The sequence below is a fragment of the Anabrus simplex genome, chromosome 2, assembly GCF_040414725.1.
Source record: "Anabrus simplex isolate iqAnaSimp1 chromosome 2, ASM4041472v1, whole genome shotgun sequence".
In the NCBI taxonomy this organism is placed as follows: Eukaryota; Metazoa; Arthropoda; class Insecta; order Orthoptera; family Tettigoniidae; genus Anabrus; species Anabrus simplex.
This window is the reverse complement of record NC_090266.1, coordinates 673,810,961-673,883,049: the sequence shown is the minus strand read 5'-3', so window position 1 is coordinate 673,883,049 and position 72,089 is coordinate 673,810,961. Positions and strand designations below refer to the sequence as shown.

At 40.0% G+C, this 72,089-nt stretch overlaps 1 protein-coding gene across 1 annotated transcript; it reads left to right on the top strand.

The window, feature by feature from the left end:
* Window positions 1–17,743: 17,743 nt before the first annotated feature.
* LOC136863630 (cuticle protein) lies at window positions 17,744–69,368 on the top strand. Its single transcript, XM_068226023.1, has 7 exons — window positions 17,744–17,786; window positions 21,815–22,189; window positions 55,674–55,730; window positions 58,253–58,613; window positions 63,581–63,597; window positions 65,748–65,834; window positions 68,893–69,368. Exons 1-7 carry the CDS (start codon window positions 17,775–17,777, stop codon window positions 69,268–69,270), a joined length of 1,287 nt encoding a protein of 428 aa, XP_068082124.1. The 5' UTR covers window positions 17,744–17,774; the 3' UTR covers window positions 69,271–69,368.
* Window positions 69,369–72,089: the final 2,721 nt, after the last annotated feature.

Below are 72,089 nucleotides of genomic sequence, written 5' to 3'. Positions count from 1 at the left end.
CGGCTTTCTAAGGGCACTTCTGCCCGCATATTCTCTTTCGCGTAGCACATTTCGGATGATTTCAGATGACACTTGCACTCCTACATCTTGTTGTAACGCAGCTGCTATCTTCGGTGCACTTAGCTGATTTTGAGCCACTTTACGCACAATTTTCTGTTTGTCTTGTACTGATAATTTTGAGGGACGGCCACTTCGTTGTCTATTTTCTATTGTCTTTGTTCATTTTTGCCTGTACACAACATGTTTAACAGTTGTAACAGCTCTTCCAATAATTTCACTTATGCCCTTGAATGATTTACCTTCCTGAAATAGTCGCACTACAATCCACCTTTCTTCCACAGTTGTTTCTTTCATTTTCCTTCCCATTGCTAGCTGAACACGGAAACAGTGCTGAATATTACTTTCCGTCGTGTCAGCACAGACACAATGAGCCAGATGCAGCAGACAGCACGATATCACGATGATATTGTGTACTAGACCAATACTTGTTTGGCGCATAATGACGCACGCCGTTGTATTACTGGTCCTTTTACAAACAGCGTGAATTTTCTTGGTTCCATATTCAACCTACTGATGTATTTGACTGTCTTACATATCTGCATATGTATAATTCCATTATATGCACCATTATTTGTACCACACAGTTCCATTCATACCACGGCTATGGGCAGACCAATACTTTCTTGAGCCACTGTATGTGCAACGAATCAAGCACTGTTGGAAGATAACACAACACGACATGTACGCTGCGTGAACTCCACATCTATAAATATGTCAGAACATAAAGCTTACTCGTTTATTCATGAAGTGAAATCAAACATGTGATATCTACTGTGTCAATTGTTCAAGAGCTATGATCTCGTAAAACAAACTGAAATCAAATTGAAACAAATTAAAATAAATTGAAAATCTACACTCACGATATATTTCTGAGATGAGTGTGTTGATGAGCTGGTCGTCTCTTGAGAAATCAGACAGAACAGTCGCATCTGAACAACAACCACATCAAATCTACAGTAAGATGTATGACTTACAAGTCAGGAACATTTCAGTACTTCAGGTCGCTTATAGTCGACCTGTGTTGACATATTGATAAACAGAGCTGGCATTTTCTATGTAATAAAAATTGCTAAATATATGCATACTTAAGGGCTAAAAATGTCAAAATATGGAATATATTTTTGTAAGGTAGGTGAAACATAATGTAAAAATGAATATTGTACCAAATTTTAACAAGTTACATATAAATAGAATACGGTAAAAGATTTATTGCTTAAAAAAGAAAGCCACAAAATAAGAATTAAAATCACATAACAATATCGGTCACAGTGGGTATAGTGACAATGCAAAAGGCAGCAAGAAAAAAGAAATATACAGTGAGAAGAATTTCATTTTCCTTTCCACATTTTAAAGAAATGCTGTACCAGAATCCACCTTTGAATAATTATTGATGCTAGTAAAATAACTTTTAAATTATATTCTGGGAAGAATAACTTTGAAACCATACAATGTGGAAGATAAAATAAAACGTTAAATTATGTAAATAAATGCGAGTTTTCATCAAATATGTAAAACCACGTGCTAAACATGGAAATAAGGACAAACATGGAAAATAAAAAATAAAACAGGTTTTAAATCACTTCAAATATCCTATTTCGTAAAGATATGACAAAACGTGAACTATAACTAATGAAAAAACAAACATGTATTTACACATAAATCCCAGCCCTGTTGATAAACAAGCAGTGTGCTGTAGTTTATTGTTGAAATTGAAATGTGATGAGGCATAAGTGTAATAACGGCACCAGAGCTACTTTTAGTAGATAATTATTATTGCTAATCTACACTCGCCGTGCGGTTAGGGGCGCGCAGCTGTGAGCTTGCATCCGGGAGATAGTTGGCTCGAACCCCACTGTCAGCATCGTTTCATGGTTCCATGGTTTCCCATTTTCACACCTTAATTAAGACCACCGCCACTTCCTTCCCACTTCTTGGCCTTTCTTATCCCGTTGTCGCCATATGACCTATCTGTGTCGGTGCGACGTAAAACAAATTGAAAAACTCTACACTCACAATATATTCGAGTGATTAGACAGAACTCGTTACAGTCGCATCTGTACAACAACCACTCAAATCTACAGTAAAATGTGTGACTTACAAGTCAGGAACATTTCAGTAGTTCAGGTAAGGCACAGACGTTTAATGCAGCATGTCGGTAGATAAAAATGTAGTTTCCTGAAAACTGCGGTTGTATACAGGCTGTAACTATAAGGCGGGCCAAACGTTCAGGACATATACCTCCCACGTAGAGAAAGCAAAATAATGTTGTTACAAATAAATTATCATTTGTTTTTATCTATTTTTTGTCTATTTACAAGTCTCTTGCATCCGGGAGATAGTGAGTTCGAACCCCACTGCCGGCAGCTCTGAAGACGGTTTTCCGTAGTTTCCCATTTTTACACCAGTCAAACGCTGGGGTTGTACCTTAATTAAGGCCATGGTCGCTTCCTTTCTTTCCTAGGCCTTTCCTATCCCATTGTCGCCGTAAGACCCACCTGAGTCGGTGCGTCGTAAGGCAGATTGAAAAACAAAATACATTCCTCTCTTCTTTTTACAAAGCAGACAGCCCGGTCCGTTGCTATTACCTGGGCTCGGTTATAATCCTTCACAAGGTCCCCGTACTATCACTTGTCAAAGTCCAGTCGCCCACACAGCATCTCATGCAGACCGCTCGTTTTTATATACAGTACCTGGTTTTCATAATGTTAGAGTTTACCCTACCGAGGAAAGTAAACGAAATCTCACGTCAGTGTGAACCTATGTATAATGACCACTCTGATGATTTACCGGTATATCAAGTGAAGTAACTCGTGTAAATATATATATACTAGCAAGATACCCGTGCTTCGCTACGGTATTATACTGAAACTTATAATTGCAAGCTTATTGTTTTATATATAATCCGCCGAAATTCGCGATCTGACTCGTTTTCTGAGAGAATCCGCCAAAATTCGCGATCTGACTCGTTTTCTAATAGATTACGGCAAGATTCCTCCCATTTTCCAATCTTTCTTTCCAGCAATCGATTTCGTACTTCCCGGGCTAGGTTCAGGTATTCCACCCGGTCAGTTGGGTCCCTAAATCTTTGCCATCATTTCCTATAAGCTTTTTTATCGATCAAATCCTTGAGGAGATCCGGCGTGGTGTCGTCTTGGGTGTCTTGGAGGTACTGAACCCGCGGCCCGACTGCATTCTTAGTCATTACACATTCATGACCCGTTTCCAGCACGGTCTGCCCATTTGACGACGGTCCAGAACATTATTATTATTATTATTATTATTATTATTATTATTATTATTATTATTATTATTATTGCCCCAGCAGCAAAATGCAAGACAGCTACTTGGGGTAATTTACACTATATCTGCTGCCATTGTCATTGTTGACAATGTGACCAGCACTATTGTCGCGCGCAGGCAAGTGTGCGGGATTTCTGGCGATACGAATGACATACTTCCGTGCATTACTGACCTTATTATAGAGGTGAACAATTTGACGGTCAATCTCATTCCTATCGTTTATTTAAAATGTTGCACCCTTCGGATCAGGGGTGACCATAGTTATTTTCCCAACTAGTCAGATAAACGTCTCAGGGTATCCATGTTTCCAGAAAAAGGGTTAATTTTTCTATAATTCCGTTTAACGTGCGTCCAAAGAGAAATAGTGACAACCTACGCAGTTCAAAATTCCGTAATACAACGCTCAATTGTGAACTCCACGTACGTATACTTCAATCAACATTTCCTAAGACATATCCGCTTATCGGGTACCTTATTCACTAAATACAACTATAGTCTATCACTACAAATGAGAACTCATTCAATTATATAAAACATAATCAAGAAACATATTTATTAAATTACTGAGAATCGCGAAAGAAATGGTTAAATGTCAAAAATAGTTCGTGAACTTCCAATCATTAACCTAATAAACAAGTATTTTAACTCCTGAATCAATTAAGTCAGCGCTGGCTTATTTCTAATCTAAGTTTGCATATCACAACATTCTGGGCTGAGTATTCCTCAAATGAATTCACATTTTGTTTCATTTTCCTATCAAAACTTAAGTCTGGTCGTTTATGTACATAAATATATCATAATCTTCTGACCACAGTCAAAGTTCAGTATTTCAATAAATAATTCTGTCACTTGCGGTGCTAACTATTCACCATCATCAAAAATGCTAACATTACAGTATTCATATTATTGTAGGAATGATCTGAATTTCAATAAAGTGTCCTGAATTCTAATATCAGTGATCTGAATTGAATTAAAAATTATCTGAGTTCGTTGGTGCTGAATAAAGTGAAAAAAAAAAAGAGAAATCGAATGACGTACTAAGTTTCTTGGTCCGATTGCCATTTAAAATACGGCTCCTAGCTTAATATTCGCTCTTATAGTATTTCAAATTTAAAACATCGATGATATCCTACGTAAATCTCATTATTTCCCTATTCTAGCTAGATAATTTCTTATGTAACGTATTCCAGCTCAATATGCACACAGCCAATAAGCATTTATCATATATAGATGTGCAAGTGCCTGCATTACGATATCTCAATATTATATTATCATACTGGTTACATACTAGTTTCATCTTCCATGCAATCAACATTCATTCAGAATACGACATAATCATGCATAAATCTAACCATCACCAGTTGTTACTACTGTCAAACCACTCTCAAACTTCATCTAAATATATATAATTTTACTATCCATACCTTGCTATAGTTCTTCCCTGGGGCATATTTCCTTTCCGTAGTTGCTTTACTTGTGCCCTTATATCGCACATTATTTATATCATATACGTCTCATTTCTTATTATTCTGCGCAATATTTCACTTAAAACATCACATACACTTCCATTATTTCATCTATAACCTTCATTTCAACCTATATTTAACTTATTCAACATCTACAATTAACGCGTTTAACCTCCAATATTCATTAAATATAACGAGACGTGACATTCTTTTAGCGCAGAAGTCATTTCTTACAACACGAGTTATCGTACAATTCAACACAAAACCCCAAATACGGTATCTACTCTTCCAATATAATCATTCAGCAAAGAGTATGGTAACTTAAATTAAACAATTCAAAACACGCGTCCCTCTATGTCGTAATCTGGGTTCGGATGATACTATATCATTTATGGATCTTTTTAGCTAACCGGGATTCTTTGCAAATATCTGTTACACTATGTCACTTTTAAAATCGTATTCTCACTCCTCTGGTTAAGATAATATAGTAAATACGTAACCATTATATCACGAGATATCGTCTTAAGTTCACACTGACTTATTATATGTTAATACCATCTTAAATATTTCACACTGCACTTCCTTATATTAATTGCACACTTAACTATTTCACGCTTAGGCTATTCAGTTCTATTGCATATACTGGTAATACTTTACATAAGAAATTATACTACTTATTACTATTACATAGCTCGCCATTCAATATCTTGGGCCTTAGTTGCTCTTCTTCAACTGGTCCACGGTCTGGTCACAGGCCTTGGATCGAGAATTGGACGGGTCCTTCATCTCTGGTAGCTCGGGTTAAGTGACCTCCTCCTCTCGGGTCGGGTGGTTTTAACTGCCAGGACGACATCTCTCTCCAGGTTGGTCTATGCCGATTTAGCAAGCCATCATTTCCTCAGGATTACTGTAGATAATATACATCAATTCTAAAACATGTATTCATCATGGTTCTGTGATGTCTTAGTATTTATCGTTGATAACTGTATATATATTTGCTAGCCTTCCTCTGCAGAAATATTTTCTTATTCCTTGAGGCCAGTAGAAGATTATTTGCTTCATCTAACCGTATATTCAAAGTTAGCTTATTTTCCTTTGTGAAGTATAATTTTTCAATGATCGCCTCTTTATTTACGATATCGTTGCTATTATTTTCTCCTGTTGTAGTTCAATCTCCAGCTCTCGCGTCTCGGTCAACCTTTTGCTTCAAGACGATTAGCGTATAAGTATCCGGACGAACTTTTCCGAATTTCCGGGGTTTATATCCTCCTTACTGTATTTCAGGGTTTAGCACTTCGTTTCCTTCAATATTACCGTCGTCTCAAATTAAAATTCTCGTTAGAAACTATCAATCTTGCTTAATTCTTGAGAGCTATGTTCAGCACGTCTTGTCGTTACGAAGTCAATTTTTTAAGTAAGTTTTTATAATAATCCGTTCGATCCTTCTTATTTTTTCTAAAACAATCCAATCGACTCTACTCTGTTGTACATTGCCTTCATAGTGGTAGGTGTAAATCAGTCATGGCCTTCTAACATACATAAATATCGATACTCTGCTACACATTCCTTTGCCTCGGCTGGTCTCTACCTTCCGTAGGCGCCATTTTGGAATACGTCCAGTAAATGCATCGGGTACAATGTGTTTAAATTTTTATTTATATGCCAGGAGAATCTACTGTAATCTAAGAACGTCCTCCGAAGGAAAAATGGCTGTTGAAAACGAACCCAGGAAAGATTAAAAATGATCGGTTTATGATCGGAATAAGTACATCGAAAATATACAGCCTGTTTCCAGTCATTCGACAGGGTCAGGAATGGAATGAATAAAGTCCCATCTAGCGGCGACAATAGGAATTGTGCCGGCTGCCGAAGCAATCCTCTGGGGCAATGATCGATGAATGACAAATTAATTGAAATATTGGACAGTGTTGCTGGAATGAATGATGACAGGGAAAACCGAAGTATCTGGAGAAAAACCTGCCCCGCCTCCGTTTAGTCCAGCATGAATGTCACATGGAGTGACCGGGATTTGAACCACGGAACCCAGCTGTGAGACGCCGGCGCGCTGCCACCTGAGCAACGGAGGCTCCTTATAAGTACATTATTAACAGTAAAATCAATTGGTCTCACCTACTTTTACAACCCACCGCCGTTAAGTTTATTTATCCCAACCCGCCACCCCCCAAAAATATATTAAAAGAAAGCGTGTTTCTTTATGTTTAAAGAAGATTCCAAACACCATTGTTCACGTCTATTACCTTCAGTTTTGAGATATAAGTACCCCTATAAAAATATTTTTTTCACTTCCTTTCACACTCCCCCCACCCCCCAAGTGAATTTTCCGGCAAAAAAATACTTGTTTCTGTAATAATAAAGGATTTTTAAATAGCAATTATCACAACTCTAACTTCTTCAGTTTTTCATTTATGTGTCCTAATGAAAGGAATTCAACTCCTTTTCACTCCCGCCCCCCAAGATGGTTTCACCCACAAAACGCGTTTTTCTTTGTTTTTAAAGGAGATCCAAATACCAATTCTCACGTCCGTAACAACTTTAGTTTTTATCAGATGTATATATTCTCATAAAATTAAGTCAATTATTTTTTCAATTCCTTCACCCCTCCCCCCTTTTCATTGGATTTTCTGAGAATACGCGTTTCTTTACTTTTAAAGCAGATTCCAAATATCAAATTTGACGTCTGTAACATCTTCATTTTTGAGATATCAGTAGCCTAATTAAAAGAATTCAATACCATTTTCAGTAACTTTTAACCCCCCCCCCCTTCCACCCAAGTGGTATTTCCTGAAACTAAAAATACACGTTTCTTTATTTTTAATAGAGATAAAAAATACCATTTTTCACTTCTTTAACATGTTAAGTTTCTTGAGATATACTGTAGAAATTCTCATTTAAAAATTTCACCCCTTTTCAGTTCCCCTTAAGTGGAGTTTTCAAAAAAAATCACGTATCTTTCTTTACATTTACAGGAGATTCCAAATACCCACTTTTTACGTCTGTAACATTTTACGTTTCTCAGATATTCTGTAGAAAGTTTCTTTCAAAAAATTCACCCCAAATTGTCACTCCTGTTTAACCGCCATTAATTAGATTTTCCAAAAACAAAAAATACGTTTTTCTTTATTTTTAAAGGAGATCCCATATACAAATGTTCAGTTCTGTCATATCTACAGTTTCTGGGATATATGTATCCTCATTAAAGGCATTCAACCTATTATTCACCCTTTTACACCCCTCCTATTGGTATTTACAGGTAACAAAAAAGCGCGTTCCTTGATTTTTAAAGGAGATTCTAAATACCAATTTTTACATCTGTAAACCTTTAAAGTTTTAAGATGTAGACACACTCATTTTAAATATTAACCCCCCTTTTCACCACCCCCCCCATTATTTGCATTTTCCAAAAACGAAAAAATACCTGTTTCTTTATTTTTAATGTAGATCCCAAATACCAATTTTTAAGTCTGTAATATCTTCAGTTTCTGAGATATAAGTATCCTCATTAAAGGCATTCAACCCGTTTTTCACCCCTTTTCACCTCTCCGATTGGGATTTTCCGAAAACAAAAAAATACGTGTTTCTTTATTTTGAATGAAGATTTTAAATACCAATTTTTACATCTGTAAAATTTAAAAGTTTTGAGATATAGATGCACTCATTTTAAAAATTCACGCCCCTTTCTACCCTCCCATGAAGTGGATTTTCCAAAAACAAAAAATACGTGTTTCTTTATTTTTGAAAGAGATCAAAAGTACCAATTTTCAGGTCTGTAATATGTTCAGTTTCTCGGATATAAGTTCCGGTATCCTGATTAAAGGCATTCAACCCCTTTTTCACCCTTTTTCACCCCTCCTATTGGGATTTTCTGAAAACAAAAAATACGTGTTTTCTTATTTTTAAAGAAGATTCTAAATACCAATTCTTACATCTGTAAACTTTAAAAGTTTTGAGATATAGATTCACTCATTTAAAAATTTCACCCCACTTTTCACCCCCTTAGCGCAGGAATATCTAAAAATCCTGCCTTAGCGAGCACCTACATCTTAATATGAATATATCTCCAAAATTTCATTTCTTTATGTCCAGTAGTTTTGGCTCGGCGATGATGAATCAGTCAGTCAGTCAGTCAGTCAGTCAGTCAGGACAAGTTATTTTATATATATAGATATTGTAATCAAGGTTCAGGTTATGTTCGTAAACAAAGAATTTTTTCGTGGGGTCAGAAGAAACATCACTGCTTTAGAGTCTTCTCAACGTTGTAGTTATTTGCTGGGAGTTAATTCTTCATGAGGCAGATCACACAGAACCCTTGAACATACCGTCCCATTGTTGGTCGTCTACCGCAGCTGCTTCGGTAGAGCAATATCTTACTCTCGGATCTTTGGGTCGTTACGAGTTTTTACGGTCACCTCATCGACTAAACGATAGGGTTCAGAGGAGAGCATAGCTACTTCAAATGAGGAGCAAGAAATACGCTTACTAAAATATTTATTGGCTGTAAATCACGATAATATGTTTATTAATAGGCAAGAAAAGTCACTTAAATGTTTCACAACATGTTATAACGCAATCACAATGCATAACGTGAGTGGTAAAGTTATATTGAAATTGTTTATTTTTATCTTCCAAAGACTGAAACGCAATGTATGATTCGTGGACAGCAAAAAATGCAGAAAAAGAATACAACAACTGAAAATCGGGCAACATTGATCCAAACGATAACTGAGAGTTAATCCACACGATCCGTGGAAAATCAGACCTTCAACAAGTAGAATTCCAGAGTTACATTTCATTAAGTCGACCGTCCTGTCGGATATTGGAACATCCCCCGAATGGATCGTTAAGAGAACCAAATCGACTATCAGCTGCTTTGGATAGGATGGGAAATATTACTTGAAAGCATGGTGTTCATTAGAAGTTAACAGCAATTGTCACAATCAAAATAAAATTCCACCATGTATTGTCACCTCGTGACACCCTTAAGTTACAGAAGAATCCGATGCTGAAACACGCATCACCCCAAACAGATGTTCAGAAGGAACCAACAACACTTGATAGGAGGGGATCTTACGTTACATCGTTCTGGGGGAACTAAACTGCGAAATGCAGGAAAACAAAGTTTCATTACGCGTTTAGAAGAAATGCCAAACACTGAGGTTAAAGAAATGTGATAAGTCACTTGAAAATGTTCTTACTAAACCAACTTTTAGGTTATGAAACAGAAACGTTAAATTCGTTAAAATACAAGTCCACAATATAAAACAAACAAAAGGAAGTCTTTTCAATTTTCTATAACTACAATTACAAATCTGTCTACCTACACTTATCCCATTAAACTAAACTACAAGTGATCGGTAGATAAATAATATGAATAACGAATCATGGTAATAAAATATATTAACAGCTGACGAATCGAAACCGCATTCCTAATGTAAATCCTGCATAAATCATCTCATTGTCAACACGCGGCACTATCATACTATATCGGACACACGATGAATAAATCTTAAAGTAAAGAAAAGAAAACAATAGAAACGAAAGTTCATCGAACTTGAACAGGCATGTTTCTCTCTGTCGTCTACCTCCCTATTACAATTGAAGACCTGAAAAAGTAAGTAGATAAAGATCAACTCCGTACTTTTGGAAAATCGGGAAATACAATTTTCATCAGTTATATTCACCGCATAATAATTGTTTTAAAAGCCACGAAAGAGTTGCAAATATCTTTTACATTTCTTTCCATTAAGTGTATATTAATGCAATTTCCACTGAAGTATTAACATACATACATGTATCATCATTATAGATCGCGTTCTTTACAACGCCTTTCAGCGTTCAGTCTGCAAGCCTCTGTGAATTTACTAAACGTCGCCACAATCCTCTATTTGCAACTAGTGATGTGGCCTCATTTAGTTCTAGATCCCTTATCTTTAAATGGTTATAAACTGAGTCCAACCATCATCGTCTTGGTCTCCCTTTACTTATCTTACCCTCCATAAGGGAGTCTTTATTATCCTAGGCAACGTATCCTCCTCCATTCGCCTCACATGACCCCACCAACGAAACCGTTTTATGCGTACAGCTTCATCCATAAGGTTCATTCCTAACTTAGACTTCATCTCGTCATTCCGAATACCCTCCTGCCATTTCTACCACCCCCTACCCTGCTACCATAACACATCAACACAATACACGACATATACGCTCAGATACTTACCTCACCTCTCTTCATAAATTGTCGTGGATGGACCGGAACGAACTAAAACAGTTCGGAGCTGGACCCATGCGTAGATAAAAGGGGAGCGAAAGGACAGGAAGGCAAGAACCCGTAACCCACATGAATAAAAGAATGGATCAAAAGAAAACGGGGTTTATTATAAACACACACACAATATTAAAATGAAAGCAAAAATGGGAAGCTGCATTAAAAATTACTTACATAACTGCAGAAAAATAGAACATCAAGTAGTATCCCGTTCAATGACATAGTAAGTTTTGTGTTACATGGCGACAGTACACACGATCGCACTACTCACTTCCGTATGGCCACATAAAAATACAAATTCATTTCAGAAAAATAATGTGACGTGGAACACGTTATCGAAGGAATTAGAAACTGGAACCACGAAAAGGATAATGCAGTCGTACTAATGCGGACCGCGCACATATCAACAGTTAGCATCCGTTCCCCAAGCGAGCGTCCACTCGATGCTAGCGCGTCACAACGACAATGCCAAAGCACAGCCTCCCAAAGGAGCAGAAGCAAAAGAACAAGAAGATGTTGCCACAGTTACAAAAACAAAAACTAATCGCCGACAATGGAGCAGATAATGGTCTAGAAATATAAAATAGCACACCACACATGGTCCAAAACAGCCAACTGAAACGAAAAATAAAAGAAAAAGAAAGAACATTTAAAATTAAAATTACTAGATACGGAGAGTACTATAGACCGCACACAGACAGACAGCACAGGCACGCACACACATACGTATGAACAAGACGAGAGACCCAATATAAAATCGACCCAGACCAGACCGCTATGTCAAAGCGCGACGTATACTTTCGCGCACGAGAGCGACGTATATCATGGACTCACGAGCATGGTTCAAACATTACAGATACAATGCTGGACCACCGAAAAAATAGGGAAGGCTGATCCAAATATAATCGTAGCAATCACAACATTCGTCCACCCGCTACACGGGACATCCAAATTGCCTCACGTGGCCAAACATGGATTAAACCCCGTAGCGTCAAATCACAGAATATACCAATGCTCAGCCATGATTCCAAACGATGAGGAAACAGAAGCGCATGGTCTCAAAACCCACAAACACACAGGCCCAAACAAACAGATAGGTAAATACCACTCTCCGTTCTCGCGCGTGTGCACATAAACAAAGAAAGAAAAATTTAAAACAACACAAAATTAATTAACTAAGAGCCTGCAAAGACAAGTGATAAAAGACTACCGAAATACAATCACATAGAACCGTTCTTGTAACTATGCTACGTAAAATGAAATAAAATGAATGAATACTTGGGAGCAGCAATCAGGAATCTCGAAATATTTACGTCAATCAAAATAATGACTCCCAGCAGAGAGCCGAGCCTTGAAACAAGTGAATCTACGATAATAGCAATTCGTAGATCAAGAAGCACATTTTAAATCCCAGTTTGTTCATCATTTTCGATCCCTCCATTGCTGGTCACGAGCAGATCAACTTAACACTCGGAGAGGGAGAGACAGACTGTGTATCAATACAGATGGCTGGAGTGCCATCTTCAATGAGAAACTATAAGTTTCACGTCACATTCGGGTAATGTTATCGCTAATGGAGACAGCGACAGTCAAGGAGAAGTAGGAATCCGTTGAGAGACCAGACGAACGAATGGTTCATCGAAAGGGGGGTAGCAGCCTTTTGGAAGTTGCAAGGGTGGCAGTCTAGATGATTGACTGATATGGCCTTGTAATAACACTCAACATGGCTTAGCTGTGTTGATACTGCTACACGGCTGAAAGCAACGGGAATCTACAGCCGTAACTAACTCCCGACGACATGCAGCTCTGTCTGTATGAATGCTATACTGATGATAATTTCCTCCCGGGTAAAATATTCCGCAGGTAAAATAGTCCCCCATTCAGATCTCCGGGTGGGTACAACACTAGAGGGGGCGATCATCAAGAAGATGGATACTGACTTTCTGCGAGTCGGAGCATGGAATGTCAAAAGTTTGAATCGTTTTGGTAGGTTAGAGAACCTGGAAAGGGAGATGGATAGGCTAAATTTAGATGTAGTTAGTATAAGTGAATACGTTGGCAGGAAGAACAGGATATTTGGTCAGGCGACTACAGAATTATCAACACAAAATCAAACAGGTGAAATGCAGGAGTTGGTCTAATAATGAATAAGAAAATAGGGCAGCGAGTAAGCTACTACGACCAGCATAGTGAGAGAATTATTGTCGTCAAGATAGACATCAAACCACTGCCCACGACAATAGTGCAGGGCTATATGCCTATTAGTTCAGCGGATGATGAGTAAATCGAAAGAATATATGAAGTGATATCAGATTTAACGCAATACTTGACGAGAATCTAATTGTGATGAGAGACAGGAATGCAGTGGTAGGCCAAGGAAGAGAAGGCAACACAGTAGGAGAATTCGGATTTGAACAAAAGGAACGAAAGAGGAAGTCGGATCGTTGAATTCTACACTGATCATAATTTAGTCCTTGCTAATATTTGGTTCAAACACCACATACGACGGCTGTATACGTGGGCGAAACCTATAGTCACTAGAAGGTATCAAATAGACTTCATTATGATTAGGCAGAGATTCAGAAACCAGATGTTGGATTGCAAAACATTCCCAGGAGCAGACGTGGACTCTGACCACAATTTGCTGGTTATAAAATGCCATCTGAAGTCGAAGAAATTGAAGAAAGGAAGGAATGCAAGGAGATGGGATATAGACAAGTTGAAAGAATAGAGTGTGAGGGATTGTTTCAAGGAACATGTTGCACGAGGAGTAAATGAAAGGGCTGAAAACTCAATAGAGCAGAGTGGGTAGTCATCAGAAATGAAGTCAGAAGGGCTGCTGAATAAATGTTAGGAAGGAAGAAAAGAGCAAGTAAGAATCAGTGGATAACTCAGGAGATAGTAGACGTGATTGATGTACGACGAAAATACAAGATCGCTAGAAATTAAGAGGACAGAAAAGAATACAGGCGATTAAAGAATGAAGTGGATAAGAAGTGCAAGTCAGCTAAGGAAGAATGGCTCAACGAGAAATGCAAGGTTGTATGGTCCAGGAAAGGCAGGTGATGCATATAGGAAATTCAAGGAAACCCTTGAAGAAAGGAAATCTAGGTGTATGAATATTAAAAGCTCAGATGGAAAGCCACTTCTAGGGAAAGAAGACAAAGCAGAGAGATGGCAGGAACATATCCAATAGTTGTATCAAGGTAAAGACGTAGATGATTTATTTCTGGAACAAAAAGGGGCTGTTAATGCTGATGAAATGGGAGACCCAATTTTGAGGCCAGAGTTTGACAGAGCTGTGAGAGACCTAACTAGGAACAAGGCACCTGGAATTTATGTCATTCCCTTTGAATTACTGACTGCCTTAGGAGAAACAAGCATGGCAAGTTTATACCATCTAGTGTGTAAGATGTATGAGACAGGAGAAGTGCCATCCGATTTTCGGCAGAATGTTGTTATACCTATTCCCAAGAAAGCCGGTGCTGACAAGCGTGAAAACTACCACACCATTAGTTTAGTATCTCATGCCTGCAAAATTTTAACACGTATTATTCACAGAAAAATGGAAAGACACGTTTGAGCTGAATTGGGAGGAGATCAATTTGGCTTCAGAAGAAATGTAGGAACACGTGAAGCAATCCTGACTTAACGTCTGATTTTAGCGGATCGAATTAAGAAGGACAAGCCCACATACGTAGCGTTCGCAGATCTAGAAAAGGTATTCGATAATGTTGACTGCACGAATCTATTTACGTTTCCGAAGGTGATTGGGATCAGATACCGAGAACGAATAATTATCTACAATCTGTATAAAAATCAGGCTGCAGTGATAGGAACCGAGGGCTTTGAAAAAGAAGCAGCAATACAGAAAGGAGTGGGACAAGGCTGAAATCTGCCCACCCCCCACCCCACTCCTTTTCAATGTTTACATAGAACAAACAGTGAAATCAAAGAGGAATTTGGCAAGGGAATCACAATCCAAGGAGAGGAAATCAAAACTTTGAGATTTGCCGATGATATTGTTGTTTTATCTGAGACTGCAGAGATCTCGAGAAGCTGCTGAATGGTATGGACAGAGTCTTAGGGACGGAGTACCAGATGAAGGTAAATAATTCCAATGGAGTGCAGTCGAACGAAGGCAGGTGATGCAGGTAATATTAAATTAGGAATAAAATCTTAAAAGAAGTAGATGAATATTGTTACTTGGGTAGAAAATAACTAATTATGGCAGAAGTAAGGAGGACATGAAATGCAGACTAGCACAAGCAAGGAAGAGCTCTCTTAAGAAAAGAAATTTGCTCACTTCAAACTTTGATATAGTTATTGGAAAGATGTTTCTGAAGACCTTAATCTATAGCGTGGTATTGTATGGAAGTGAAAGATGGATGATAACTACCTCAGAAAGAAAGAAAATAGAAGCTTTTGAAATGTGGTGTTACAAAAGAATACTGAAGGTGAGATGGATACATCGATTCACGAATAAAGAGATACTAAATCGAATTGGCGAGAGGAGATCGATTTGGCTAAATTTGACGAGAAGGAGAGATAGAATGATAGGATAAATCTCAAGACACCCAGGACTTGTTCAGTTGGTTTTTGAAAGAAGTGTAGGTGGTAAGAACGGTGGGGGTAGACCAAGGTATGAATATGACAAGCAGATTAGAGCAGAAGTAGGATGTAATAGTTACGTAGAAATGAAAAGGTTAGCACAGGACGGGGCGGCATGGACAGCTGCATCAAACCAGTCTATGGACTGATGACTCAAACAACAACAACAACACACACGAATATCACTTACAATTCGCACATTCATATGCATCCTCTTTACTGACTCAGCCAGTTCTACTTTATTTCTTCCATAAGCCCCATTAATTATTGATAGCTCCCCATCGAATTCCATTTCGCTCGCGAAGTTGTTTCCAAGGAGTCCCTCGACTGTCAAATGGGAGAGGGACTCCGTTACTCCCATAGGTCCGAGGCTTGCTTAAAATAGTCTGAGCTCGGTAAATTCGTTGAGCAGGATGCTACCGTACGTTCACATTGTCCAAATGAGGATCTATCCTCGAACGGGTTACGGACCACCGGTGTATTGTATAGTCCTAGCCGCCTGAGCACAAGGAGGGACATGATTCAGAATATGTCCGAGATGCCCACTCCCATTCCGTACCAACTGATCCCGATTCTCAGAACCACTTACTAGGCACCTCAGCCGTTGCCCATGGTTCACGAACTAGGACGTGACTACAGTAACCCACACCACGAACCGTGAAGTATTAACAGAAAATTATAAATGCTACTACTAATAATAATTATAAAACCACCGTGCTCGATAGCTGCAGTCACTTAAGTGCGGCCAGTATCCAGTAATCAGGAGATAGTGGGTTCGAGCCCCCGCTGTCGGCAGCCCTGAAGATGGTTTTCCGTAGTTTCCCATTTCCACACCAGGCAAATGCCAGGGCTGTACCTTAATAAAGGCCACGTCCGCTTCCTTCCACTTCCTAGTCCTTTCCTATCCCATTGTCTCCATAAGACATATCTGTGTCGGTGCGACGTAAAGCAAATAGCAAATAATAATAATAATAATAATAATAATAATAATAATAATAATAATAATAATAATGTTATTGGTTTTTCCTTCTCACTAACTACTTTTAAGGTTTTCGGAAACGCCGAGTAGCCGGAATTATGTCTCGAAGGAGTTCTTTTACCACCCAGAAAATCCACCGACAGGAGGCTGACGAATTTGAGCAGCATCAAAAACCATCGCACTGAGCCAGGATCGATACCGCTATGATGGTCTTGATGGCCAACCCTCTGTCGTCCGAGCTACACAGCCCGGCATAATAATAATAATAATAATAATAATAATAATAATAATAATAATCATAATAATAATAATAAAGGGAAATATGTTTGAAATAATTGTAAATTGGTTGTGAATAGCCAGTCTTGAAAATGAACACTGTTGACGAAATTCTGCGTCCGCCACTGTTATTATTATTATTATTATTATTATTATTATTATTATTATTATTATTATTATTATTATTATTATTATTATTATTATTATTATTATTATACATTTATATCTTCAGCATATCCCAGTAGTTTCTGGGGTGTCTGGAGCCACCCAATCTCATTTTGACTTTGGCAGGGGATATAAGACTAGACCTCCTTCCTCACGCTAAGTGATTCTTGAGATGAAAATATCCATCCAGAATCGACTGGGATTCGAACCACTGTCTTCTGGATGGGAAGCTGGCAGCCAAGCCACTGACGTAGTCACGCCCATTATTATTATTATTATTATTATTATTATTATTATTATTATTATTATTATTATTATTATTATTATTACTTTATTATTATTGTTGTTGTTGTTGTTGAAATGGTCACTCAGAAATTCTCAGGAATTTGTCCACCCTGATCATAGTGTTTTTCTTAATTGATTGATTTTCGAATGAAAAGTCCAGCAGGTGACAGTGTCCATGCCGTGGAGTGCCAGAGAAAGTGGTGGGGAAGTTGGGAGGCTCGGTGACTGAGTTACGTCCATGACCTCGGTCGTACTCGGACTACACTTGGAGGTATATAAACCGGAGTGGTTGTTCGGTAAGGCACACTCGATCCGCTCCGCAGACCGACACAACAACAACAACAACAACATGTACAAGCTGGTGAGTATTCACCGTAGTCTACTTTGTCCTGCCAACCACGACGATAAGGGAAAGAACTCGGTGTTTCTAGTTTACATAGGATCGTAAGCAATGAGGTGTGAAATGTGGAGCTTGCTTATTAGGTGCAGTAAATAGCGGAAGGCTTCATATATAGTTACACAGAAATGTTAACTCCATAAATGTTTAGGAAATATAAAATTGGTTTGGGCAGGACTCGCACCAGACATTGTACACACAACTAGACCGGTCGGTTCTGGCCCAGCTTTATTCGAAGTGACAGATATTGGGAGCTAAATTAGTCTGAGACAACGTATAAGACAATTGTCAACGCATTGAACTGCTATGCGCTTTATTCTGATTGGGAAACTGTGATCTTCCTCAGATCACCGTTGAATTCTCTTTTGCTTCAGCAGATACGAACTCGACTTCACCAAATTTCTAACGGCGCGGCGGTACGGACAATGGTACCTCAAATTTTTTTAAAGATAAACTTTGTATGCTGGCCTTTCTTGCTCATTTGACAAACTTGGAACTTTAGAATTGAAATTCCACCAATTGCAACCGAAGTTGTTTCAACGTGACATCTCCGTGTCACTGGCCAGTTAAACCAATTCTGCCAGGAAAACCTCCATTACCTTGGCATTACTTAACTCTCAAGTGGTAACATATAGTTTTTTAACGTAACTAGCATTATACCGTGGATCAAACCTCAAATACCCGGTAATATATTAAACGATATGTTCTTAATTCTTTTGTTATTTATTGATCGCAGTTCCTTAAAAAATCTTCTTTCAAATCACGTTACAGGTAAACTTAAAAATAATCACTAACCCTGAAGAAGGGAAATAAACACTGAATTGAAGCTCCGAGAAAACGGCCATTCCAATTTTTCTCAAAAAGTTTGGAAATTTTTTGTGTTTACTTCCTTGCTATGTCAGTCTGTTACAACGAACCTAGAATCGGTATCAAAATTATTTCAAAACTCGGTGTTACTCAGAGTGCACAATGGGAGCGAACCCAGACAAATAATATTATTATTAGAGATGAAGAAACAGGTTTAAGTTTTAGACAAATTATGCTTCATATTTTTTTCTTTATCTGTTTACCCTCCAGGGTCGGTTTTTCCCTCGGACTCAGCGAGGGATCCCACCTTTACCGCCTCAAGGGCAATGTCATGGAGCTTCAGACTCTGGGTCAGGGGATACAACTGGGGAGGATGACCAGTGCCTCGCCCAGGCGGCCTCACCTGCTATGCTGAACAGGGCCCTTGCGGGGGATAGGAAGACTGGAAAGGATAGACAAGGAAGAGAAAAGCAAGCGGCCGTGGCCTTAAGTTAGGTACCATCCCGACATTTGCCTGGAGGAGTAGTGGGAAACCACGGAAAACCACTTCCAGTATGGCTGAGGTGGTAATCGAACCCACCTCTACTCAGTTGACCTCCCGAGGCTGAGTGGACCCGGTTCCAGCCCTCGTACCACTTTTCAAATTTCGTGGCAGAGTCGGGAATCGAACCCGGACCTCCGGGGGTGGCAGCTAATCACACTACACCACAGAGGCGGGCATGCTTCATATATAATCTGGAAAATCAATAATCGGATGTGAGAAAATGCATTATTCACTTGTCAGTGACATAAATACTAACGGTATGTGCCCGTAAGCGCTGAATAGATCTGACGGTAGAAACGACAGCCTTCTGAGTTCAAGTTCACTGGTTCAATTCCGGCTCAGCCCAGTGGTATCTGAAAGTGCCAGCCTCGTGCCGACCGATTTAAGGGTACGTAAAGTGACTCTTGTTGGACAAAATTCCAGCACATCAGCGTGTACAAAACCCGTAAAAGCAGTAAACGGGTCTTTAAAACCTAATATTATTACTGCTACTTAGGATTATTTTATATAGAATATTAAGTTTCCTATAAACTAATCCATATCCATGTCACTGACATCTCTCACAGGCATTGGCAGACTAAATCGCGGCTAGTGCATGAAAAACTTTTGAAGTTAAAAGTCGCGTTCTCTACATAATACTGTAGATTCCCTGGTTCATGACATGTCTTATAAGACATTAAGCGTGCTTACTTTTTCCATTTTATGTCAATTTTAAAAAGTTCTGGAAGTTCGGAATATATGCTCCACTTCTCTTCCCAGAGGTTCACGCGAAATATTTAGTATCTTGTGGCCAGAAATTTTCATTTCAGGCAAGAAATCAGTACAGCCCTCAGAACCACCCAGTACCTGCTTACACACGCTCTCTCAATGGTCACATCCACTAGACGCGTTAACACATGTGCATATCTGAAGAGTGAGGGGAGGTGGAGAAAACTAAGTACGAGGATATCGAGCATAAACGAAACACACGCGGAGGGGAAGGTACTTGCTTCTCCGCCTGCCCACACGTCCCACTAGCTCAGCAATGAAGGGAGGAAACACACGACTCATCCAAGGCAACAGACGTAATGTGTATGTCAACTCACAGAGCGCAATTAAATTACAGTTAATTAATTGTTTTCCTTGATTGGGAAAAGCTAGTATAGCCAGAATATTTAACCATAGGAACATCTTAATCGGTACCCAAAAGAATAGAGTTGGGAGTGGCCTCTCAGTGCGCAACGGGGCTACACCTCCTGGAAGAAACACATGTGATGTTGCCTTGGTTACTTCTCCTTCATCCTGAGGGTTGGCCAAAATCTTCTCCCAAACGTTACCTGTTTCCTTTTCCATCCGGAATTCTTGTGACCGCGTTTGTACCTATGTGGCTTAATATTCCACAAGCAAATACGTTTTACTTTATTTTTTGAGTAAGGCTTTTAGTCCCGAGAGTGTTCGAGGATATGTTTAGTTCGCCAGTTCTGTGGCTGCTTTCCCTGATACACCCTATAGCTGTGAGCTGTGTGAGGCTGTAGGTGTGGCCGTGACCTAGAGAAAAGTACAATCCCGGCAATTGCTTTCCAATCGAAATGGAAAACAACGAAGGAATCCATTCCGGAGATGTTCGAGGGGGGCGGCGGTTTCGAACCTATCTGTCTCCTGAATACTGAACTAGCAAATGTTGTGCTGCCACGCATTGAGCCAACCTGGTCGTAGATAAGTAAGGCTAAGTAAACTCATTGCCTCGAGAAACCGCGCCTCTTTTCAGGTGAACTACACGAAACTTTTCTTTAACAGCAAACCAGTCCTCCTACCAATCTTGAATTTCTGCCAGTATCGGTAATCGAATCCCAGCCTCCGAGGACAACTGCCTATAACCTACGGAGATTGACAGTACACAGGTGACAGTGAATGAGAGATGACGAACATTTAGTGCCAATGTGGCACAGTAACGTGCTGGTAAGGAGTGGCAGGATGCTGTAATAACCCGGCTAGCGGTGCGTGTGAGAGGACAGTACCGTATTTCGCGCCGGACAGCACTTTCACTTTCTGCAAGAGATCAAGGCTGCCTCTACAATAGAGACTTGGCCTTCAGAGAACAAAATACCCGCCGGTCTGCAATTAGCGCCGGTGTTTTGTTGATCAACGATCTCCCATGACCTGTGTTAATATCGTATCTGTACTACTAGTTGGATTTTAAGGTAAATAGGAGGACACTGTAATGTAATGTGTTTGGAAAAGAGCAGCATTCGAGATGGTCAACGGAAGTAGCTTCCGACCTTAACTAGACATTTGGACAACGGAGAAAAGTACATCTATTTTGAAAATGCTATGGCAGTATTGATGTAAATTAAATAATACAGTTTCATGTAACTTATACAGTGGGTGTTGTATATACTTATAGCAGTCAGCACAAGAAACAGATTACTCTGCTTAATAAAGAGTACTCATTCATTAGGACTGGGAACCCAGGATAACAGAGGTTATTCATGGTATGGTCACTCTATAGGAGGAGTACCTTACATAAAACATAAGAATTGTCCTCCCAAACTTGTGCCCAATAATAAGAATACACAGTCCGCTCCAGACACCACAATACCACTGGGTGCTACATTGAATGTTTGTTATTCAGTTAACTATAATTTGCTATGTCTTCTCCCAGGTGATCCTGCCCCTCTTCTTCGCCGCCGTATCCGCTGGATACCTCGGTGGTGGTGCCATCGGCTATGCTGCTGCCCCCGCTGCTGTGGCTTACGCCGCCCCCGCCGTCCACGCTGCTCCCGTGGCTTATGCCGCCCCTGTAGTGAAGGCTGCTGTCCCTGTCGCCACCTCCTACGCTAACACCTACAAGGTCTCTGTCAGCACTCCCGTCGCCTACGCCGCTCCCGCCGTCGTCAAGACCGCAGTAGCCGCCCCTGTTGCCTACGCCGCTCCGGTCGCCTACGCCGCCCCCGCTGTCCACGCCGCTCCTCTGGCTTACGCCGCTGCTGCCCCCGCTGTTCTCAAGGCTCCCCTGGGCTACGGTGGCTACCTGCACTAAGGACCCGCCTTATTTATTAAGTCTGTGTACATAAATCATTAATTTTATGACCTCATCTGCCATGAAATTTAAAAAATAAACACATCAGTGAACATCAAGTTATGTCTCTTGTTTGGACCCTGTACGTTCCTTTTACCTGTCGTGGAGTTCTTGGAGCACACAATGGCCAGTAATACGTTACGAAGCCCAGTGGTGGAGCCAAATGACTGCCTGCGTTGACGTATGACTGTGTCATTAATATCCAAATCAGATTGTCGTCATGAAGCTGAGAAACTCCTCACCACAATCTGAGACAATAAAAGCTAGGGCCATGTAGACAGAACCAGGCATAGGTAATAGACCAGAGTGTTGAACCTATAACTGCCCGGCTCTTCTGCTGAATGATCAAAGTCATAGCCTTCGTTTCAGACTGTCTGTAGTCGATTCCTGGCCGGGTTGGTGTTTATAGCCATGTGTGGTTTAATCCTCCTCTTCGGGGATTGAATGTTTCTGTTTGTCTCAGTACACATCTATTCACGTACACACAACACGCCGCATTATTATTATTATTATTATTATTATTATTATTATTATTATTATTATTATTATTATTATTATTATTATTTAGATAAGCTTATATCTGTCTTCCATAATCTCGCAAATCACAGATCTGGGAGAGAGTATTGTTTATATTAACCTTCCGTTTCGACACATGCAGTTTACAAAAGTTTATATCCTGTAGCATAATTTTAAAACATGCACTAAAAGCACTATTAAAAATGAGGTGTCCGGAAAGATTCATCAACCTAAATGTAACACTTGTAAATGGTTTAGAAATTGGCCAGAGAAGGAATGGCCTGGAAGGATTTTTAGAAACATTATTGTAGGAAATGAAACTTCTCGGACATGCCATGCTATAGAGATCCATCCGATACCCCGGAAACATGACCCCCCCAGTCCCCCCACACCTTTTCCAGCTCCTGAAAGGAATATTATTATTGACTGTCTAAACATATACAGATTAATAATTAAACTGAAAATGAAAACCTACAACCTGTTTTCCAGTCATTGACCGGGTCAGGGATGTAATGAATGAATCATATATAGGCTATTATTACGATGGGGTCGCCACTCTCAAAGTGATATATTAATGAATGATAGATGCTACGAAATGAGAATGGTGAGCGTTGCTGGAATGAAAGATGACAGGGGAAAACCGGAGTACCCGGAGAAAAACCTGTCCCGCCTCCGCTTTGTCCAGCACAAATCTCACATGGAATGGCCGGGATTTGAACGACGGTATCCAGCGGTGAGAGGCCGACGCGCTGCCGTCTGAGCCACGGAGGCTCCAATAATTAAACTACGACGGTAAATTAATTGTACGCCATAACTATAAACTAATTATTCTAGACTTCAAGAGAGCTATATGGTCTAGGTTGCCTTGGGCACAATTCTGCTACTGACTAACATGTATAAATTTTTTCCCTTCCATCAATTTACTTTTCCACATTCCCCTAATAATGACGAATAATTTTGAAATTCTTCCCAGCTGCCTCCAAAACTGCTCATTAACATTACAGTCGTATACAGCTGGTTTTCGGTATCGATTTCTCTCATATTCTCTTCTTCTATACATTTCTCTCTTATTTCCCTTGTCTCTAAACAGTCTTTTATAAGATCTGATCATCCCATTTCTTTAGAACACAGTAAATATTTATTTTCATTTGTATTGTGTCCGTAGATTATACTCTATTTTTCCCTCTCATTAGCCACAATATTATGCCCCTCATTTTCCCGTTTGCCATATTATCTATATTTGTCCTCATTCTCCCAATTCTCCTCGTGACCTCCTATTTTACAACGTGAAGCACTTTGTTGCTTTTTAATATCTTTAACTTTTAGAACTATATTTTTTCAAAGTCCTTGCTGTCCTCTGCAATCCCTTTAACAGTAGTATCCCACTCCTACTATTTCCAATATGTTCCGTACCCCATCCACCCAATACACTTGGTTCTAATAGTCCCTACTTCATTTCGGCTATCTGTAACACTTTGCCACCTGATCCCAACTTCAGCCTCAGCCAATCACACCGTATTATCAACCGCCACTAAACTGCACGGTAGTGAAAAATTCCCTCCACGTAAGATTGGAGTCAGGAACGGCATCCGGCCGTAAAACAGGGTCAATTCCACTCCTATGTGTGGGATAAGTGACAGAATAATTCTTAGTTCCATAATTCAAATGAATGAGAAAATTAGTATAATTCCACACAGGGCCGAGTGGCTCGAACGCAGAGCCCAAGCCAACAGGCTCGATCTTTTTTCTAGAGGCTTTACGTCGCATCGACACAGATAGGTGAAAATGGGAAACCACGGAAAACCATCATCGGGGCTGCCGACAGTGGAGTTCGAACCCACTGTCGGCAGCCCTGAAGACAGTTTCGATCTTGGCTTAGTCTAGTGGTAAATGAAGGAGCTAAAACACGCCAGCCTCGTATTGGTGAATTTACCGGCACGTAAAATAACTCCGCGAGACCAAATTGCGGCACATCGGAGTCATTGAAAAGTCCGGCTCCTAGAATGAATGGCCAGCGTACTGGCTTTAAGCTCAGAGAGGCCTGGTTAGGTTTCACAGCTGGTTTAAGGATTCTAAGTACGTATAGTTAATTCCTCTGGTTCAGGAACTGGGTGGTTGTGTTCGTCTTAACATACTTCTGTTCATTCACAATTCCAACCCCCACGAAACACGAAGCACTGAATACATTCCTCCCGCAAAGGAATGGCGGCGGGAAGGGTATCCAGCCGTAAATCTGAACCAAATCCATGTCAATATCCTACTCCAATATACTGGAGAAAATACCAGGAATAATAATAATAATAATAATAATAATAATAATAATAATAATAATAAGGAGAAGAAGAAGAAGGCATCTCTGAAATCCGTAAAACTACTTAATGGGACGTAGAACTAACGGTATTATACTTGTACTTATTTCTCAATTTGATTTACGTCGCACAGACGCAGATAAATGTTATGGCGATGATGAGAAAGTAAAGGTATAGGAGTAGGAAGGAATAGACGACGGCCTTGATTAAGGTACCTGGTGTCAAAATTGGAAACCACGGAAAAACATCTTCATTGCTGCCGACAATAGGGCTCGAAATCACTATCTCTCCAATATTATTATTATTATTACTAGCATGTGCCCGCGGCTTCGCCCACGTTTATTATTTCAACTGAGTTAGATGTCCGTTTTTGTAAAAGCAAAAGAAAAAATATTTTAACACACATCGTTTTTACATTAATTTCATGAAATACATTATTTCATTTTAAATTATATTGTTAATTTTGATGCTTAAGATACCAGGTTGTTGGATGGTACTGACCCATATATTCCCGGTCGGCTCAGACGGAGAGCGAAAGTCCCAGACGTGGACCGTTACCTGTAAGGCTTTGCTTACTTGAAAAAGGTAGGAAAGATACAAGGACTAACGACAATCATATAAAGAACATTTAAAACAACAGGTTTGACATGCATTTAAAACTAGCATTCAAAACACAAATTTAAGAAATTTTAATAAACAAATCTTGATGGATTTTTACACAAATTCTTCTCTGCAAGTTTCCTGAGATATAACACCAATCGTTCTCCACTCATATCGAAACTCGAATTTAACTGAAATACATAATAAATATTTATTAGCCTACATCTGGCTTGAATAAAGAAATTAAATTATGTTGGGAGTATCTCCTCTTAATAATGGTGGGATTATTGACAATTTATAAGAAATTAAATATCAATGAGCTTTCCATGGCTCGAAAATTACACCTATGACATCTTATACTTCCATGTGTTATCGTAATAACATCTACATTCACACAAAGAAACTTCATGTATTCTGAAGAAATTAATTAATTGTGGCGTCATTAACTTCGCATAAATCTATCAGAAGTATTATAACAAAGTCGTCCTTCTTGTGGATGAATTTCATCAACATTATTTCATTTATCTTGCGTGAGTTCCCCTGAACTATGCTTCAAATATTTATTCTAATATTTTACTGAAGGATGTCTACTTAAGACTTCACAATTGAATTAAAATTCAATACAAAATACAATGTTGTTGGATGGTATTTACAACATTATTTTATTACAGAACATGTTTCGGTGTTTCATTTGACACCATCATCAGCTGTATAGTAAGTGAAAAACACTTGGCGATATAAACAATGAACAACAACATATTGCTGAACTTGACTCCTTAAAAACTAACTTATGCTAGGTTTGAAAACTCTAATTTACAGCAAGAAAAATCTTGTGATATCGTAAATATAAAAAATCTCATCTGGGTGAAGAGTTGTCTTCAAATTCCATAATGGTTATAATTCTGTACACTCGTAATGTCGGATTTAAATACGATTCTAAAATTGAGGAGTTAAAGTTGAATACAGTCCTTTAATGTTAAAATGTTCATTTCCTATGTACATTGTTAGCCATTTGTAGATAAAAGCTCGTTGTGTACAATAAAATTGTTGAACTGCGCCGTCTTCTTAGCTTTGTTAATGTGTAGAAATGTAGTTTTTGTGCTGTATATATAATGGTTGGAACTCTGATTTGATTTGCCCTAAAGTTGTTAAGCGGGCATAGCCTCTCAGTTAAATGCAACCCTCTACGGCCGTGTATTTCGCGTGACGACTGCAGCACGTAGAGGTGAATCGACCTCATCAACAGTACGATTCAATTAGTTTCTTTATCCGTTTTCTCGCTTTTCTATTAACATTGGGCTTTCATCATTACAGGGTTGCATTGAACTGAATTTATTTCTTAAAAAAATCATCACGAGGAAGAACTTATCTCGAAGGCATACGGTAGACTGAAGATCGGTAAGTTCCATCTGCAAGTGAATAGGAGAGTCATCCTCTGGAACGGTTAATGGTGTCGCAAATGTTTGTAGAAGAGGAGATAGAAAATTAATATCCTGGAATCGTTGTGCAAATTGTTTCCAGATGTCCACGCTTACTGAAACATACGCTTCAAATGCAGCACATTCACGAACAGAGTCCGACGTTGGATAATGCGCCGCATTCCGCACATCAGCTGGCTTTCCCAAAGTACAAGTCTTCTATTGAAAGCTTCCACTTTCTCGACCATATCAGATATTACGTTGCTTTTACCTTACGCAGCAACGTTAAAAACATTCATATGATTGATAATATCAAATAGTAACGCAAGGTGTGCTATACACCGAGGATCTTCTAATTTTGACTCATGTTTGTTTTTCTCATTTAAGAAGTTAACTATCGCTAGTCTCAACTATAAAAACCTGCTTGAAACCCTACCGCGGCTAAGACAACGGACGTCACTGTGGTACATAATCTTATCATACTCTTCATCTCCTTCTCTCAGAAGTTTTCTAAACTACTGGTGCTTCAATCCGTGCTGTCTCTGGTGGTTTACAGTGTGTGCAACAACTTCTATGACATCTCGTAACTTGGCTGACTTCGCAAAAAGGGCTTATTGGTGCAAAATGCAATGAACCTCGGGTAGATTGGTCGGTCTCATTGCGCCAAGTTTATTTCGTAACAAGACAATGAATCCCTTTTTGTTGTCTCACATTGCCGGTGCACCATTCGTCGTAACCGATACCAAATTATTCCAATCCAAACCGACTGCATCGATGACTTCTTCTACGGCTCTAAGGATGTCTATTCCTATGGTGGTGTTTTTAATAATAATAATAATAATAATAATGTTATTTGCTTTACGTCCCACTAACTACTTTTACGGTCTTCGGAGACGCCGAGGTGCCGGAATTTAGTCCCGCAGGAGTTCTTTAACGTGCCAGTAAATCTACCGACACGAGGCTGTCGTATTTGAGCACCTTCAAATACCACCGGACTGAGCCAGGATCGAACCTGCCATGTTGGGGTTAGAAGGCCAGCGCCTTAACCGTCTGAGCCACTCAGCCCGGCAAGTGGTGTTTTTAATTGGCACCATATCTAAAAGGTTTTCTGTAACGCGGAAGTTACTGTCCACTCCCCTGAAAAAATAACTAACTGTGCAGTATCCGCTATATATTTGGACTCATCCAACGTGATTAAAAGGTGATTAAATCCTTCGCCGCATTAATCAATTGTCGACGTACATCACTAGCCATGGCACAGATGCGACGAGTCACTGTTTGGCGGGAAAGACAGATATTTTCAAACTTGCTGGCTTCTGTGGGGCAGAGTAGTTTTGCTCTGTCAACTAGCACTCTTTCACCACTTCGCCATGCGCAAATGACTCTCCCAGTCTCGCTATGTTCAGCGCTATGTTGTAACTATCTCTCAATGCCGGCGTTTCGAGATCATCTTCCTGAAAGTAGGAGGAAAGGACACTCCTGAACGTACTGCGGTTGTGAGCCACAGAAGATTGTATCTTAAAATATGTTTTCAAATGTTTAACACGTCGGAATCTGCCTGACTGCGATCACGTGTTTTCAGATCCCTAAGCCTTGTTTCACGTTCTTCGTCTACTAACGCGTCATATTCTTCTTTCTGGACAGCATTATAGTGACTCTGGATAGTAAATTTCTAGTGTCTGCCAATAGTCCGATGGCATAATAAGCAATTAGGATTGTTTCCGTCAGGCGTGAAAAAGAACTGCAATTCCCAGTCCGTTTCAAACGATTGCAAATTTTCGTCACTTCTTATCTTTTTTATGTGCTGCCCATAATGCAATGAGTTTGCAACAGCACATCGAACGAATCGCCATCCTGAACCGTGTGTGGCATGTTCCCTAGCCGCCAAACTCATACAATACAGTCAATACACTACGATCAGTGGTCCTACCCCATAGACGTCTCTCTCTCTCCCCGAGGGCGGACACGCCTACCAAACTCTTCACGCGTGCGAAGTCAGTGTACGGAAACTGTACACGCTGTGAACTGTGCAGCGTTTGGGCACCCCTGAATTAAAAACGTTTATGACAACTAATTGTTCGAAAAATAATAAACACCGCTACCTTTCAGTCCTAGCCCTTTCCAATCCTGAAATTTGTGAAATTTGTTAGAAGATTTGATACGGATATGTTTCTCCAGAGGCGTAAGATTAAACGTAACTTGAGCTGTGCTGACATTGGACTTACCTCTGGGGGGCCTATCTATATAAACCAAAATCTTACTTTAAACAGAAGTTTTATTTTCAGTGAAGCGAGAAAGGTGAAAAGGGAGAGAAATTTTGCATATTTGTGGGTGGATAATGCAGGAAATATTAAACTTAGGAAGAAAGCAAGTGACACTTATGTATATACTCTTAGAACGCTTGGTGATGTTAAGAATTTGGAATGATATAGATGGCTGTAAGGGATAAATTGTTATCGTTTTACTATCAGAATGTTAGAGGGTTGAACACCAAAAGAAATGACATATACACAAGTGTCCTTGCTAGTAATTATGACGTGATCATGGTTACAGAGTCATGGTAGACGTAGAGCGTATATAATGGAGAAATATTTGATACAATATATAATGTTTTTCGGCGGAATCGTGTTCATAAGAAGGGTGGTGGTGTTTTGATAGTTGTTGCCAATACTTTTAAATCTGTTCTTGTAGAAATTGATGTAGAGAACATCGAATGTGTCTGTGTTAAATTTATTTTAGGTGAAAGGGTACATCTCGTGGTAACTGTTTACTTTCCACCAAACTCTGAATTAGAAACTTATAATAACTTTTTGCTGTACTTGAAAACATCGAATTCATACAACATTATAATGTTATTATAACGGGTGATTTTAACTTACCCTTGATCAATGATAGTAACTGTAATTTACTTAACTGTGGACCAAAATACCTTGCTCTGGCTGATTTTATTGCTTTATTCAATCTGAATTCGTTTAATAACGTAAAAAATGCCAATGGTAAAACACTTGATTTAGTTCTGTCCAACTATGTAGGAAATAGTAATGTATTCAGAAGAGATTACCCCCTTGTGCCTGAAGATTCTAATCATTCTGCTTTATATTTCGAACTGGTGGCTAACATTGAGCGAGTCAGCATCTACAATTTCAAGAAGGCCGATTTTTATGAGTTGTATGCATCGTTACAAAAATATGACTGGAATCACTTACTATTGAGTAAAGACCCTAACAATGCAGTAAGCTATTTTTATGAAGTCTTTAATAACCTTATCACAAAATATGTTCCTAAAAAAACAGTGAATAAGAAAAGAATGTACCCCTGTTGGTTTACATTGGATATAATTAAAATGTTGAAATTAAAGGAGATTCACAGAAAGCACATGAAGCATTCTGAATACAGTGCTCACATTTACAAACAATTAAGAAAACAGTCTAAGACACTTATTGCAAGGGCATATAAATTGTATATATTACAGTCACAGGATAATATAAAAAATGATCCGAAAACCTTTTGGGGTTTCATAAAAAGTAAACGAAATAATAGTTTGTTCGAACAGTGTATGACATATGGTGGAAACCATTTTGTAACTGCGCAAGGAATAGCCAACGCGTTTGCATGTTATTTTCAAACTGTTTATGCAACCCAGCCTTCTTTATATATAGCCTCTGAGTCAGTATCAATGATTACTGCTCACAGTTTGCAGATGGGTCCCATACGCGAACATGAGTACAAAGATGCAGTAACAAAACTTAAGGCATCTAAATAGGCGGGAATTGATCACATACCTCCTTACATTATTAAAGGATGTGCAGAGGGGCTAATGGTTCCACTATGTACCATATATAATTTAATTTTAACGACGCAAATACTTCCTAAGATTTGGAAAATAAGTAAAATAACTCCGATCCTTAAATCTGGTGATAGTTCGAAAATTGAGAACTACAGAGCTATCTCAATAATATGTGCTCCAGCGAAGCTCTTTGAACAAATACTCATTGTTATAATATTTAATCATATCAAACCATACGTATCTGAATTTCAGCATGGGTTTTATCCCAAGCGTTCTACTACGACTAATCTTATGAACTTTATTCAGGATATTTCTGATTCAATGAATGAAAGGCTTCCTATCGATGCAGTTTATACTGATTTTGCAAAAGCTTTTGATAAAATTGATCATGGTACTGTAACCGTTCACCATCATGCCATGGACATATTAGGAGGTCTGGCTAATTATATATGCCGTTTTCCCCAACATCCTGTAACATATAATGCAGTAGTTAGCATTCTGTATGTCGAACCGGGGTATGATCCGCGACACGCCAGTCCGGAGGGAGCAGTTTCCTACGCTGTAACGAGAAGAGGACAGCGCAGTATTGCTAAACCTTGAAATCGCGCTCTCACTCGGTGCGAGTGGGAAGAGATGATGAAGCTACGCACGGAGATGGAGGTTGTTGGAGACTGGGACGAATTAAGGTGTGTTAACCTTTGAAAAATAAATGCCCGCTATAAATTCAACACCGCATTCATTAGTACCACTTCACCATAATTTACTAAAAAGAGGAAGAAGAAGAATACTTCTATATGAAATAATTTTTCTAATTTTTTAAGTCAGGTCTCATTCGAACCAATGTATTTTATGCTGACTGTCAATGCATATAAATACAATACTTTAATAATGGATCAGTAATGACGCCTATCATACAGTAGTACGCAGATCAAAGGTGACTACTGAAATCTGACAACATGTGGAAAAAAGTGGGAGATATTGCATGATGAAACATGACGGGTGATTTTCCAAAAGGACGCTTTGGAAATTATGAATGGCCTACTGATCGCTTTGGTTTCACATATGTTCAGTAGAAAGTAGAGGTCATAAGCTTTAATTCGATTGTTATCACGTCGTTCAAAGACTCCGATTACCGGACCGTTATTTTCAGCGGGGACATAATTCATCTCCCCCCTGACCATTTTGTCCGGAGGCTATAAGTATAGCTAGGATCCAAATAGTGTATCTCATTCTCATCCGTGTAGCTGCAGTGGTAACACGTTACCTCATTGTCGTCTGTGTAGTTGCAGCCCAACACATTAGAAGTGGACCTGGATATCAGTGACTTGGATATCAGTGTACAAAGTGTTGTGCCATTGAAGAAACACATCAATGTGATGTAAATAATTTTACGGAATAAGCCGTGTGGTACAAGTTAATGTACATAATTGCCGAATGGAAACCTTATTTTGGCATTTTAACATTTCAATTGTTAAAGACAGTCAGTTATGACTTATGGTGCAATCACCAACGAAGGGCAAACGCTTCAGGTTATGTGGCATGGTGAGACACTTAATTAATATATACAAGTGTTAATTATCACTGGTCCTGAGCATTTAAGAACGAGTGACATTTAGAAAAAAAATTAAATAACTGTTCTTGACAAAATGAATGTTCGCATCCTCCAGGGACATTCGTTGTGATACTCTGTGTGACGGTCAGGGAAATGAACAGTGATTTTTACAAACTTATCACTACTTGCATTAATCTATTTCAACTTAAGAGTGGATCTTGTTACAAGTAGGCCCCCTTTTAAAAGTGCATAAACAGTATTTAATAACTCATTCTCCATTTTTCTGTATGTTCGTGAGTGGTCGTCGAACCCAAGATTCGGAGCCTACAAGAGTCGCGCCTGAGTGCCTGCGATCAGCTTTACAGGGGACGTCCAGAAATTCAACTGAGAAGCCAACAGTTCTAGTCATGGATCGTCGTATGAAGAGGAACCGAGGACTACCAGGAACAAGAATATTCATCATGGTCGTGTAAAGATCTAAGATATACCCCAGATGACAGCAAACCTTACTCACCATGTGTTAAGTACATGCTTTTATATACCTAAAACACGAGAGATGCATGCCAGTAATAATTTTATTTTGTAAATATTGTTGTTGTTGAGTCATCAGTCCATAGACTGGTTTGATGCAGCCTTCCATGCCACCCTATCCTGTGCTAACATTTTCATTTCTACGTAACTATTGCATCCTACATCTGCTCTAATCCGCTTGTCATATTCATACCTTGGTCTACCCCTACCGTTCTTACCACCTACACTTCCTTCAAAAACCAACTGAACAAGTCCTGGGTGTCTTAAGATGTGTCCTATCATTCTATCTCTTCTTCTCGTCAAATTTAGCCAAATCGATCTCCTCTCACCAATTCGATTCAGTATCTCTTCATTCGTGATTCGATCTATCCATCTCACCTTCAGCATTCTCCTGTAACACCACAGTTCAAAAGCTTCTATTCTCTTTCTTTCTGAGCTAGTTATCGTCCATGTTTCACTTCCATACAATGCCACGCTCCACACAAAAGTCTTCAAAAACATCTTTCTAATTCCGATATCAATGTTTGAAGTGAGCAAATTTCTTTTCTTAAGAAAGCTCTTCTTTGGTTGTGATAGTCTGCATTTTATGTCCTCCTTACTTCTGCCATCGTTAATTATTTTACTACCCAAGTAACAATATTCATCTACTTCCTTTAAGACTTCGTTTCCTAATCTAATATTTCCTACATCACCTATCTTCGTTCGACTGCACTCCATTACTTTTGTTTTGGACTTATTTATTTTCATCTTGTACTCCTTACCCAAGACTCCATCCATACCATTCAGTAACTTCTCGAGATCTTCTGCAGTCTCAGATAAAATAACAATATCATCGGCAAATCTCAAGGTTTTGATTTCCTCTCCTTGGACTGTGATTCCCTTTCCAAATGTCTCTTTGATTTCCTTTACTGCCTGTTCTATGTAAACATTGTAAAGGAGAGGGAACAAACTGCAGCCTTGCCTCACTCCTTTCTGAATTGCTGCTTCTTTTTCAAAGCCCTCGATTCTTATCACTGCAGACTGATTTTTATACAGATTGTAGATAATTCTTCGTTCTCGGTGTCTGATCCCTATCATCTTCAGAATCATAAATAGCTTGGTCCAATCAACATTATCGAATGCCTTTTCTAGATCTATGAATGCCATGTACGTGGGCTTGTCCTTCTTGATTCGATCCTCTAAGATCAGACGTAAAGTCAGGATTGCTTCACGTGTTCCTACATTTCTTCTGAAGCCAAATTGATCTTCTCCCAACTCAGCTTCAACTTGTTTTTCCATTCTTCTGTAAATAATACGTGTTAAAATTTTGCAGGCATGAGATACTAAACTAATGGTGCGGTAGTTTTCACACCTGTCAGCACCGGCTTTCTTGGGAATAGGTATAACAACATTCTGCCGAAAATCGGATGGGACTTCTCCTGTCTCATACATCCTGCACACTAAATGAAATAACCTTGCCATGCTGGTTTCTCCTAAGGCAGTCAGTAATTCAGAGGGAATATCATCAATCCCAGGTCCCTTGTTCCTATTTAGGTCACTCACAGCTCTGTCAAACTCTGACCTCAAAATTGGGTCTCCCATTTCATCAGCATCAACAGCATCTTCATGTTCCAGAACCAAATTAACTACATCGTTACCTTGATACAACTGTTGGATATGCTCCTGCCATATTTCTGCTTTGTCTTCTTTCCCTAGAAGTGGCTTTCCATCTGAGCTCTTAATATTCATGCACCTAGATTTCCTTTCTCCAAAGGTTTCCTTGATTTTCCTGTATGCAGCATCTACCTTTCCCAGGACCATACAGCCTTCGACATCCTTGCACTTCTCCTTCAGCCATTCTTCCTTAGCTACCTTGCACTTTCTATCCACTTGATTCTTTAATCGCCTGTATTCTTTTCTGCCCTCTTCATTTCTAGCATTCTTGTATTTTCGTCGTTCATCGATCAGGTCTAGTATCTCCCGAGTTATCCACTGATTCTTAGTTGATCTTTTCTTCCTTCCTAACATTTCTTCAGCAGCCCTACTGACTTCATTTTTCATGACTCTCCACTCTTCCTCTATAGTGTTTCCTTCAGCCTTTTCATTTAGTCCTTGTGCAACATGTTCCTTGAAACAATCCCTCACACTCTTTTCTTTCAACTTGTCTAGATCCCATCGTTTTGCATTCTTTCCTTTCTTCAATTTCTTCAACTTCAGATGGCATTTCATGACCAACAAGTTGTGGTCAGAGTCCACGTCTGCTCCTGGGAAAGTTTTACAATCCAACACCTGGTTTCTGAATCTCTGCCTAATCATAATGAAGTCTATTTGATACCTTCCAGTGTCTCCAGGTCTCGTCCACGTATACAGCCGTCGTTTGTGGTGTTTGAACCAAGTATTGGCAAGGACTAAATTATGATCAGTGCAGAATTCAACCAGCCGACTTCCTCTTTCGTTCCTTTGTCGCAATCCAAATTCTCCTACTGTACTACCTTCTCTTCCTTGTCCTACCACTGCATTCCAGTCTCCCATCACAATTAGATTCTCGTCACCTTTTACATATTGTATTAAATCTTCTATCTCCTCATATATTCTTTCAATTTCTTCATCATCCGCTGAACTAGTAGGCATATAGACCTGCACTATTGTGGTGGGCATTGGTTTGGTGTCTATCTTGACGACAATAATTATTTCACTATGCTGGTCGTAGCAGCTTACCCGCTGCCCTATTTTCTTGTTCATTATTAAACCAACTCCTGCATTTCCCCTGTTTGATTTCGTGTTGATGATTCGGTAGTCGCCTGACCAAAAATCCTGTTCTTCCTGCCCACGTACTTCACTTATACCAACTACATCTAAATTTAGCCTATCCATCTCCCTTTTCAGATTCTCTAACCTACCACAACGATTCAAACTTCTAACATTCCACGCTCCGACTCGCAGAATGTCAGTATCCATCTTTCTGATGATCGCCCCCTCTCGTGTAGTCCCCACCCGGAGATCCGAATGGCGGACTAGTTTACCTCCGGAATATTTTACCCGGGAGGAAGCCATCATCAGTACATCATTCATACAGAGAGAGCTGCATGTCCTCGGGAGGTAGTTACGGCTGTAGTTTCCCGTTGCTTTCAGCCGTGTAGCAGTATCAACACAGCTAAGCCATGTTGAGTATTATTACAAGGCCGTATCAGTCAATCATCTAGACTGCCGCCCTTGCAACTACCGAAAGGCTGCTACCCCCCTTTCGATGAACCATTCGTTAGTCTGGTCTCTCAACAGATACCCATCCGATATGGTTGCACCTGCGGCTCGGCTATCTGTATCATTGGGACACGCAAGCCTCCCCACCGCGGCAAGGTCACATGGTTCGCAGAGGAGGTTGTAAATATTATAATGTCATAATTAAACATTAAAAATGTAGGGAACATTATGCGCATATGACTGGGAAAGATTTATTATTATTAGTTAGGATCATCAAGTGATTTTCAAGATAATCATTGATATTTAACAAATTCATTTGCATGATTTATTATATAGACTCCAAAGTTCTTAGCTTATATGAACCATCTTTGGGAAGAACGGTAATTTAGCTAGACTTATATTTCTTCGTCTGGTAAAGATCTTCAGAGTAGTTTGGATATAAATTATACGTTTGTGATTCAGGTATTTGTAATCCCGGATAATATTAGATAATCATTGGAGTTGATCCAAACCGAGGTATAATTAATTTATAATTATATATGAAAATGTGTGAAGAATTAAATAGCCTGAAAGAATGGAGTCTTCTCTGTGAATTAAATGAACGGATTGAGATACGATGGTATGATATGAGAGGGCGAAGCAGTAACATGTTATGTTGTTGGAGTGGTAAGGAATAATAAATAATTATAGCTGTTGTGAGATATTGAATTGGGCTGAATATATAGCCAAATAATGAATAATAAGAAATAATCGCTTTCAAGTGAGTGCATACTTGACAATAAGCCGAGATGATATGTAAGGAAAATGAAAGAAAGAGTAAAGGACGATTTATGGTGTCCGCAGCCCAGGGCTGGTTACACAGCTGTTATCGTGAATGACAAGTATATGGCCGGTCGACTGTAGGCCGAGCAAACATTTGCAGTTTCTAGCAAAGCGATGTTAACGGACCAAACTCTTTTCATTCACCAAAGTAGTCTCAATCCCATTCTAATTATACGTTGCGAGTAACACGGATAATTTTCTGATTTTGTGAAGGATAGATCCCTTTTCATGCTTAGGCATTAAATTAGCCTCTGATTGGAGTTCAAAAATTTTTACCTTGGAAGCCGAAGCCTGTGTGTTCGAATGATGCTGGAGCGAAGAATTAACCAGATATTATGGGTTGGTTAAGCCATATCTTCAAGATGTGTTGTGTAAATATATTTGATATTTTATATGTATGTTTCTGTGTGTTTTATTATTTCCCAAACTGTTCTATGGTGATGGGTTCGATTCCAGCTTTGGCTGATTTTCTTTGAATATATAATTTGTTAAGTAAACCCAGGATACGCACATATATGTTCAGCGTGCATGTTCATCGTAAATGTTCAATGTAAATATACATTTGTCGTGGTCAAATGGATCACATGTTTGATACTCGGCGATGCAATATCGTGGGTATAACAGATGTGCTTATATTGTGTAATAATTTTTTTCTTCTCTTTCCAAATTATGACCAGTAAAACGAAGGATTCTATTTAATATCCATTTATGACCAATAAAACAAAGGATACTATTTAATATCCATTTATGACGAGAGTTTAATAAGTAAAGGATACCATTCAATATCCATTTTATAAATAAATAAACTCGTATATCAGTGTGTGTTAATCGAGTGAATTGATATACGCCAAGAATTAATTATGCCAGGACAGCTTCAAGAAAAGGAGGCATACAATGTATATAATTGTGTCAGTTTAATTGTTTCCTTTTGCTTATATGTTGAAATAGAACACTATTTGTGTGGTTCACATCAGTATAATAAAAATGTTTAGAATATACACTGACTGACAGAGCAAATGCAACACCAAGAAAGAGTGGTTCTAAAGGGATGAAAGTTGGGGAAAAATCAGAGACGGCTCGGACGAATAATTGATGTTTATTTCAAACTGATATGCAGGTTACACAATGCGCACGGCATCGACTCAGTAGGATGTAGGACCACCGCGAGCGGCGATGCACGCAGAAACACGTCGAGGTACAGAGTCAATAAGAGTGCGGATGGTGTCCTGAGGGATGGTTCTCCATTCTCTGTCAACCATTTGCCACAGTTGGTCGTCCGTACGAGGCTGGGGCAGAGTTTGCAAACGGCGTCCAATGAGATCCCACACGTGTTCGATTGGTGAGAGATCCGGAGAGTACGCTGGCCACGGAAGCATCTGTACACCTCGTAGAGCCTGTTGGGAGATGCGAGCAGTGTGTGGGCGGGCATTATCCTGCTGAAACAGAGCATTGGGCAGCCCCTGAAGGTACGGGAGTGCCACCGGCCGCAACACATGCTGCACGTAGCGGTGGGCATTTAACGTGCCTTGAATACGCACTAGAGGTGACGTGGAATCATACGCAATAGCGCCCCAAACCATGATGCCGCGTTGTCTAGCGGTAGGGCGCTCCACAGTTACTGCCGGATTTGACCTTTCTCCACGCCGACGCCACACTCGTCTGCGGTGACTATCACTGACAGAACAGAAGCGTGACTCATCGGAGAACACGACGTTCCGCCATTCCCTCATCCAAGTCGCTCTAGCCCGGCACCATGCCAGGCGTGCACGTCTATGCTGTGGAGTCAATGGTAGTCTTCTGAGCGGACGCCGGGAGTGCAGGACTCCTTCAACCAATCGACGGGAAATTGTTCTGGTCGATATTGGAACAGCCAGGGTGTCTTGCACATGCTGAAGAATGGCGGTTGACGTGGCGTGCGGGGCTGCCACCGCTTTGCGGCGGATGCGCCGATCCTCGCGTGCTGACGTGACTCGGGCTGCGCCTGGACCCCTCGCACGTGCCACATGTCCCTGCGCCAACCATCTTCGCCACAGGCGCTGCACCGTGGACACATCCCTGTGGGTATCGGTTGCGATTTGACGAAGCGACCAACCTGCCCTTCTCAGCCCGATCACCATACCCCTCGTAAAGTCGTCTGTCTGCTGGAAATGCCTCCGTTGACGGCGGCCTGGCATTCTTAGCTATACACGTCTCCTGTGGCACACGACAACACGTTCTACAATGACTGTCGGCTGAGAAATCACGGTACGAAGTGGGCCATTCGCCAACGCCGTGCCCTATTTATCGTTCGCTAGTGCGCAGCACAGCGGCGCATTTCACATCATGAGCATACCTCAGTGACGTCAGTCTACCCTGCAATTGGCATAAAGTTCTGACCACTCCTTCTTGGTGTTGCATTTGCTCTGTCAGTCAGTGTAATACTTGAACGGAGGTTCTTCTCATTTAACAATATTAGCATATTCCTCTCATATTATAGGATCCTACTTTCATTATTTTAGATAGTGCCTATTTTATTTCTTTATAGAACATTCCATTACCCGTATTGCTCTCCGAATTCAGCCGGTGATGCTATGAAAGTAGTGTGACCGTTCACAACGTCACCCATGGTATGTCATGATATCCAGGAAATGAAATATGCCGTTTTCCGCGTCATTCTACGATAAAAACTGCCCAAGTTAGAATTTTTCCACCCTCTCCAGGACTCGATTTGCAGTATCCAGAGTCGCGCGACCGAGCTCTAGTTGCCGGTAATTAGCAGCAAGGCGGTGCAAGAGCGCTTGTACTCGAAGTTTTCTCACTCCAACCACGAGCGAGATGAAAAGAGACGCGTTATCACGTGACAGAGAATCTAGGTCACTAGCTGAGCCCAGAGAGTATATCCAACGTGAAAACTAACATTATACCCTGTTTTCCTCGCTCATTCTCCACTGCCAACTTAACGCATTCAGCTGTTTTATTTCTGTTAATTTTTATAAATCGCAAAATACCCAATGGATAATTAAGCGCGAACATTCATTTGAATCAGGGAATTTTACGCATAATTATGAGACCGAGAAGTGCTCTACTTACTGACAGAGCGGTAACTACGCTGTAAACAAGGGCGCGTCTTAATGACTAACAGGTGTTGGACCATAACCGTGACAGCGAACACAAGGAATCCCCTGTGCTCGTCATCATTCACCGCCAGAGAAAAAAGGACGCTTTTGAGATTGCTTGAGAATCTACGAAGCTATTTCAAAAACATTCATTCAGTGGAAATGAGAATGCAAGAGCTACAATTTGATATCCTGTTCGTCACTATACGTTGCGTATTAACGGACCAACGTGTGAGAAAGGGTTGCATTTTTCCCCCACCTTCAGCATTCGGGTCTCTAGCGTAGCTCGCCTATATATTCACGAGCTGAGGGGGAGACACTACCCAGTGCATTTTCAGTGTAACGCCAGTACGGTAGTATTTCGTCGTGGTTTGTGTGTGAGTCGTTTGTGAAGAAATAATCTTCTAATTTGAGCAGTGTAATACAGTGATTCATTAAAGTCTGTGAGTATGTGGAAATAATCACAATCTGAGTGAGATGTCAGCGCGTACAGTGTCCCGCTAATTAAGAAAATAGGAACGGTACGAAACCGTAACAACCGCTGTCCGTGTGTCGAAGAGGTCGTGCGTCGAGCCTCATATGTGCCTAAACTAATACGGCTCAATTAAACTCAATGGCCAGGTATCTCAGTGCGTGGAGTTGCGTGTGTGTTCTCGACATAAATGAGAGATACAAAGAAAGTGCGTGAACGGCTCAGTGTAGGCATAATTAAGGGTAGTGTCACGTCTATAAATCCATAATGCAGTTGAGAGCCTGACCTACGCATGACTAGGTGAAATAGAATATGCATGAAGTGCGGTCGTGTGAGGCGAGAAATTTTAACCCAGTAGTGGCCTAACCAGTGACATTCTTTATTCAGGACCTAGAATAGCTGTATGCAGTTTATAAAAGAATATGTACATGAGATGGGAGCAGTGTCGGGCTACAGAGACAATACCGGCATTGGGTTGGAATGCTCGTGCTATTGAGCAGATCCAACCACATATTCAAATTGTGATGTGTATTAAACTAACGCATTCACATGAGATAAGTTCCTCTCATTTTCATGTCTATGAGAACGTCGACATCCAGCTGAATGCCAGAGTTTTGCCTGTGTACCGGAGTGAACGAGTCATCTAGCTGTTTGCCGGAATTTCGCCTGGTAGCCGAGAACGTCTGGAACGTCGCTGTCATGTGTATGACCTGCCAGGAAGTCATCATGGGTCTTCACATCGCCGATGACGTGATGCAAGCAGCTTAAGCCCATGGTGTGCCCTCCTGTAAAGCTGTGAACGTGGTATCCAGAAGGCTGAGTACATTTCCAAGTATTTATATCTTTGAAGGTCGTGTCCCATTGTAAATATGTAGATTTTCCACTTAGATGTAACGTAGACTGCAAGCACGCCATTTCAGAGGGATAGTAATTATAATTTCATTTTTATTTGAGTCTTTTATAGAATACTTTCATCATGGTTTTGGGACGACCATATTTTACTTCCATCCTTGTATAAGGGTTCGATAATGCATGACGTAATTATAAGGACCTTGGCTTAATTAAGTGTGAAGCGCTGTCAAGTAGAGAAGGCTTAAATATTCTGTAAAAATGACTCCAGTTATCGTCTTTCCATAGCATATACGAGTCATCAAGGTTTTTCAGTAATTCATTTTCTTTTTTTTGGTGCGCTTCACCTGGTAGAGATCCCTCCTAATTAGTAACTAAGGCACCTGGAACAAGGCATCGAGACAGTGGGTATCTTACATCGTTAGTTAATTAGTTCGCGAATGCGCAAGTTAATTTGGACCCTGGTGACAGGAGATCATCATTAAATCTGCATCGTGGTCAATGTACCGAGAGGAAACGAGACGGCTGGACAGGCTGTAGCCATAATGTATATTATGTAATGAAAATGTGAAGTTCCCGTGGAATCTGTTATTAAGATACGCGATATGGATATCGCGATATGAATGTGCCGAGTATGGCTGAATATAAAGCCGGGATTTGTTGTGATGCCATTGTGGGCAGTATTGAAAGAAGTGAATAGATTATTTGCCGTGAAATAACTGTCTGGGAAGTGCTTGGCAGGCCGCCCCTTGAAAGTGTGTCACGGGCAGCTAGCAGCTGGAGTTTTATGAGCCCCTTTAAACGGGGGAGTGAAGGCGTTTTCTTCAGTGAAATAGAACAGATACAAGTGGCGAGTTTCTTTCCTTTCGGCACAGAGATTACGTGTGTTAATTTAAATAGAGCCAACGTCGCAGAGATTCCAAATGAGCATTAAAGGAAGGATCCCTCCAATTTATTTCGTTAATTATTCACAGCGTGTAGGGAATTCCAGGTCAGATATACCCTGTCTCAGAAGGTCCTGAGTTCATTGCAGGAGACAGTAAAGCTTACTGTCACAAGCGGCAGGTGACTAAGGCCACCTGTGATCCATTGTGTGTATGTGAAATGTGTATATTCTTGTCCATTTGTTGCAGGTAGTGCTATAATACTTTGCTTATGATGTCTGGTATTGAAGTCGCTAAATGCTTGTCCATAGGTAACATCGTTGAGTAAATAATGTCCTGATATATGTGTTGATAAAATCCTAATGAAATGAGCGTGTTTATTATACTGCATATTTGGCAACGTTTAACTTAAGGAAGGGTTGTAACGCGACTTTCAAAGGATTGGGAGTGTAAATTGCCTATTTCAGTTCATACGATACTAGCAAACTTATATCATAATATGATGCAAATTGAATATATTAATTCTTGGCAGGTAAACAGATTTACAGCGGGGTGTGTCCATAATGATTAAATATGTGTGTGATTTAATATAAGTGTAGAGTGAAATAATTAGAGAGAAAACGCCTCTCTGAGGTAGTGTAATAGTTCGAGAGGGAACGCCTTCTTAAGTTTGAATATTTAAACGTATAATGAAGTGTAGAAAAAGACTACCGAACATTTAAACGTCAAGATCACCCAAGTTACTGTATGTAAGGTGTTTGTATGGCATACCCATGTAAATAATGTGTTTCACTAGTATAAGTAAAAATTTGTTATACAAGATATTGTCTCTCTTCTCATTAGTAATGAAATGGTATTCCTCTCATAATTAACTTTTCCTCCTACTATAGAGACTATTACTAAAGAACTTATCGCCCCATCGGACAGTCCATAGACCCGAAAATGCGATACCGGCTCGGCTAGCGAATTATTCTAGTAGGGGAGGGTGAGGCTTCGACAAACCGGGCTGAGTACGAGGCTCACCGATGGTGCTCCATTCTCACGTCATATTTATGAACAATGGTAACAGGTTCATGTACTGATGCCTTGGAACGGTACAGTAGGGAGGATGAGACTTCAAGCCTGGTAAGTGACTTCTGGCGGTTCTCATCCAAATGTTCCACCTGTACATCTGTTCGTAAAACTAAATTAAGTAATATTGCCCTAATTATACCCAGGGTAAGCCTCATTTTGTTGTCCAACTAATGGGGCCAGTTTCATTTTGTCGCCCGATGTGATCAGGGCTATTTCATACTTAGTTTTGGTGCGACGACATATGCCCTAACGGTTACAGTATACTTTTGAGTAAATTATCATTATTTGGTTTATCTTCTGAGTTTCTGAAATTAATTTCTTCATATCTGTTAGACAGAAAACAGTTTGTATCTTACGCACAAAATACTTCATTCAAGTTCAAAGTTAATCCTGGAGTCCCTCAGGGCTCAAACCTTGGTCCATTGTTCTTTTTATTATTTATAAATGACTTACCGAAAGTAATAAAATATTCAAAATGCTTACTCTTTGCTGACGACCTAAAGATTTATAAGCAAATTACCGGGTATGATGATGCTATGGAATTGCAAGTCGATCTGAACAACTGTTACAAATGGTGTGTTGCAAACAGGCTTTTTTCAATATTAAAAAGTGTTTTGTGATCACATTTTCTCGTAATAAGAACGCGACTGTGAATAACTACAGTATAAATGGTGATATCTTGCAGAGGTGTAATTTAGTAAATGATCTGGGTGTTATGCTTGATTCAAAACTTTCATTCAACAGTCATATTCACAAAATTACAAATGATGGATTTATACAATTAGGGTTTATTATTAGAAATACTCGGGAACTTACGGATGAATATACTTTAAAAATCTTATTCAGTCATCTTGTTAGAAGTAAACTTGAATATGCATGTGCAGTGTGGGCTTCTCAGTACTTGTGTACAATTAACGAAATAGAAAAATACAAAACAAATGTTTACGATGTTTATATTTTAAAAAATATAACCGATCATCATATCATCAAAGAGTTTCTTATAGAACTCTATTAAATTAATTTGGTTTAATGCAGATCAGTACACGTAGAATATTAGCTCAACAGATATTTCTTTATAAGGCAGTTAACGGAATATTAGATAACCAACCCTTCGTTTGAGACAAACATTTTACTGCCACTTCTCAAGCACCTCACATCATAAAAATTCACCTCTTGTAAAAATGTGTGAAGTATATAACAGAATATCTTCAGACAGCAGACAAATAGATTTTGCTTTATCACTTTCTTTATTTTCAAAAATGTTAAAACAATATTTATATTATAATGAATAATTGATTGCAGAAAATTAATTCAGCACTGAAATATGATGTATGTAATGCCACTATTATTTTTCAAATGTATATGTGTTCGTGTATTTGCTGTTCTTATGAATATTTTTTCTCTGCTTATTTGTTTTATCATCCTTAACTTTAATATTTTATATGCTTGTATGTTTTATTGAAAATGTGTTTAAATTATTCTTAATTTAGTCATGGCAATCTTGGTTTTTAAGTGTTATATATTATTTTGTACATATAGGTACCATTTATATACTGAATGTATTTTGTACCATCCATTGTAATTGGGGATATACTCTGTTATGGATGTATTAATAAATAAATAAATCCTTCCGTCGCCGCAGACCTCCGAAGTGCAAGTGCGGCGTTAAACAGTTGGCAAAAAGAAACTTTTTAACACACCAATACTTTTTTCTTTGAATTACACTTTATGCAATATTCAGCGGCTTTTGTGATGCTGTTTTACATATCAAGTTATGTTAGAGAATCGAAGGATATCATCTGCGAAAAATAGGCCAGGATTTTCTTTAAAAACTTGTACTGGTCATACTCTCCTTGCCTTCATATTTTAATATATCATTAATAAAACGTGTAAACAAGATAGGTGAGTTTGCGTCCCTGTGTTATTACAGCCTATTTATACATCCTCCTGCCGTTAGGTCTTCCCATAATTAAATTGCACGTTTAACCTCCGGGTATAATTCTTTTATGTCATTAATAATATAATTTCACAAACCTATTCCTTCGAGTTTCGCATCGCCAATTCTGCTGACACAAAGGATTTCTATGGGTTATTAGTAATAAATCGCTTACCACATTTGCTCTTAAGTGCGTGTCCATACTTTTTAAATACAAATGTATTATCAAATAACAATAAAATATATCGTGGAATATTCGTTTAATTATTCTCCTCAGCATATATCTGTCGGTTTCCTCGAAGAGTCCTAGCCTCGAACTAGGGAAAGCATTCACCATGATAAATAATATACAGTTTAGAATTAAAAATTAGTGATATAAATACATGTACCTGACATTAATAATTGCCACATTATTCGCAGACATGAAGTCCACAGAGTACAAACAAATGTTTATAATCTCGACTTCAAAGCCCTAATTTGTTTCTTAATTACCTCCACGGAGAGTAATTATATCCACAAAAATCCTTTATCATTGCTTTGGCTATAAGTTACCAATAAAACTGCTGTTGTTTCTAAAACTACAAATATAATTGTCGTACATTTATCCTATTGTTATAGAATAAATGTACGACATCCAGTGTACTCACAGCCATTCACTTTAGAAGATATACAAAAGGGTTTAAATGGTCTCCAGACTGGCAAAGCAGCAGGATTTGATGGTGTTTATCCAGAGTTCCTTAAGAAGTGTGGCTCACCAACCAAGCGATGGCTTACGACATTCTTAAGCTCCATTATGAACTCAGGACGTCTGCCTCCATCTTTCAAGAAGGCGAAAATTATTGCAATATTAAAACCAGGGAAAGACCAAAGATACCTCAAAGCTACATACCAATTTCCTTACTTAGTATCACCTCAAAACTACTCGAAATGCTCTTAGTGAATAGAATTGTTCCTGCAATTGAGTCATTGATTCCTATTGAACAAGCTGGATTTCGTCAAAAACGAGATTGCAGCGATCAAGTTCTTGCCCTGTCTTCCTACCTAGAAGTTGGTTTCGAGAAGAAGCTCAAAAGGGTTTCTGCCTTCCTGGATCTCTCAGCAGCCTGTGACACAGTCTGGAGAAGAGGAATTCTCGTCAAACTTATAAAGGCAGTTCCTTGCCTTAAAATAGTCACACTGATTGGTAATATGCTGAGTAACAGGCTATTCCAAGTTTTTACTGAAAATGTTAGAAGCAGGTTCCATACAATCAATAATGGTCTACCGCAGGGATCCGTCCTATCCCCTCTGCTATTCAACTTGTATACTCATGATCTATCCGAAACTCTACCTCGCAAATTCATCTATGCAGATGATATAAATCTTACAGTTCAATCTACCACCTTTGATGAAGCTGAGGATATATTAAATGCAGATCTTGGGAAGATGGATGAGTACTTCAGAAACTGGCAGCTCCAGCCAAGTGCCTCAAAATCTGAGGTTGCCACATTTCACCTTAGTCACCTGCAAGCAAACTATCATCCTAAAGTGAAGGTTAGGAATCAATACCTAAAGTACAATAGCTGTCCTAAGTACTTAGGTGTGACATTGGACAGGACACTGACTTCTCGAAATCATATTGGAAAAACGGCTGCAAAACTTAAAAGTCGTAATGACATAGTAGGTTAGCTGGAACGTCATGGGGTGCCGAAGCCAGTACACTCAGGACTACTGCTTTGGCTGTTGTATACTCCCCAGCTGAATATTGTGCAAGTTTTAGGTTAAATAGCTCTCACTGCCATCTAGTGGATATCCAACTTCGCCAAACAATGCGTATCATCTCTGGCACTCTACGTTGTACTCCCTCCCAGTGGTTGCCTGTACTATGTAACATCGCTCCACCCCATCTTAGAAGACAGCAAGCTCTTGTTCGCCTGTGGTGTACGATTTTGGAAAATGATGCTCTTCCGATTCATCATGATGTCAAACGTCTTTCTAATCCGAGATTGAAATAAAGAAAGCCAGCTTGCTGTAGATCTTACGTCAACGAGGTTCAATCTCCGAAATGCCTGGAGAGATGAACGGTTAAACTCGACACCTCATGGCCTACTTTCAATCAGTGATCCCACTACAAGGCTTGCTGTCTTTAACCTACCTCGAACAGTCTGGTCAAAGTTAAACAGAATTCGATGTGGTACTTGTCGAACTGGTGCAAACCCTATATCAATGGGGTTAGATAAATTCTCCCCAATGTGATTGCGATTTTGAATTGCAAACCATCAAGCATATTGTGCAGGAGTGCCCTCTACGTGCACATCCCGGCTCCTTGGATGAACTCCTACTTAGCATCTCTAGAAGGAATTAGATGGATTCCAGACCTTTCTAATTTTTCCAAGTTGCTTTACGTCGCACCGACACAGATATGTCATAAGGCGACGATGGGACAGGAAGGGGCTTGGAGTGGGAAGGAAACGTCCGTGGCCTTAATTAAGGTACAGCCCCAGCATTTACCTGGTGTGAAAATGGGAAACCACGAAAAATCATCTTCAGGGCTGCCGACAGTGGGGTTCGAACCCATTATCTCCCGACCTTTCTATCCATATTTGAAAAGCGGTCCTAATGCTGTATATTGTACATATGTAACAATATAATTTATTGTAATTCTTATTGTCTTGTAAGCATCGTACGCTAAATAATAATAATAATAATAATAATAATAATAATAATAATAATAATAATAATTATTATTATTATTATTATTATAAGCATTATTAAGTAATCAAAATATAATGCAAATGAATGTTAAATTGTAGTGTTTCTGCAAATGCAATGAGTTTCATCAGTAGGCCTACATAGTAATTACAGCGTAGCTCAGTCGCAAGAATGCAATCATTTGGACGTAGTTACGTTAGTTTCACACCAGGCCCTCGAATTACCTTTGAAACGATCATATCTATGGAAACTAAGTTTCTCAAATTTTACAATTTACTCGAACGCGGAAGTGAAGAGGTTTCTAACTCACCGATTCAAATACAGACCTTCTATGCTTTAGAAAAACCGAAGATTCCTGCCTCAAATGCTCTATTTGGAATACCTTCCATACTTCACGCGACAGTAATATAGATACTCATACTTTTAGAGAGTATTTTCTTTTCTTCGTAAGTGATGTATATTTTCTGATCAGCTCCATAACTCCGCGGCTAGTATTACAAGTTGTTTCTTGTTGAGAGGATGTAGGTTTGATTACTGACTCTGACACAAACTTTTGGATCTAATCGTGTTACGCACAAGTTCGGGAGAAAGACTAGGGAACTACCTGATTTACAAAATATAACGACCCTGGTCAAATATATTGAAATTAAACGCTGTGGGACGTAAGCTCACTGGACAAAACATTAGTCACTCTATTGCACACGCACTGATGGATCATTAAGCCTTTTCATATGACGCAGCATACGAGCCCCGCGCTCAACCGCACGCGCACTGCCTCTATGTGAGCATAACGCAGCAGCGATCAGTGAGACATTCATGTTTCAAGTGGACCGTAGATGTAAAGATGTGGCAAAGTGGCAAAAATGGGCAATCCTGTTTGGCCGTGCCTATGGCAATACGGTGCGTGAATTTACAGGTTTTGTTGGTGTTTCGCAGCGGAATGTTCAACGCGTCTACAAGCAGTGATGTACTAGGTGACCATGAAACACGACGTCAAAATTATGGTCGGAAGATGATCCTGACTGAGAGGGACCGGAGACGCGTTTCACGGCTTGTGAAGCAAAATCGCTTCCGAACCAGACAGGAATTGCTGCAATCAGTAAATGAAGGTCCATCTCACACTGTTAGGGAGTGAACATTGCGATGTGAACTGCATTCAGTCAACATTTGGAGTCGGTCTTCCCGCAAAGGGCCATTGCTCACAGAGGCGCATAAAGCTGCGTGTCTTCTATCGGCTACAAATCACCGAACGTGGATGGAAGCTGCCTGTCGGAATGTACTGTGGTCTGACGAATCACGTTTCTGCCTCTATTCCAATAACGCATATCGTCCAGTGCACCGAACGTAAACTGAAGTATTTCATCCTGGATGTGGACAACGTCGGGTTCAAGCCGGAGGAGGGTCTGTGATGTTTTGGGGATGTTTTCCGTATCATGGATTGGGTCCGCTCGCGGAGGTGACCACTAACATGAACCAGCATTTTTATTTAAACATTCTAGACAATCAGCTGTTGCCTTTCAGTCTACATCTGCATGATGAGAATGCTCTTGATACCCCGATTTTTTAAGGTGACAGCAGGAAAGTTCATCGGGCTGAACGCACATGTGACTAGTTTTATGAACCCTCCCTTAGCCTATTACATCTCGCCTGGCCTGCAAAATCATCTGACTTGAACCCCATTTAAAATCTGTGAGACACGTTGAAACAGCGGGTAAAACGCAGACATAATCATTCCCAAAATTTGATGGAATTACGCGATCAGATCTTCAGCGAGTGGTTTAAACTGGATGCGACGTTTCTGCACAACCTTGCAGACTCACTTCCTAACTGAATCCAGGCGGTCATCAAGTCCAGGGACGGAGATTCACTGTATTAAATGATGCATGTGATGATTTATCCAGCAGTGATTACTATTTTGTCCAGTAAGCTTATCTTTCTATCACATGACACACAGTACTGTCCCAAGGAGGCCTGAACGGTCATTCTGTTTCGTAGAGCATCATGACCCTTACTTTGACGGATTACGTCCATGTTTATGTTCAACTTCTACTCACATCCCATCATCTCAGGTGTCTGGTTGTCTGTCTACCTCCATATTTCTAACTATAGTTGAAGACTTTTGAGAAAATCGGGAAATACTATTTTTAACACTTTCTTTCAACACTTATTAAATACTTCATTAGTCACTGAAAAGTTGCACATATCTTTTAACATTCCATTAAAATGGATATTAATGCAATTTCCACTCATGTATTAACAAAAACTTGGCAATGGAGTTACTCCTCCCTCAAACTCAATAAAAATTATTAATGTATTTGAGTGCAAAATTGAAAATATATTATCTTCATTACTATAGACCAGAATAATTTAACTTAAAATATGTTTGAACGAATAGTAAATAATTCTTCTTCGCCTTTATAGTGAAAGGTAACCCATTCGATTTATCAATATTATTTTATAATAATGAATATATTTTCTCAAACACCAGCACTAGGTGGCAACAACGAAATATATTTTAAGTACCACCCGCTGGTAAGCAGGGCAAATGTCCTCTCCACCTGGCAGTGCTTTAAGCATAGGCCTACGTGAGCTTTCGGAACATTTGCTCTCTAAGCCACTTCTTCTGTAGGATCCCAAAAGTAGAGAAAGTTATGTATTTAAGATCAGGAACAGACAGTGAAATAATCTTAATATGCTCAGTATGCGGTGTACCTCATACGAAAAGATGTGTTCCTAGTTGCTGAAGGTCATAAATTATTCGGTACAAATAATTTATGTGTTTTAGGTATTTTCTTATTTGGCATAAAAGTAAAAGGAAAAACCTACATTGCGTGTTTTAACATATTTCAGCAGGAAATTATTCAGGTCATTAAATTAGTTGCGTCCATTTTTCTTTCAGTGTTCGGGAATTGGAAATTATATCCATCATGAGTCACGAATAATTCTTTGGATCTCCTATTTCAAATTAACTCCTAGGGCCCCTGTTGGTTGTTGGTGAGGCCACCCAAGCAATGAACTGGTCGTCTTTTCCAATCGCATTTCGGCTGACACCCATGTCGGACAGAGTGTTCATTAATTCACTTATTTTTACTATTTGCTTTACAACGCACCGGCACAGGTAGGTCTTATGGTGACGATGGGACAGGAAAGGGCTAGCAGTGGGAAGGAAACGGCCGTGGCCTTAATGAAGGTACAGCCCCAGCATTTGCCCGGTCTGAAAGTGGGAAACCACGGAAAACCATCTTCAGGACTGCCGACAATGGGGTTTGAACCCACTGTGTCCCGAATGCAAGCTCATGGCTGCGCCCCACTAACGGCACGGCCAGCTCGTTCGGTTAATTTTCATTTATGCCATTATCAAGCTTCTCTAGTAGTGAACTGGACGGATGCTCAAGATGAAGAAGCCAAAGCACAGGTAAGCTCATATTTCACGTCAAGAAGTAATAAAATATATTTGGTCATTTTACGGCATTACATTGCAGGAGACAAACTTGAGTGTTGCAATCGCTTATTCGTTAGCTCCCTGTACCACTGATAGTCAGTCCCGGTAGAGGTCGTTGGAATTTAAATGCGATAGTCCCGCACCCATGACTTCCAGTACTTTAAAGAATTGAATGGCGTATGGCTTTTAGTGCCGGGAGTGTCCGAGGACATGTTCGGCTCGCCAGATGCAGGTATTTTTGGTTTGACTCCCGTAGGCGACCTGCGCGTCGAGATGAGGATGGAATGATGATGAAGACGACACATACACCCAGTCCCCGGGCCAGCGAAATTAACCAGTAATGGTTAAAATTCCCGACCCTGCCGGGAATCGAAGCCGGGACCCCTGTGACCAAAGGCTAGCACGCTAACCATTTAGCCATGGAGCCGGACTACTCTGAAGAACCGCAGTGAGACAAACTAACTACGAACTGTCTGTTACAGCTACTAACAGTAAAGTTAGATATTAAAATAGCATTACTATCTTTTAAGTAAATAAATATTATTTTACGACAGAATGACTACACTACTGTATGTCTTAATTGAGCATCCTTAGCAAGTTTCATCGCAATATGTGTGGTTCAACCGAAAGAGTTCCCTTTTAAGTTGGTGAAGAGTTATTATCTCCATACCCCGTCACATTTGCCCCCAGGGATTAACATCGTACTATATTTTAGGCTGAGTGAGCTTCAAGGCCATGAATCTCTTCTAAAGTGTACATCTCGTTTCTAAATGGTTTCGACTTCCTAATGGGGAATCGAACTCGCGAACTTTCGTGTTACCCAAGCATGCCGTTTCCACCTCGACTGGGCAGCTGTTCTGCTTCCAAGATACTGGGTTCATTCCTGGCTGAGATAAGCATCATTTGAATGTGCTCCGACAATTCCGTGTCGTTGAATTCCAGTACGCTAAAGAACTCCCGTGAGACGAAATTCCGACGACCTGTGATTTTTCATAGTTTATAACAACTAAAGGAAGGAGAGTTTTACCGGGTTTCGATCTCCCCTTGAAAATTTCAACTCCTGTTTTTTAATGAAACAAGAAAATATATACAAAATATCATTAATTATACCTCTTGTTAGCTTCTCGTCTCCCGTAAAACAACTGCGACAAGACAAAATAATAATAATAATAATAATAATAATAATAATAATAATAATAATAATAATAATAATAATAATAATAATTGTACCGAGAGGTACACCTCAACTCCGCACATTCAAAAGAAACGCCTTAAAGAACTATATCCATTAAAAAAACGTGAAACACCCACTGCATGAAGTTGGGACATTAATCAGAAGATGTCACTACTGAATAACTGAGAAGTCTGCCATGTCTAAGTTTCCTAAACTGATTGGATTTATTTTGTTTTGTTTTGGTGTACATCATGACTTTTGAACTTTTCTCCATAGATGTCATTATAAAAAACTGAGGTAATGCACTCTGGTGCAAGGTAAAAGAATGAATGAATTAAGGAAGTTTTGGGTTATTTTTTTTAATTCTCACTCATTTTGTTATTTCAGTGTTTGCAACACTTTTTTTACTCACTCCGCCAGTTTTTTAATCTGGCCAATAAGGACTTTTCTGTAATTAATTTTCAACCAATCACACATTTCTTGTACCTTTTGAATTTGCCAATAAAATCGAGAGGGTGTGTCCGGATTTAGTTCAGACCCCTCTAGAACCATCCCCTCACGTATATAAGCTGCGGCCTTTCCGGCTACCTTGTCTTTTGATCGCCGTATTTCTGAGAGTGTGTGTGTATTAAGACAGGAGGCGGGGCGCCTCATTCTTCGCCAGGCAGTCCATCAGCCAAGGTAATGTCCACCAGTCTTATTTTTCTGTAGCTACCTCCGCAGACTAACACGAGGGGGAAGGTTGAAATTTCTAATTATGTAACCTCCTGTTTTCTAAAATGTAAACCTTCTTTCGGCTAATGTAAAATTTCATAAATTCTTAAAACTGTAAATCGGGGATAGAGAGTGCGTTACCGTCTTGAGTTCCCCTTCAGTTTAATTTTAGGTTGCTATGATTTTGTAACCTTTTCTCTTTTCTGTAAAGTGTTGGATTAATCTCCAATCTAGTCAGCTCAGTAGCTTGGGATTAGCCTCTGCATTATCGGGCCGAGAGCCCAATTAGGGTTTTTAATTTCTAGGAGTGCAAGGGTACGCCTCCATTCGTTTTGTGTTCGGGCCAGTAATTTAACCTGTTCTTCTTTCCACGAAGGCCCAGTAGTTTGAGTAATTGATACCCCTGTGTAAAAAAAATTAAATTGTAAATTGTGCCTAGAGATGCCAAAGATTGTAACCTTTTGTGTAATGTTGCATTATGCGGGCTGTAAGGAATTAGTTAAAGTGGGAGAGCATGTAAGCTCTTTCCTGTGATTTCTAAATTCAACTGCAATATTGAGGGTGCCTCTGGAATGTAGTAAATTTATTGGAGCAAAGTGCTCTTGTTTTGGGAGATTTCTTCTTGTCCATGTAAACACTAATTGGAGATATTGTAGGACCGATGACCTTCGATGTTAGGCCCCTTAAAACAACAAGCATCATCATCATCATGGAGATATTGTAAGGTGGAAATTTGGGGCTGGAAGCCCAAATCTGTTAAATTATCTAATCTTGGGTTTTTCAATTCTTGTTTCTAGATAGCTATTTGTACCCGTCACTTTATTAATTCACCAAGTGAAAAGATTGTTAAGTTTGTGATTTAAAGAGAACTATAACCTATGTTAAAATTTTAACTTAATCTCTGATATAGTAGATAGACTCATTCCCACCAGCACCTTCTTTCACCTCTTTCTACTCCACGGAAACTCAACAACAACAACAACAACAACAATAATAATAATAATAATAATAATATGCCGTGTGGCCTCCGGAGAGGCCTGGTGCAGGTCTTTTGATTTGATCCCTGTAGGCGACCTGCGGATCGTAATGAGGATGAAATGATGATGAAGACGACACATACACCCAATCCCCGTGCCAGGGGAATTAACCAATTATGGTTAAAATTCCCGATCCTGCCGGGAATCGAACCGGGGACCCCTGTGACCAAAGGCCAGCACGCTAACCATTTAGCCATGGAGCAGGACATAATAATAATAATAATAATAATAATAATAATAATAATAATAATAATAATAATAATAACAATAATAGTAATAATAATAATAATAATAATGATGAGGCCGGGCTGAGTGGCTCAGACGTTTGAGAATCTGGCCTTCTTATTCTTATTCTTCTTTGCTTACAGCTTTTCCCACACGTGTGGGGTCGCGGGTGCGAACTGCTTCGCACATGCGGTTTTGGCCCTGTTTTACGGCCGGATGCCCTTTCTGCCACCAACCGTATATGGAGGGATGTAATCACTATTGCGTGTTTCTGTGGTGGTTGGTAGTGTAGTGTGTTGTGTGAATATGAAGAGGACGGACACAAACACCCAGTCCCCGAGCCAGAAGAATTAATCTGAACCGATTAAAATCCCCGATCCGGTCGGGAGTCGAACCCGGGACCCTCTGAACCGAAGGCCAGTACGCTGACCATTCAGCCAACGAGTCGGACGGTTGGGAAGCTGACCTTCTGACCTCAGTTTGACATCAGGTTCGATGCTGGCTCAGTCCGGTGGTATTTGGAGGTATTCAAGTACGTCTGCCTCGTGTCGGCAGATTTACCGGCACGTAAAACAACTCCTGCCGGATAAAATTCCACCACCTTGGCGTACCCGAAAACCGTAAATATGGTCAGTGGAACGTAAAAAAATAACATTATAAGTTATTATTATTATTATTATTATTATTATTATTATTATTATTATTATTATTATTATTATTCAAATTGGGAAAAGTAATTAAAAGACTGGTAAATGAAATTTGAATAAACAGGCTTGAACTATATACCCTGGACGAAATTCTGAGTCCGCCACTGATATTATTGTTATTCATTTTTCAAAAGGAGATCCAGAAAATCTCAGCATTTAGCCACACTTAACATCGTCGTTTTATTGATCCCTGGTACCTACCTATGTTTGAATAATAAGTCCACCTTGCAATGATGAAGAGTTCTTGTTCTTGAAAGATTAATGGGCACCTTATTTTAAATGATGGAGTGAAATGGAGCAGGTGACAGTGTCCATGCCGTGTAGTGCCAGAGAAAGTGGTGGGGAAGTTGGGAGGCTCGGTGACTGAGTTTGTCCATGACCTCGCTCGTACTTGGAGGTATATAAACCCGAGTGGTTGTTCGGTAAGGCACACTCGATCCGCTCCGCAGACCGACACAACAACAACAACAACATGTACAAGCTGGTGAGTATCCACCGTAATCTTCATTTTCTGCCAACCACCACGTTAAGGGAAGATCTCCGTTCTGAAGTTTAGAATCGTAAGCAAAGAGGTGTGAAATATGGAGACAGCTTACTAGTTGCAGTAAATAGTGGAATACTTCAAAATACAGTCATAAAGGAATGTTAACTCCATACATTTTTAGGAACTAGATAATTGGTTTGGGCAGGACTCGCACCAGACATTGTACACACAACTAGACCGGTCGGTTCTGGCCCAGCTTTATTGGAAGTGACAGATATTGGGAGCTAAGTTAGTACTGAAACAACAAGCAAGATAATTGTTAACGCATTGAGCTCCTATGCGCAGCATTCTGGCGGGGAAACCTGTGAACACCTTCATATCACATTTTAATTCTCTTTTGCTTCAGCAGATACGAACTCGTTTCGCCATATTCATACCGGCAATTCGGACAGCGGTGCTCCATACTTTAGAAAAGAAATACTTCATATGCGTGCTTTTCTTTGCTTATTTAAGAGACTTGGAATTAAAATGCCACTAACTGCAGCCGAATTTGTTCCAACTCGACATGTCCGTATCATTGTCCAGTTAAACAAGTCCTGCCAGGGAAAACTCCGGCACCTTGGCATCTATTAACCCTCAGCTGGTGTCATGCAGTTTGGAACGTGTACATAAAACCACAGGCATTTGCTAATAAATTAAACTATGTTTTCCTAATTTTATTGTTCGTAGTTCCTTTAAAAACGTGCTTTCATATCACGTTACAGGTGAACTTAAAACCCCGAAGAAAATTCAAAAACACTACATTGAAACTCCGAGAAAATGGACCAACATATACTGTATTTATCACACATTTAGAAAAAACTATCCTACCAAATTTCCAGCTATGTCAGTCTGTTATAAGTTATAACTAACCTAGAATCGTAATCAAAATTAGTGGAAAATTCGATGTTACTTAAGAGTGCACAACGGGAGGGGCTCCAAACAAGTGATATTATAATTAGACACGAAAACCGGTTTAAATTGAGACAAATTATACTTTAAATTAATCGGGAAAATCATTCACTGAATTTGATAAAATACATTATTCATTTGTCAGTGACATAAATGCTAATGGTAAGTGCGTGAAACTTCCAAATCACGGATGGGTAGCTTAGACGGTTCAATTCCGGCTCAGTCCTGTGGTATCTGAAAGTGCCAGACTCTGTCGACAGGTTTACTGGCAAGTAAGTGAACTCTTATGCGACAAAATTCCAGTACCTCGGCGTCGCCGAAACCCGTAAGAGTAGCACCTGCGACTTATAAAACGAATAATATTATAGTATTCATAGTATTTTGTATAATACTTTAAGTTTCCTCCATCTTCAAGTGCAGGAGTCTTCACTGGCTTTTCTCACAGGCAACGGCAGATCAAATCGCGACTAGTGCATGAAGAACTTTTGAAGTTAAACTTCGCGTCCTGCACATAAAACTGTAGAGCGCGTAGTTTATGTCATGATATTATTAGTCTAATGTCCGGTTCCATGGCTAAATGGTTAGCGTGCTGGCCTTTGGTCACAGGGGTCCCGGGTTCGATTTCCGGCGGTGTCGGGAATTTTAACCATTAGTGGTTAACTTCTCTGGCACGGGGGCTGCGTGTATGTGTCGTCTTCATCATCATTTCATCCTCATCATGACGCGCAGGTCGCCTAAGGGAGTCAAATCGAAAGATCTGCACCTGGCGAGCGAACATGTCCACGGACACTACCGGCACTAAAAGGCATACGCCATTTCATTTGTCTAATAAGACTTCAAGCGTGCTTACCTTTTCCAATTCACATTAATTGTAGAAAGCCCTGGAAGTTCATAATACATGCTGTAATAACCCGACTTGCAGTGCGTGTGAGAGGACAGTACCGTCTTCGCCCCCGGACAGAACTTTCACTTTCTGCAGGAGATCAAGGCTGCCTCTACAATAGACTTGGCCTTCAGAGAACAAGATACCCGCCGGTCTGCAATTAGCGACGGTGTTTTGTTGATGTTCGGTGTCCCGTAGCCTATGCTAATAGTTGGTTCTCATGGTAAATAGGAGGCACTGTATTGTAATGATTTTGGAAAAGAGCAACACTCAAGGTAGTCACCGGAAGTAGCTGAGGACCTTAACTAGACTTCACGACAACGGAGAAAGGTGCATCTATTTTTTAAAAAGCGATGGCAATACTGATATAAACTAAATGATACAGTTTCATGTAATGTTTACAGGTAGTCGGTGTTGTATATACTTATAGCAGTCAGCACAAGAAACAGATTCTACTGCTTAACGAAGAGTACTCAGTCATTAGGACTGGGAATCCGGAGTAACAGTGGCTGTTCATATTATGCTCCCTCTACAGGAGTAGTACCTTGTATAAAATATAAGAATGGTCCTCCCAAACTTGTGCCCAATAATAAGAATACACACTCCGCTCCAGACACCACAATACCACTGGGTGCTACATTGAATGTTTGTTATTCAGTTAACTAAAATTTGCCATGACTTCTTCCAGGTGATCCTGCCCCTCTTCTTCGCCGCCGTATCCGCTGGATACCTCGGCGGTGGTGCCATCGGCTATGCTGCTGCCCCCGCTGCTGTGGCTTACGCCGCCCCCGCCGTCCACGCTGCTCCCGTGGCTTATGCCGCCCCTGTAGTGAAGGCTGCTGTCCCTGTCGCCACCTCCTACGCTAACACCTACAAGGTCTCTGTCAGCGCTCCCGTCGCCTACGCCGCTCCCGCCGTCGTCAAGACCGCCGTAGCCGCCCCTGTCGCCTACGCCGCTCCGGTCGCCTACGCCGCCCCCGCTGTTCACGCCGCTCCTCTGGCTTACGCCGCTGCTGCCCCCGCTGTTCTCAAGGCTCCCCTGGGCTACGGTGGCTACCTGCACTAAGGACCCGCTTTATTTATTAAGTCTGTGTACATAAATCATTAATTTTATGACCTCATCTGCCATGAAATTTAAAAAATAAACACATCAGTGAACATCAAGTTATGTCTTGTTCTGGACCCTCTACGTTCCTTTTACCTGTCGTGGAGTTCTTGGAGCACACAATGGCCAATAATACGTTAACGAAGCCCAGTGGTGGAGCCAAATGATTGCCTGCCTTGAGGTATGACTGTGTCATTAATATGCAAATCAGTTTGCCCTCATGAAGCTGAGGAACTCCTCACCAAAATCTGAGACGATAATAGAATCTAGGGTCATGTAGACAGAACCAGACATAGTGAATGGACCAGAGTGTTGAACCGATAACTCTCCGGCTCATCTGCTGAATGTTCAGCATCATAGCCTTCGTTTGAGACCCTCTGTGTTCAATTCCTGGCCGGGTTGATGTTTTAAGCCGTGTGTGGTTAATTTTTCTTGCTTGGGGACTGGGGTTTTTCTGTTTGTCTCAATACACATCTCATCATATGCACATAACAAACCGCATTATCAACCACCATAAAAATATACTGTAGTGAAAACATCTCTGAACATAAGTTTGGGGTAAGGAAGAGCATCCGGCCATAAAACAGGGCCATGTCCACTCCTAGGTGTGGGATAAGTGACAGAAGAAGAGGTGTTAGTCCCATAATTCATATGAAAGGATAAATTATTATAATTCCACGCCGGACTGAGTTGCTCGGAACGCAGAGACCAAGCTTACATGTTCGATCTTGGCTTAGTCTCGTGGTATCCTAAGGTTCTATATGTCGACCTCGTATTGGTGAATTTGCCAAATGAAATCCTGCGAGACCAAATTCCGGCAATTCGGAGTCACTGAAATGTCCGATTCTTAGGATGAACGACCTTCGTAGTTGTTTTCGGCTCAGAGGGACTCGGATTCGCTTCACAGCTGGTTTGAGGATAACAACTGTGTATGCTTAATTCCTCTGGTTCAGGAACTGGGTGTTTGTGTGTGTCTCAACATACTTCTCTTCATCGACAATGCCAACCACCACGAAACACGCAGTACTGAATACATTCGTCCGCAATGTGATGGCGTCTGGAGGGGTCTCAGACGGTAAATCTGAAGAAATCCACATAAGTCCATAAAGAAGAAGAAGAAGAAGAAGAAGAAGGCATCTCTGAAAACCGTAAAATAATTCATTGGGACGTGTAGCTAACATAAAGGGTTAGGAGAGGGCAGAAATCGACTCTGGCTTTGATTAATGTACAGCCCCAAAATGTGCCTGGTTTGAAAATAGGACACCGCAGAAAACCATCTTCAGGGCTGCCGACAGTGGTGTTTGAATCCACTGTCTCCTTATTATTATTATTATTATTATTATTATTATTATTATTATTATTATTATTATTATTATTATTATTATCTATTTTCTCCGCATTGACTTCTCAGTTCGAAAACTGGCTGGCATATTGAGCTACGATAATAGACTACTTTCTGCTGGCATAAGTCATTTAACACATTCATGGCACCTTTCCCGATGAATGATTAAAGACGAAATATTAATGTAGGGAAGGAGAAATTTAGACAAGGTTTGTAAGAAAATGAAATTACTGAACAGAAGGTATGATAGAAGGTTCAGGATTTTGGGCAGCCATTATAACCTGGTGCAGCCCTTAGATCACGACCTACCATTGTGATGTTTGGGACATCACTGTATATTTTTAATTATTGAACTATATATTTAATTGATAAGATGTATATATTTAATCACTGATAGGTCATTTTTAAATTAATATGTATATATATATATATATAGGGTTTTTATCATCCATTTCAATCATCATTTCATTTCTTTGTATCGCGGCTATAACGTATTCTGAACGAACAAATTATTGGGTAAAGCATTTCAACATCACGCATATTTATAACTTGCAGTAAATTTTCCAATAGCTGTTGTGAGGTGACCAGAGTCAGCAGGCTAATTTCAGCCCAGTTCCAGGAAAAGTACGTCATCGAGGTTACGAGAGATATTACCCTCTCCACCGCATGAAGAGACAGTTGATACATTATTAACACCCACTTTTCAAACTCAGCTTCGGGACGCTTTATTTCAGCGGGAAAGTTCAGCCTATGTGAATGAACGTAATGAAGCAACGTGATGGATGAACAGCTATACAAGGCAGAAGGGATGAGACCTCGAATCTTACTGGACCATGTGATATGGCTGATGGAAGGAGACCTTTGAACCGATAAATACCACCGACAAGGGCTGGAGAGGACATTCGGACTTTCGGACTTTCTCGTTTATATTCTTATGGATACTCTTACTACGATTCTACGTCTACACATCGGAGAAGATTTTAACTTAGTTCACTTCGCATCTGAGTATATTCTACTCAAAAGTTACTCTCATTGGGACTTGTTATCTCAATGACGAGAGGTAGTCAACGGGAGACCGGTTCTGAGTAGTATAGGGGAGGAAAGCTTTTATTATGAATTTAGCTACGCTACTATTCCGTAATACGGAAGAATACAAATGTATTCTCTCCATGAACATAACCCATGGTGGTTTTCCACTTAAAATTAGGACTCATTACGACTTTATGTAAGGAGTACAGTAGGAAGTGTTAAGGACAGGAAATGTAGAAGTAGGACTGGAATCCAACAACAGAGAAGGCAGCCGGTACGAGATCCACATATCATCAGCTTCAAGACAACAGAGTCTACATATGGTGAGCTTATGGCATAAGTTACTGCAAGTCTTCGCCCAACAGTTCATTTTTAAAATTAATTTCATTCAATTTTTCTTTTGCTTCCGTAAGTTCAGATGTCGTTAAAACGCCGTTACGTCACGTTTTTCATCTTAATAAATAGCTGTTCTGATTTGTATTTTATGAAATGATTATTAATGATCCTTAAATTCCAAGTTAGTGTACTTAATGATTTGTGTTCCGTTCACCTCACCCCTGGGAGTTTCTTGAGTCTCATTACGCATTATTATTATTAATTATCTACTTTCGTTTTCAAGCCATAAGCTTGAAGACTGGCGCCCTTGGGATACTGTTTATGGAGAAACAATGACATATCATTTATTTATTTTAATATTAAAGTGACCCGCCACGTTATAATTTTGTCATACATCTGTGGGCCAAGTGGGTACGTCACACCATGTATGAGGAACTGCGTGTTCGTGCGTAGAGGATGGTATTGTGTATGTTGTCTGAGTTGCAGTTATTTTGAGGACACATCAAAAACTCTCTACTCGAGCCAGGGGTATTCACCAATCCCGATTTAAATCCCACGACCGGGCCGGTAATCGAACCCTGTACCCCGATGCCAAGACGCTGACCAGTCAGTTGAAACCAGAGGAAACTAAGAGAATCACGACATAGATGAATTAATACCAATCATAGAAAAATCAATAGTTATACCTAGCAGTAAATCGTTACAAAAACGGTAAAACAATAAAATCCATCGGTGTAAGGACGAGTGCAAATCAAACATTGAGGTGATAAAGATTCCACAATCACACAGAAATCAGGAAGCACAAGACATAAGGGCTAGAATTTGGAAAAAAAGGAAAGAGTACAACGATTTATTCAGTGAAAGTAAAAAGGAATTGGCAAAACAAAGAGGAGCAGTTATTAAAGAGGAATTGTAAATAAAATGATATAAAGGCAGTCTGGAACAGAATAAACCGAATTTGTAAAGACGAGAGAAACAGTAGCAAGCAAATATAAACAACGATGAGTGGAGAGGGTATTCAAGTAATTGCAAAGGTGCATAAGATGAATGGAGTGTTAATAATTAAACGGATTGGTAAACTTATGGAGAATATTCTGACCTTACTAGATGATCCAGTCATAGAGAATGAAGTGCTAGTGATATTGGCAAAAGGAAAGAGGGGAAAATCAGGCGCCATTAGTGGAATCACAGTTCAATTGCACATTTAACCTCCGGATATAATTCCTCTATAGCATTAATCACATTATTTCACAATCCAATTCCACCCATATTCACATCGTCAACCCCTTTGCTGACACAGTCAAAGGATTTCTATGGGTTAATAGCTGTAATAAAAACCAGATTTTCTCTTAAGCACCTGTCAATATTGTTTCAAACACAAATATATTATCAGTAAAATACAAATATATCGTTGAATATGCGTAGAATTGTTGTTCTCAGCATATATATTTGTTGGTTATTTCGAAGAGTTTTAGCCTTTATCTAGGTCTTAAAAATGGGCAAAACATTCAGTATGATAACAAATATACAGTTTAAAATTAAAAGTTAGGGATATATTTACAAGTTACAGGCATTAATAACTACCATATTATTTGCAGATATGAACTCCACAGAGTATAAAACAATAATTTATAATCTCGAATTCAGAGGCATAATTTGTTTCCTAAGGTCCTCCATAGAGAGCAACTGTATCCACAAAATAACTCCTTAATCACTGCTTTGTTATGAGTTAACAATAATACTGCTACTGCTTCTAAAGCTACAAATATAATATTGTCATACATTTACCCAATTGTTATAGAATTATTAAATAATCAGAATATAATAAAGGGAATATTTAGTTGTAGCGTATCTGTAAATGCATTCAATTGCATTAGTACAACGTAAATGCTGCATAGCTCTGTCGGAAGAATGCTGGCATTTACACGTAGTTTGTAGTTACGTTAGTTTCACACCAATTCCTCGGATTATCCTTCAAATGATCATATCTATTGAAACTAAGTTTTTCAAATTTTACAATTTACTCTACCGTGGAAGTGAAAAGGTCTCAAGCTCGCCGATTTAAATATAGACCTGCTATGCTTAAGAAAAACCTAAGACTCCGGCCTCAAATGCTGCATTTTAAAATTATTCCATAATTCACGCGACCGTAATATACGCGTTGATCTCATATGTTCACAGACTATTTGTATCCTTCTTCGTAGTCCGGCTCCATGGCAAGGTAGGGAATTTTTACCGTTATTGGTTAATTTTGCTGGCACGGGGGACTGGGTGTATGTGTCGTCTTCATCATCATTACATCCCCATCAGGACGCGCAGGTCGCGTACGGGCCTTATATCTAAAGACCTGCCCCTGGTGAACCGAACTTGTCCTCGGACACTCCCGCCACTTTAAAAGTCACATACCATTTCATTTTTTTTTTTTTTTTTTCGTAAGTTAAGTATATTTTCCTGATCAGCTTCATAACCTTGCGGCTAGTGTCACAAGTTGTTCCTTGCTTGAGAGGACCTAAGTTTGATTCCTGACTCTGGCACAAACTTTTGGATTTAATCGTGTTACCGGTAAGTTCGCGAGGAAGAATGCTGCACGATGTATTGAACACTTTAAATCATCTTATTCGGCATTAGTCGATGTTATGTTGGGTTCTGCCTCGACGCTGCTGGAATACCTACCGTTTTCTCCACTTACCTCGGGATCGCACACCGTTCGTTTATTCATCTTCTATGAGATACATAAGGGATCCTAATCTAAGGGCCAAACTACTCAAATAATGACACCCAGGCTGATTTAAATGATTAATTTCTTAACACCAAAAGAAACAAAATTAAATGAAATTGAAAATAATGAATATCTGGACTGGATATTTTAAATATAATAAGAGACAAAATCTACTAAAATAGCAATGAAATTTACTCAAAAATAAGTTATTGAAGTTAGTGCCTCTCGATCGGGATAACTTCATACAATACTGTCCATAGTGCAAACCACTTAATTTACTCTTAATTGCCCTTGAAAAATCACTAGATTATTTGAAGTAAACAAATATGATCTTGAATCGAAATTAAATGATAGGAACAAACCAGATTTAAATATCCAGTATTGTATTAACGTAATGAAACACACATATCACAGAGTTTTTTCTCCTCATTAAAGATTATCTTACTAACACACAATTGTGCCATCTGGACATCGAATACTTGACCCTGACATAAACCGGCCCCTTTAACATCTCATGGCTAATCGTCTCCATCACGGTCGTTGTGACATCTCCGTTTACTTTGCCATAAATAAACAACTCTAATTAATAATAAAATGTATCAATACCTGTAAAATTTCATACAGAATTTGAGTTCATTCACCTCGTTTAACCATAACATGCTATCGACTGAAAGGACGCTACAGACTTTTAATACAAACACTTCTGAGTAAGATATTTACCACATACAATATTCATGTCGATTATTCACCGCAACTAAACATATGGAATTTCAATTACTAACGTTCAAATCTATCCAAAGCCTACAGTGACAAATGAAATTTACGTCTGTTGAGCGATTTATCGTTGTAATACTGCCGTGACTTTAGGAATGTTGTTTTCACTTAACCCGATACTAATCGAAAATTGACCAGGCGAGTTGGCCGTGCGGTTAGTGGCGCGTAGCTGTGAGCTTGCATTCGGGAAATAGTGGGTTCGAATCCTACTGTGCGCAGCCTTGAAGATGGTTTTCAGCGGTTTCCCATTTTCACACTAGGCAAATGTTGGGGCTATACCTTAATGTTTTTTTTTTTTTGCTAGTTGCTTTTACGTCGCACCGACACAGATAGGTCTTTTGGCGATGATGGGAGAGGGAAGGGCTAGGATTGGGAAGGAAGCGGCCGTGGTCTTAATTAAGGTACAGCCCAAGCATTTGCCTGGTGTGAAAATGGGAAACCACGGAAAACCATTTTCAGGGCTGCCGACAGTGGGGTTCGAACCTACTATCTCCCGAATAATGGATATTGGCCGCACTTAACTGACTGCAGCTATCGAGCTCGGTGAACTCAGCCTTCAGGTCGGGATGGTAGCAGCTAAGCTACTGACGCAGTCACGCCCATTATTATTATTATTATTATTATTATTATTATTATTATTATTATTATTATTATTATTATCATTATTATTATTATTATTATTATTATTGAAAGGGTCACTCAGAAATTCTCAGCACTTGTCAACCCTGAACATCGTGGTTATCTTTTAAATGATTGATTTTCGATTGAAAAGACCAGCAGATGACAGTGTCCATGCCGTGGAGTGCCAGAGAAAGTAGTGGGGAAGTTGGGAGGCTCGGTGTCTGAGTTACGCCCATGACCTCGCTCGTACTTGGGAGGTATATAAACCCGAGTGGTTGTTCGGTAAGGCACACTCGATCCGATCCGCAGACCGACACAACAACAGCAACAACATGTACAAGCTGGTGAGTATCCACCGTAGTCTTCGTTGTCCTGCCAACCACGACAATGAGGGAAAAAATCTCCGTTCTTCTAGTTCACATACAATCGTAAACAATGAGGTGTGAAATATGGAGATAGCAGTAAACAGTGGAAGGTTTCATATATAGTCACAAAGGAATGTTAACTCCATAAATATTTAGGAAATATGTAATTGGTTTGGGCAGGACTCGCACCAGACATTGTACACACAACTAGACCGGTCGGTTCTGGCCCACTTTTATTGAAAGTGACAGATATTGGGAGCTATGTTAGTACTGAGACAACGGGCAAGATAATGGTTAATACATTGAGTTGTTACGCGCTTTATTCTGGCTAGGGAATCTCTGAAATCTCTCAGATCACCGTTTCATTCGCCTTTGCTTCAGCAGACAATAACTCGGTTTCACTAAATTTCTAACGGGGCGGCGGTTCGGACAATGGTGCCTCATATTATTTCAAAGAAAATTTCTTATCCTTGATTTTCATTCCTTATTTCACAAACTTGGAACTTTAGAATTGAAATGCCACTAACTGCAAAAGTGTGTTTCGATCCGGCATCCCCTTGTCAGTGGCCCGATAAAAAAACGCCTGCCAGGCAAAACACCGGCACAATGGCATCTCCTAACCTTCAGCTGGTGCCATATACATTTGTAACGTGATTGGCATCACAGTGTAGATAAAACTCATGATATCACCTAATAAATTAAACGACGGTTTCTTCTTTTTATTGCTTGTAATACCTTTAAAATCTGCTTTCAAATCACTTCACAGAAAAACTTAAAAGTAATAACAAACTCGGAAAAAACATAGAAACTCAAAATTGAAGACCCGGAAACATGTACCTTCCAATTTTTCTCAAAATTTTAGAAAAATTATTTGTAGTTATTCCCCTCCTATGCCTTAAGAACCTAGGATCCGTATCAAAATTTCGGGAAAACAAAACGGGAGGGACTCCAAACAGATAATATTATAATTAGAAATCAAAAAAAAAATTATAATTCGAATTTAATCGGGAAAATCATTCACTGCATTTGATAAAATGCATTATTCATGCCTCAGTGACATAAATGCTAATGGAATGTGAAGTAACTCCAAAATTAGGGCTGAGTAGCTCAGATGGTAGAAAGGATGGACCGAGATCAAGTTGACTGGTTCAATCCCGGCTCAGTCCTGTGGTGTCTGAAAACGCCAGCCTCGTGTCGATATATTTACTGGCAGCTTATTGAACTCTTATGGGACAAAATTCGAGCATCCTGGCGTTGCTAAACCCGTAAAAGAACCAAGTGGCACTTAAGAAGGCAATACTATTTCGGCGTATTTTAAATAGTACTTCAAGTTTCCTCCAAAACTAACTCACCTTCAAGGGCAGGCATCGTCACTGATTTCTCTCACAGGCAACGGCAGGTCAAATAGCGACTCGTGCATGAAGTACTTTTGATGTTAAGATTCGCTTCCTATACATAAACACATCAACGTAGAAAGCTCTGGAAGTTCACAATATACGCTCCACTTCTCTTCCCAGAGATACCTCACCTAACAGATAATATGTTTCCTTTCTTAGTGTATATTTTTTAGTGTCGGGAGTGTCCGAGGATATGTTCGTCTCACCAGATTACTGGCTGTTTTCCTGGTACATCCTATGGGTGTCAGCTGTGTGAAGGGTATAGGTGTGGCCGTGGCATAGAGAAAAAAACTATCGCGGCAATTGCCTCGAATCGAAATGGGAAACCACGGAAAGATCCATTTTTTCTAGTTGCTTTACGTCGCACCGACACAGATAGGTCTTATGGCGACGATGGGACAGGAAAGGGATACTAGTGGGAAGGAAGCGGCCGTGGCCTTAATTAAGGTACAGCCCCAGCATTTGCCTGGTGTGAAAATGGGAAACCACGGATAACCATCTTCAGGGCTGGCGATAGTGGGGTTCGAACCTACTATCTCCCGAATACTGGATACTGGCCGCACTTAAGCGACTGCAGCTATCGAGCTCGGTGGAAGATCCATTTCGGGGATGGTCGACGAGTGGTTCTCTCTCTAATACAGAGCTAGAAACCTTAACTGGCTGTGTCGCAACGCATCGAGCTTACCTGGTCGTAGATAAGTAAAGCTAAGTAAACCCATGGCCTCCTATTCCTCGAGAACTCGCAGCTCTTTTCAGGTGAACTAAACGAAACTCTTCTTTAAGAACAAACCAGCCCTCCTGCCAATCTTAAATGTCTGCCAGTACCGGTAATCGAATCCCAGCCTGCGAGGACTCCGGAGATTGACAGTACACAGGTGACAGTGAATGAGAGATGACGAACATTTAGTGCCAATGTGGCACAGTAACGTGCTGGTAAGGAGTGGCAGGATGCTGTAATAACCCGGCTAGCAGTGCGTGTGAGAGGACAGTACCGTATTTCGCGCCGGACAGCACTTTCACTTTCTGCAAGAGATCAAGGCTGCCTCCACAATAGAGACTTGGCCTTCAGAGAACAAGATACCCGCCGGTCTGCAATTAGCGACGGTGTTTTGTTGATCAACGATCTCCCATGACCTGTGTTAATATCGTATCTGTACTACTAGTTGGATCTTAAGGTAAATAGGAGACCATTGTAAAGTAATGAGTTTGGAAAAGAGCAGAATTCGAGATGGTCGCCGGAAGTAGCTTTCGACCTTAACTAGACATTTGGATAACGGAAAAAGGTACATCTATTATGAAAATGCGATGGCAGTACTGATGTAAATTAAATAATACAGTTTCATGTAACGTATGCAGGTAGTGGGTGTTGTATATACTTATAGCAGTCAGCACAAGGAACAAGATATACTTCTTAACGAAGAGTACTCAGTCATTAGGACTGGGAATCCGGAGTAACAGTGGCTGTTCATATTATGCTCCCTCTACAGGAGTAGTACCTTGTATAAAATATAAGAATGGTCCTCCCAAACTTGTGCCCAATAATAAGAACACACAGTCCGCTCCAGACACCACAATACCACTGGGTGCTACATTGAATGTTTGTTATTCGGTTAACTATAATTTGCCATGACTTCTTCCAGGTGATCCTGCCCCTCTTCTTCGCCGCCGTATCCGCTGGATACCTCGGTGGTGGTGCCATCGGCTATGCTGCTGCCCCCGCTGCTGTGGCTTACGCCGCCCCCGCCGTCCACGCTGCTCCCGTGGCTTACGCCGCCCCTGTAGTGAAGGCTGCTGTCCCTGTCGCCACCTCCTACGCTAACACCTACAAGGTCTCTGTCAGCGCTCCCGTCGCCTACGCCGCTCCCGCCGTCGTCAAGACCGCAGTAGCCGCCCCTGTCGCCTACGCAGCTCCGGTCGCCTACGCCGCCCCCGCTGTTCACGCCGCTCCTCTGGCTTACGCCGCTGCTGCCCCCGCTGTTCTCAAGGCTCCCCTGGGCTACGGTGGTTACCTGCACTAAGGACCCGCTTTATTTATTAAGTCTGTGTACATAAATCATTAATTTTATGACCTCATCTGCCATGAAATTTAAAAAATAAACACATCAGTGAACATCAAGTTATGTCTCTTGTTCTGGACCCTGTACGTTCCTTTTACCTGTCGTGGAGTTCTTGGAGCACACAATGGCCAGTAATACGTTAACGAAGCCCAGTGGTGGAGCTAAATGACTGCCTGCATTGACGTATGACTGTGCCATTAATTTCCAAATCAGATTGTCCTCATGAAGCTGAGAAACTCCTCACCAAAATCTGAGACGATAATAATAGAATCTAGGGCCATGTAGACAGAACCAGACGTAGTTAATGGACCAGAGTGTTGAACCTATAACTCTCCGGCTCCTCTGCTGAATGTTCAGCATCATAGCCTTCGTTTCAGACTCTCTGTGTTCGATTCCTGGCCGGGTTGATGTTTTAGCCGTGCGTGGTTAATTCTTCTTGCTTGGAGACTGGGTTTTTCTGTTTGTCTCAGTACACATCTCATCATATGCACATAACAAACCGCATTATCAACCACCACAAAAATTTAATGTAGTGAAAACATCTCTGCACATAAGTTTTGAGTAAGGAAGAGCATCCGGTCATAAAACAGGGCCATGTCCACTCCTAGGTGTGGGATAAGTGACAGAAGAAGGGGTGTTATTGCATAATTCATATGAAAGGGTAAATTACTATAATTCCACACCGGACTGAGTTGCTCGGAACGCTTACATGTTCGATCTTGGCTTAGTCTGGTGGTATCCGAGGGTGCTCAAATATTTCTAACTTGTATTGGTGAACTTACCAGTACGTAAAAGAAATCCTGCGAGACCAAATTCCGGCAATTCGGAGTCACTGAAATGTGCGATTCTTAGGATAAACGACCTTCGTAACTGTTTTCGGCTCAGAGGGACCCGGATTCGATTGACTGCTGGTTTGACGATTACAACTGTGTATGCTTAATTCCTCTGGCTCAGGAACTGGGTGTTTGTGTGCGTCTTAACATACTTCTCTTCATCGACAATGACAACCACCACGAAACACGCAGTACTTAATACGTTCTTCCGCAATGTGATGGCGTCTGGAGGGGTCTCCGACCGTAAATCTAAACAAATCCACAGAAGTCCAGGAATAAGAATAAGAAGAAGAAGAAGAAGGCATCTCTGAAAACCGTAAATTAATTCATTGGGACGTGTTGCTAACATTATTAGTATTATTATTATTATTATTATTATTATTATTATTATTATTATTATTATTATTATTATTATTGTGCTTGAATGGTCCCTTTCGGAACACACGAAGCTTTTTTATGATTTCCTTTGCGGAGGATCCAGGATGCTTTCATCTGTTCACTAATGATCCTCTTCATTTCTTCCGTCCACTTGGTATCTACTCTTTTTGGTACTTCATTCTCTGAAGTAACTTCCCACTTGTCAATTTTCTTTCTATATATATTTCGATTCAAAATGTCTTCAGGTTGAATTTGTGGGTTCTTCATGTCCGCTTTTGTTTGTTGTATCCATGGAAAATTCTTCAGTTTATCATCTCTTTCAAGAACTTGGTGGGTTAGTTTGGTTTCTGTAAGTCTCTTAACATGTCCATAAAATTTCAGTTAGATTATATACTAATGAAGCAAAGATACAGGAATCAGATAAAATCATGCCACAGCTACCCAGGTCCTGATATAGATAGTGACCATACACTTGTGTTGGCCAAGTGCAACATTAGATTTAAAAGAACCAAAATATCTATCAAAAAGAAGTGTAGACTAGAATGACTGAAAGAAGCAACAACAAAGGCGGCTTTTGAAGAACGAACCAATAAAGTAGATAATGGAAGTGATGAGCCAATGCAGTGGAATAACATCAAGATAAGGATAATTGAAGCGACAAATGACCTTTCAGGAAAAAGGAAATTGGAACTCAGAAAACCTTGGATGGCAGAAGAAATACTAAACCTAATTCAAGAAAGGAATTAGCTCAGGAAGGAAAACAATGTAGATGACTACAAAAGGATTAAAACTCAGATCACAACCAAATGCAGAGAAGTAAAAGATAAATGGACCAAGAACATTGCTGAAGAGATAGAAAAAGATATAGAAAAGGGAAAACAGGATCAAGTTTATAAGAAAATCAGTTCCCTTCAGTACGAAAATAGAACCAAATCTGCAGTAGTAAAAAACAAAGAAGGAATGTTACTGATAGACAACGATAATATATGTGCTCGATGGGAAGATTGCATAGAAGATCTGTACGATGATAAGGACTTCAAGAATGACAATAAGCTAATTGAAGACATCAATGAGTGTGGAAGAGAAATTCAAGGTCCTCCAATCATGAGACATGAATTTGAACTTGCCCTTCAGAGTCTGAAAGAAGGAAAAGCAACCGGTGTAGATGACAACCCAGCAGAATTACTGAAAAATGTAGGTATCAACATGAAAGACCAGTTATTCAGAGTAATAAATGAATGCTACGAAAGAGGAATCGTGCTACAAGACTTGACACAATGCAGAACCATTACCATACCTAAAATAGGAAGGGCAGTTGACTGCACCAGTTACAGAACACTATCAATATTAACACATGCCTCCAAGGTACTCCTTAACATAGTTAAGAACAGAATAAAAGGAAAAGTAGATAAGTATGTTGGAGAAGACCAATTTGGATTTAGAGAAGGCAAAGGAACAAGAGAAGCAATTCGGGCCTTACGCATGCTATTGGAGAGAAGGATTGAAATGAATAGAACGACTTATCTTACCTTCATTGACTTAGAAAAAGCTTTTGACAATGTGAACTGA

Bases quoted from the DNA above. Each gene is read 5' to 3' on its own strand.
- LOC136863630 (XM_068226023.1), top strand. The intron at 22,190-55,673 runs TAAGGACCCGCC...TTGTTCGGTAAG, and splicing joins GCTACGGTGGCTACCTGCAC to GCACACTCGATCCGCTCCGC. The intron at 55,731-58,252 runs GTGAGTATCCAC...GACTTCTTCCAG, and splicing joins ACAACAACATGTACAAGCTG to GTGATCCTGCCCCTCTTCTT.